Here is a 72,089-nt window from a genome sequence, read left to right on the forward strand (position 1 = left end):
TCGTGTGCCAACTAACTTCTTGAAAGAACCTGTCTTGGAGTGAAGTTAAATTAAAATAATAAATAAGATTAAGTCCTAAAAAAATAAAAAAAAATAAAGGAATTTAATTAAAAAATGAGTACTCCCAACTTACAAAATACCGATAAAATCAATGCCAAAAGATATCGATTGAGGATGGATTTTTAGACTTTTTGTGTCAAAGTGTTCAACATTACATTTATTTAATTTAATTTTTCAACAGAATAATTTAATTTATTTTTTAAATTACAGAACCTTTGATTGGTATCCGTGCAACGAGCTGAGCTCCAATCCCTTTCTGAATAACAAAATGAAGAAAATTTATTAAAGAGAAAAAAAAGTAAAATAATATGCAAACACCAAATAGTCCAAACTAAAGAAGAAGAAAAAATTTCAATTAAAGAAGAAGAAAATTTACTAAAGAGAAGAAAAAAAAGTAAAATAATGTACAAACACTAAATAGTCCAAACTTTATTGTGAGAGAACTCAAATGTACAAAACAAAAAAAAGAAATCTCATCTCTCTTTCCACAAAAATACCTTTCTCGAAAACACCAGATACACAAAAATTCTAAATCTCTTCCTGCGCAGATCAACCTTCTTAAATCCTTCTCCTCTTGTTTATCTTAATCTATTAGTTGTAGATTTAGTATATTTCATCTGTATTTCTTTGTATTTCAGTCTTTTATCTAGGGTTTTCTAGATTTAGGCTTTTTTAGGCTTTTCTCTTGCTTCTAATCTTCTCACTTCCTGATCTCTTTAATAGTGTTTTGATAGTCGCAGATTCAGGTTTACTTTAATTTACCTTTAATTTTCTTTGTATTTCAAATTATAATCTTGAGATTTTCTGGATCCGAGAGTATTTTTGGTTTTTGCTATAATCTTTCACCACTGCTAGTTCCTGTGTGCTATTTTTTAATTGCAGCAAAGGGTTGTAAATCTGAAGAAATACCATCTTCTTCATCTGTGATTGAAATAACAGTAACAAAAACAAAGTATCAAAGTCAAAATCTCCATCAGCAATAGCTTCAACAACCCCATCTTCCACTTCTTCTTCTGCATCTGAAATGCTTATGAATGGACCTCTAACATCAGCAACAAGATCTTCAACTGAGACACCAACAACAACTAAGACACCAAAGACATTATCAACAACAAAGACACCAGATCGATGCAGAAAACCGATTCATATGAAGCTTCGGACCGATTCAACCCGATTCCGCCTGAAGAAAACCGATTTTGGTTATCATTGCTACTTGTATCACCTTGAAAACCATGGCTATTGGTGGAATTTATGGATTCTAATATACCATTGTCATTTGTGTTACTGTTCTTTTGAGAGAAAAATCCCTGAAAAATGGTTGGATCTACGGATCCTAACACCTCTTTATATGTAGATTTGTTAAGTAGTTTGGAAGAGTTAATCTCAACCCAAACCGGACCATTTAAACCTGTCATGTTACTTAGGAATTTTTTTTCTCTTCTCTTCACTTTTTTTTTTGGGTATGAAATGGTTAAATATCTTCTTCAAATCATGATATGCATCTCTGTTTATGGGTCTGAAATTGTATGTGGTTTGGTGAATCTGGTCATTGTATGTAATTTTGTTATAACTTTAAAGTCAGATGAAAACTCTTTGGGTCAGTCCAGTAACTCATCCGATTTCAAATCGGTTTATTATCGATAAAATTGGAGGCCAGCCTCTTTTTTCGAGAAAAAAAAAGGTACAAAATAAAAAAACTAAGCTGATTTTTCTTTTCTTTTCTGACTTGCATATTGTGTTATAAACCTTGCAACATGACCAATTCGACCCAAACTAACTAATGTGTAGGGCTGAACATGGTGTCGGGTAACCGTTGGAAACCGACCGAACCAGACTAATAAGCAAGAAACCGAACCAAACCATTTAGATTTGGATTGGTTTGGTAAAAAAATTTGAAAAACCGACAGTATTGGTTTGGTTTTGGTTTGGCCTGAAAACCGAACCAAAAACCATTGGAAAACCGATAAATATAAACCGTTGATTAGTATCAGATAGATTCAATCCACACCCTTCATATTTCTTAAGTTATAACCCAAGTATACATTCGTCGACCTAATTTTCACTTCACATCTTCGCCTCCTTCTTCACTCTTCAGTTCATAGAACAGAAAGTTGAGATGTCAGATGCGTAAGGAATATACCATGGTTGCGATTCTCTAAACTCTAGTAGAATCTAATCATCCCCTCCCCTCATTATTCTTCTTCTTCTCCTTCTCCTCCTCCTTCTTTTCAGCCGAAATCTGTTCATATGAGTTTGTAATTGTAACCTGTCAGTGTTATCTAGGGTTTACTAGTAGAAGGTATCATCTTCATTCTTCAGACGAAATAAACAAGTGAACATCTAATTTCTTTTAAGAGGTATCATATTTATCATTTATGTAACTTGGGTTACTTGATTTACATGATTTATATTTAATCTAGGGTTTACTAAAATGATTTGATTTTGCATGTTTTGTTTTTTTGCAGGATTAAGTTGATTTCTTTGATTCAACTATGGAGGAATCAGGATCAACACAAGTAAGATATTTTTCCTCAAGAATTAGAAAAATAGGATTCTAAAATTTGCAGTCTTCTTTTACTAATTCGTTCAAGTGATTGGTACCACTGTGTCAATTCGTTCTTTTAGCTCTAGCTGAGAGGACATCCAGTGAATTTATCTACTCCTTAATTAATTATAACATTAATTTTGTGCTTATGCAACAACAAAAAAAGAAAAAAAAAGGATGAATTAGGGAAAGTTGGCAAAATCTAATCATGTTATTGTATAAGTCAATTAGGGATTTCTTTTTTGTGTAAAATCATGTTCACGTTCAACTTCAATTCTGTATCAATGTTAATGTTAATGTTAAGTCAATTAGTCAAATAGAATCGTCAACAATCTCTCAGAGAAGGAGTAGAAAGAAATGATTTTTTTTTTCTTTTCCTAGTAGGTCTATATCTAATGTATGCAGTGGAAGAAGATCTCTTCATTTTCTTCCTTCAGAAATCTATGACCAGCTTACTGTGCGTCTGTGCCCACGAAGGATTTTTTTTTCTTGTTCTTTTTGAAACACACGAAGGATTAATAAACAAGAAACTTATCTTTTTAATAAGTAGTATTTGAATGCACTTTGATATGCTTTTTTTACATGTTATCTGATTTGAATTTCTGCCTTGTTTATATTCAGGCTTCCGTTAACTCAAATGCATTGTTGCCACCACTACATCCTCCTCCAAGATCTTCTAACGCCTCTACTGAAGTTAGTTCAGTTGCAAAAGTACCAACTGCTGGTGAAGCTCCATCTGCACCAGCTGCCAATGTTTCCGATGCTGGTACCATCACTGTCACTGCACCAGCTTCTAAGAAGCGGAAGAAAACTTCATGGGTTTGGGATCACGTTGATCTGGACCCTCCTCCTTCGATAATGGTAACTTGCAAGAAATGTAAACAGAGAATGAAAGCTGACTCTTCTACACATGGGACCGGCTTGAATAACCATTTAAGAAAGTGTCTGAATCTTATTCCTAAGGATTCTGGTCAGTCGACTCTTTCTTTTGAACCTGCTAGGCTGGGAGAAGATGAAAAGTTAGTTGCTGTAACTTTTTGTCAGGATTCGTGTAGAAAAGCATTGATTATATTCATCATAGTGGATGAGCAGCCTTTTAGAATAGTTGAGGGGGAAGGTTTCCGAGAATTTTGCAAGGTACTTGAGAGTAGATTCAAGATACCATCTCGTATCACTGTACGGAGAGATGTTATGGAACTGTTTGAGTACGAGAAAGTGAGATTGAAGAATTATTTCAAGGTTAATAAAGTCAGAGTTTGCCTCACCACTGACACATGGAGCTCACTTCAGAAGTTGGGATATATGGTTATTACAGCACATTGGATAGATGCTAGCTGGAAGTTGCACAAGAAGATCATTAGTTTCATCCAAATTGTAGGTCATAGCGGTGAGACTATTGGTAGGATGATAGGAACATGCTTGTTAGATTGGGAGATCGAAAATGTTTTACTATAACTTTAGATAACGTTTTTGCCAACGATGTAGCTATAACATATCTGCAAAACCAAGTACTCAGAAAGAATTCAGATTTAGTGAAGGGTTTCTTACAAGTGAGATGCGCTGCTCACGTCCTTGCCCTTGTTGTAAAGCATGGAATGAAGGAGTATGACATCTCAATTAAGAGAATAAGGGCAGTAGTGAAGTATTGTATGAGTTCTCCTGCAAGATTGAAAAAATTTATGGACTGTGTCACTTACGAGAAGATTGAATGCAAGAAGGGTTTGGTCCTAGATGTAGACACCCGTTGGAATTCGACATTTACTATGTTAGACTCAGCTGAGAAGTATCAGCCAGCTTTTGAGAGGTTAGAGTATGAGGACAAGGCATTCAAGAGAAGTTCTGTTTTGTTGAAAGTCAAATTCCTTTAGTTTTTCTACTTCTAGTACTTCCACCGTTGATAACCAACCTGACTGGGATGTGGATGAAAACCAAGATGCAGACTTAAGTTCTGATGAAGAAGTTATTGCTACTGCAAAGAGAGGAAAGAAACGCAAGAGAACAAGTTCTGATAAGGCCCCATCAGCACCTCCTTTGCATGCGCCATACCCATCAGATTGGTCGTATGCTAGAGCCTTCGCGAAGTTTTTGAAGGTATTTTTTGATTTTACTGTCAAGTTCTCTGCTTCTACTCATGTTACTGCACACGAATTCTTGTTTCATGTGAGTGTTATTCATCGAACTTTAAACACATGGGCAAATCACAAAGATACATTTCTTTCTAGCATGGGTCTTAAAATGCAAAGTAAATATAACGAGTATTGGGGACGTTATGAAAAGATGAACAATCTTATGTTTATTGTTGTATTATTGAATCCACAAGATAAAGAATTAGGATTGAAGTTTCTTCTTGGCCAGTTAGGAATTGGTGGTGGTTATTTGAGAACAGAACTAATGGATCTTGTAATGAGGGACTTTAAGGCACTTTTTGAAGAATACTGGGATGTCCAAATGAGTGCTGGAAACTCAACAGTTGTAACAGATAGTAGTGGTGGTAATACTGTTGGCGCTGAACCAGATGATGAAGGAGATTGTGCTGCAGCCGCCCTTATGGCAGAGAGAGCAAGAGAAGAAGAGGAAAGTTTTGATGATGAAGGAAAAAATGAGCTGGAGACTTATTTGAGAGAGAAACGAGAACCGCGGAAAGAGAAAGTTTCTTTTGATATCTTAGGTTGGTGGAAGACGAACTCGACTAGGTATCCTACTTTGGCACTAATCGCAAGAGATATATTGGCTATACCCATCTCTTCAGTGGCATCTGAATCTGCCTTTAGCACTGGGAGGCGTATTCTCGATCCATATCGAAGTTCTTTACTTCCCACAACAGTTGAGGCATTGATTTGTGCTCAAAATTGGTTGAAGACGCCGATTGATCTTGATACTTCTTCCTTGGGACCAGAAGAGGAAGTTAGTTCAGGTATTATTTCATTTGTTAATTTGTTTGTAGTATAGCAGTTTAGCTTATTGATGACATACCACAAAATGTTCAGATTATCTAGTTCATGTATGTCAGCTTATGGGTGACTCATAAAACTTCATATAATTAGCTCATAAGTCACATATAGGAATTATAGATCATTCGCTTTATTTTGTGAGTTGTAAGGTCAAAGATCAAGCTTTATCATTTCAAATCATTAGTTTAGAGTTTGTGATACTTATCTTTTGGAGGTAAAGCAACAATTCCAGTGCTTGCTGTAACTCTCTGGATTTTGCAAGTGGACTGGATTTCACCATTTTGAAATGTCTATCATGCTCCTGAGATTTAGAGGCTGGATCTAAATAGTCAAAATTGGGTTGGGGGATTTAAGTTGCAAGAACTGTAACTCTGTTGTATGCTATTGAGAGATAAATCTTCTACTTCTGAATTAGTTCTAGCCAAACAATTGAATTCAGTTTCTCTTTTACTTTGATTAAATTTAACAATCATCTCAGCATCATCATTAATTTCTTCCCTAATTGAATTTCAGAAAATCCTAAACAATCTTCAATTTTTTCTCTTTCAACTCACTGTATACTACTGATCGTGCATTTGTTCATTGCAGAATTTTTGGACTCTCTCTCTAAATCCATGTTCGTAAACATAACAGATGATGATGTTGAGGACTAAGGAGTACCAAGGTAATTCATCTCACCAATTGGAAGCATGTTTTCTTTGGATTTAATTTAAAGTCTTAATGTGCTAATTTAGTGCCTCTTAAACCTGTTAAGTTATTACCTGTTCAGTTAGCAAAGAAAGATACATTGTCCTCCTGATGGTGTGTTTACATGTCACGTCTTTTCACTGTTAGCATTTTCATGTATTGTTTGCCATCATGATTAGTGGAAATATACGTGAATTAGATTCTAACTACCAGTTGCTTGCCATTTTCATATACATGCAGTCAGCAACCCTGGAAAGTCTGAAGCTATCAGTTGATTTTGTGGATGCATAGCTGGAAAGTGTCGATGTTGTTCAGATGTTATGGAGACTGTGGATCTTTTGAATTACTAATCTTTATCTTTTGAATTGTGTTTAAGAATGTTATGAATTTGGATTGTGTATGGAATGGGAATGTATGTAGCCTGTAGGTAGGTTTGAAAATCTTTAAACCATGTTTTTTTTTTCTTAGATTTGAACTGTCAGTTTCCTGAAACTGACATAGCAGCCGGTTAACCGATAACCGCTGGAATAAACCGAAACCGGCTAGAACCATTAAGAAACCGAACCAATGGTTAATGGATTGGTTTGGTTCATATTTTAAGAAACCGATAGTATTGGTTTCGGTTTTGGTTTGGCTAAAAACCGAACCAAAACCGACCATGAACAGCCCTACTAATGTGGGAAGAAGTGATGTGATTCTCGATAATAATAGCCTCATAACAGGCTAAAAGGGTCAACTTCTTTGGGCCAACGCTCATTTCCAATCTTGTTCCAATTTGCTCCATAAGTTTGTTTACAAAAATCTCCAAATCTCATCGTAGTAATACGGCAACAATCCAAATCTCATTTTAGTCTAAAAAATGTAAGACCGTAACTGTAAGCATTTTTACCGATCAGAAAAAAACCAAACAAAAATCGTTAGCATTTTAATAATTGAAATGACGCGAATTTAATAATTGAAATGACGCGAAGGAATACCCGTCCAAGTAATATTTGTGGTTTTTCATATCTTATTATCAAGTGTTCACATTGCCTAATCCAAAGCACAATAGACTTAAAGGTTTTCGGCGATAATTTCTTCTCTAGTGGGCTATACCTATATGACTTCTCTGGTAGCATATTTCACTCGCTTGGTGTCTTGTACAGCGTGTCATTGATTTCTTCGTAGCCTCAACATTCTCGTCTTTGGAGATTCCATTGCATCAATTTCTATGTCGTCTCATTAAAATTGTCCCATCTAAATCAGATCCTAATGAGTAAATTAGTAGGTCTGGAAATTATCCCATCTTCAAGCATCACAAAATTTACATCAATACCAAATTTCTAAAGTGCGACTTCTAGTACAGACTCTACGGCTACCAAGCTTCCCAGGCATGATACGACCTCTATAGTTTCATGCATAACTTTGCAATATCGAGCAACTTCTGCAAAAGGTATTGCACACAAATATTATACATGCAGCGACTTTCAATGCCAATGGGGAACAACCATGTTAAGTACCTTACTAATTATTATAAAAAAAAAATCTAAACCACATGCACGACATATTTCAAAAGGTGACAAAAATACTAAATACCACATATTGTTAGAGCACTGCTTGGTTGAACCCATTAGCGTTGGTATGTCAAGTTAGTTGTCAATTTTAGTTCCAAAATGCATTCTTGATTTAGCATACTAAAGATAGTTTCGGACTAGATTAGGTCAAAGAAGTTAAATCGAATCTATCCTTAAAGGATGAAGATTGAAGATTGAAGACTACAAGAAGACGTCAACAAGTACTTCATCAACAAAGGTATGTGATTGATTTCATTTGGATTCTTGTTCAATTATACCTTTCTAATCTATCAAGATAAATGCTCACTCTATGGAACAATTCCAATAACGGTAAATGTACATTTATGTATATATACTTGAGGTTATTTGATTCATGACCTTGGAGACAATAACCTTTATCCTTATAAAGAATATCATGTTATAGTGAGTGAGCTTATGAATCTAATGAGCCAAGAATCACTCAATTCCGAGTTATAACGATGAAGTTATGAGTAATTTATTAAAGTAACAACTATAAGTGTTGCTGTGATTGTTACAGTTCGTTAGTAGGAAACAATCCATGGGCTGTTTGCAACAGTTCACGGACTTGGGCCCAATTACGTGACTAAAAGGCATTTTTGGTCAAATTGGTGATGTTTCCTTATCTAGCCAAGAAACATTTTTGTTTGTCATATTAAAGTGTTTGTGATTCCTTCCTAATTTAATTTCTGATTTATTCACAAAAATATAATTTGCTAAATTAATTATTTATTTAATTATTTTGGCAAGAGTTGTAACTTAGGAAAGACTCCCTTATATAGGAGAGTCTTGAAAAAGAAAAATAGCTTTGCTTAGCTTCCAAGCTATTGTTCACTATAAATAAGGAGTTCGTGAGTTTACACGTTTTTCATCCCTTTGGAAAATTGGCGTAAGCTCTGCAGGTTGTTTTCCATGTCTTATGTTCTTCGTGAACAAAAGTGAGATAAAAGTCTTTGTATTAGGGATCACAAAGCCAAGTTGGATTTAATCTTCGTGATTGATCATACAACTTGTAGTCTAGGTTTTTCACCTCTTGTCTATTCTAACGTTTTCTCTTCTGATATAAAACCATTCAAGAGTTGTTGATCATAAACCCTAGGTTTTGATAGATTTCAGTTTCCGATCGTATACCAACACTTGTTAGTCGAAATCGGAGACTAGAAAGAAAAACTTCTATTGAGGCATCTCGTAAAAATCCTTGAGAAGTTTTAGACAAGATATCTCTAGATTTATTCTAGTTGTTCTTGTTGTAGAGTTATTAGGTTTCTCTTCCTTTATTGAAGAGTATAATAATCCCTAATCTACAAGTTTGTTTTTGATATTACTTTTACTTAGTAATTATTTTTTTCAAAATAAACACAAGATTTCCAAAACCTTGATTCACATCTAAAGGGAAATCAACCGGTGTTTTGTGCAAACAAAATATCGAATCATATCAATCGTGTTGTGGTATCTTCTGAAGAGAACCTCGGGTTCTTCTAGAAGATTTGTGTGAAGAGTTCCTAAAGAAAATCAGTATTCTGCTAGGAGTTCTACAAGTGCTGAAGAAGGTATTACATCTAGTCCGAATAGGTAGTAGGAAATTGGTGTAACAACTTATAATCAGTGTGTGTTTATTCTGGACTAGGTCCCGGGGTTTTCTGCATTTGCGGTTTCCTCGTTAACAAAATTCTGGTGTATGTGTTATTTCTTTTCCGCATTATATTTTACTTATATAATAGAAATATCACAGGTTGTGCGTTAAGATCAATCAGTCCTTGTATCCGTCCTTTGGGTTGTTGAGTGAATTGATTGACACTTGAACATTGGTCTTTGGTACCGTTCAAGTTAATCCTTTTATATTCAATCGGGCTCGCAAATCCCTATTTGATGATTGCAGATTGAATCAAGAGATAGAGATATAAAACTCTTTAATATACTTTTTATAGATTGAGTCTAACTGTCTAGTTGATTCTCTTGAAAGTGTATTGGAGTTTGTCTATTCAGATTGCCAAACGAAATATTGGGTGTGGTTGTTAGACCCCCGTTTTTTCAATTGGTATCAGAGCAGGCAAACACTCTAAGACCTCATAAGTCTGTGTTTGTAGCAATCTGATTCTATGGACAGAGGTGATATCTCTATAAACGTACCACCATCCTTCGATGACACAAACTACCTACGGTGGAAAATTGCTATGCGAGCTTTTCTTCAAGCACGTGATTTTCAAACATGGGTATATATAGTTAATGGCTATGACGCTCCCGTTGTGGCAGTTGGAGATGTAAACGTTCCCAAGAACATTAGTGAATACAGTCCTGCCGAGATACTTGCTGCAAAGAAAAATTCCGATGGAATGCCATCATACATGCCACTACCCCAGATCTTCAGCACCACGTGACTACGTGCAATAAGTCTAAAGATATTTGGGATATCTTAGAAACCGTATTCTAAGGGAATGCCGCAGAGAAAGAAGCAAGGATTCAAAATCTAGCTTCCGACTGGGAAAATCTTCGCATGTCTGATGATGAAACCTTTGATGAGTTTAACCAAAGACTTTATCAAATAGTTAACTCCTCATTTGTGTTAGGAAGAACTATTCCGGAGAAATATATCGTGTGAAAAATTCTCAGGTCTCTACCATCAAGATACGAGTCTAAGAAACATGTCATTGAAGAAGGAAACGATCCTTCGACACTCTCCAGAAATACTCTTGCTGGAAAACTAAAGATCTTTGATAATGAACACGCAAGAAAAGAGGTGATTTCTCTTAAAGCTGCAAACAATTCTGAATCCTCTAAGGATAAATCTGGTTCGCCAGATACTAAGGATGTTACTCCACGACAATTTAGAAATTTCTTGAGAGACAGGAAAAAGAGTTTTTCTAAAAGTGTGTCATCTCCTAAGGATGATGTCCAATGCTATAACTGTCGTGGTTTCGGGCATGTGTCTTCAGTATGTCCTAGCTGGAACCGTAGACAATCGACATATGCAGCAGATTTGCCTACTCTTGATGATGGACCTGAATATTATAATCCTCAAGAGCTCATAGGCGAGGTTGCATTATCTTCTGGAAAAAATCTTTCGGATACCGATTCTGATTCTGACGAAAAAGTGTTCCATGTTGATCCAGTTGCTAATAATCTTCTTAAAGAATGTCATCGGAAACTTTCGGAAGCTGATAGTACCATTTTCAGTGAGAAAGTTAAATATGACAGAATTCGTAGTCGGAATAAAGACTTGCAAGACCAACTTGATTATAGTGGTGCAAGAGATTATCTCAACGAAATACGAAAGCTTAAAGAAGAAATTGCCGAAGGTCGAGATCGGGAAATTACTCTTCAAGCAAAGCTAGATAACTTGGAAAACATTCAGATGAATTTGTTATTTGATTCAGAACGAGAAGATCTCAAATTTCAATGTGAATCATCCAAGAATGATCTAGTTATTGCGCTTGAGAAGGTCAAAAGTTTGGAAGAAGAAAACTTGAGCTTAAAAGAGAGTTTGTCTAGAAATAGCAGCTCAGACAAATTAACCTCGATATTGGGAGCATGTAGAATTCATCGTGATACACGAGGATTGGGCTATGAAGGAATAGACGCTCCTAGTATTTGCAAAGAGATAAAATTTGTCAAAGCTAAATATTCTTCTCAACCAAAACCTTCCACGGTTGAAAAAAGTAAAGTATCTCTACCAACTACGGATGTCGAAAAGAAGAAATCCTGCCAAGCTCCAAAGCAAGCACATACATATTCAGGTAATACTAAATATAAAATTTTCCATTATACTAAACATTGTTATTATTGTAGAAAACCAGGTCACTTGCAAAGGAATTGCAGATTTTTTAAACGAGATAAAACCAGATATGGTTCTGTTAGGATGATAAGATCTGATGTTCCAAACTGGAGAAAAACTGAGTCTCATAATATCAGTTCTTTCAATATTCCCCCAAAGAAGTTTCACAATTATATCGGGGAGAAAAAAAAATACGTTGCTCCAAAAGCTGCTCAGAAATGGGTACCAAAGAAGACTAATAAAGCAACGAGTACTATTAAGAAGGATCTCCCAGACAAGAGTTTGACAAGATATAACATCTTAAAAAGGTAAGGAACATTTATTGAAAGTTTCAAGGAAGTTTTTAAATTCCTAGAGTCCATGCATGATTTTGTTTCAATACCTGTAGTGAGCAAGGTTTTGCCCACCTCAACACAACCTGATTGTGTTGAGAGTGCATCCTCGCCAAGAAGCCCTAATAAATGCGGTGAGGATTGCAAAAGAATTGGGGCGCACATATTAAGTTGGGAAATTTCTGAATATGTGGAACAATTTATTGTTTGGAGATGAGTTTAACTCGATTATATATTCCTCAAAACATGTGTTGGTAAGCTTTCGCTTCAATCAAGTTTATCTTTACCTAGTGACGAAAGTCATAATGTTTCAATCACTTTGAAAATCGCTTTGACGAGAAATAGTGTAACAACTATATAACGTCCTCTAAGAATGTTTCAATGGTTGGAATGAGAGTCAATATAACCAATGATGGATATAATCATTATGTGGTAACACATATGTGCATAAGTCTTATTCCTTAATCCGAAGTTTGCGAACTTTGTTGATTGAGAGAAACCAGAGGAATTGGCTTTGCTAAGTCCGCGAACTCAGTTTGAGAACTCAGTCCGCGAACTGACGGAAGTTCTTGTACCGAGAATTTCTGTTGGGATTCCAAATTCGTTCATGTAAGTACAAGTCCGCGAACTGGCGGAAGTCTCTTTGCCGAGATTTTCTGCTGAGTTTGGAAACTCTGTCGGTTGCCTTAAGTCCGCGAACCTGTTTGCTAACTTGAGTGGGTTATGATACAAAGATGTGCTCTGAACATGAAACTTAAATTACTAAGGAATGCAGTATGCAAACCGTGGCTATAAAGTTCATGAGCCGATTCATGTGAATCGAATCATCTTTGTTTCAATTGTGTCTTGTGTAGTTACATAAGATCTCATAGCAATTGAACAACTCTCTAACTAGTTCATTTGAGACACTTGAACTAGTTATGGTTAATATGAATATGGTTAGATACCACAAGTATGAGTCTTAATTACCTAACTTGATTTGTGATTGAAATTCTTAAATATAACAGGTTAGAAGCAATTATCAAATCCATGGATGTTGGTTTTTATTGTCAAAGTATCCTTTTTCATACTCTTATGGTAACCATTCTTGGTGTAAATCCTTATGTAAAAGATTATTCTTCCTTCTAAGTATATCATCTCTTGTTCATACAAGTTTGTATCTTAGAAAAGATGATCAAAATATTTGATCTTCATGATTACATATTGTGTATTATTACCCTGAGATAGTTCTATTGTTCAGTAACTTGATCTCATGAGAGACTTTAAATGATTGGTTCTTAGTTCGCATCTCCTTGTGGGTTTTCTAAAATCCAATATATAAATCCTTATCTCTGGAGTAAGGTCACTCTTGTTGTTCTTTCGGGAATGACATCTAATGGGGGAGAGTTCTTTTGAACTTGTGCTTAATGGTAATATCTTGCGGGGTGTGCGGATGTGGAATTTTATAGGGGTTATCTTGTATCTTAAAACTCCCTGATGAATGCATTTAGCTTCGGCTTCATGATTGCATCTAAATTAAGTTGGTATGTATTTTTTTTTCTTTTAATCTATGAAACGTCTCTTCTCGGAAATTTCATTAAGATCCCGTTCTTGTACCTTTGCCAATTTTATTGACAAAAAGGGGGAGAATTAATGTGTAGTTCTACTACATATACATATGGTTTTCGGATCATTGTGTAATGGGGAGTGGTTTCCATGTGAGATGGAGTATTGACTAAGGGGGAGTGATACATATCACCGCATTATTATTGTGAAAGTTGTGATATAATGAAACTTTGATGCTGTGTAATAATACTATGATGGATCTTCAACAAGTACAAGATGAACACATGAAGAGTTTAAGAACCAAGGAGATCAAGCTTGTCGTTTTTACTTTTAACAAGTACAAGCCATATGTAAAATTGTTTTGTCACTAAAATTGACAAAGGGGAGATTGTTAGAGCACTGCTCAACGTTGGTATGTCAAGTTAGTTTTCAATTTTAGTTGCCAAAATGCATTCTTGATTTAGCATACTAAAGATAGTTTCGGACTAGATTAGGTCTAAGAAGTTAAATCGAAGCTATCCTTAAAGGATGAAGATTGAAGATTGAAGACTACAAGAAGACATCAACAAGAACTTCATCAACAAAGGTATTTGATTGATTTCATTTGGATTCTTGTTCAATTCTACCTTTCTAATCTATCAAGATAAATGCTCACTCTATGAAATAATTCCAATGACGGTAAATGTACATTTATGTATATATACTTGAGGTTATTTGATTCATGACCTTGGATACAATAACCTTTATCCCTATAAAGAATCTCATGTTATAGTGAATGAGATTATGAATCCAACGAGCCAAGAATCACTCAATTCCGAGTTATAACGATGAAGTTATGAGTAATTTATTAAAGTAACAACTATAAGTGTTGCTGTGATTGTTACAGTTCGTTAGTAGGAAACAATCCATGGGCTGTTTGCAACAGTTCACGGACTTGGGCCCAATTACGTGACTAAAAGGCATTTTTGGTCAAATTGGTAATGTTTCCTTATCTAGGCAAGATGGCTATTGGTCCAAACATTTTTGATTGCCATATTAAAGTGTTCGTGATTCCTTCTTAATTTAATTTGTGATTTACTCACAAAAATACAATTTGCTAAATTAATTATTTATTTAATTATTTTGGCAAGAGTTGTAACTTAGAAAAGACTCCCTTATTTAGGAGAGCCTTGAAAAAGGAAAATAGCTTTGCTTAACTTCCGAGATATTGTTCATTATAAATAGGGAGTTTGTGAGTTTACACGTTTTTCATCCCTTTGGAAAATTGGCGTAAGCTCTGCAGGTTGTTTTCCATGTCTTCTGTTCTTCGTGAACAAGAGTGAGATAAAAGTATTTGTATTAGGGATCACAAAACCAAGTTGGATTTAATCTTTGTGATTGATCATACAACTTGTAATCTAGGTTTTTCACCTCTTGTCTATTCTAAGGTTTTCTCTTCTGATATAAAACCATCCAAGAGTTGTTGATCATAAACCCTAGGTTTTGATAGATTTCAGTTTCCGATCGTATATCAACACTTATTAGTCGAAATCGGAGACTAGAAAGAAAAACTTATATTGAAGCATCGCGTAAAAATCCTTGAGAAGTTTTAGACAAGATATCTCTAGATTTATTCTAGCTGTTCTTGTTGTAGAGTTATTAGGTTTCTCTTCCTTTATTGAAGAGTATAATAATCCCTAATCTACAAGTTTGTTTTTGATATTACTTTTACCCAGTAATTATTTTTATCAAAACAAACACAAGATTTCCAAAACCTTGATTCACATCTAAAGGGAAATCAAACCGGTGTTTTGTGCAAACAAAATATCGCATCGTATCAATCGTGTTGTGGTATCTTCTAAAGAGAACCTCAGGTTCTGCTAGAAGATTTGTGGTGAAGAGTTCCTAAAGAGAATCCGTATTCTGCTAGGAGTTCTACAAGTGCTGAAGAAGGTATTACATCTAGTCCGCATAGGTAGTAGGAAATTAGTGTAACAGCTTATAATCAGTGTGTATTTATTCTGGACTAGGTTCCGGGGTTTTCTGCATGCGGTTTCCTCGTTAACAAAATTCTGGTGTCTGTGTTATTTCTTTTCCGCATTATATTTTATTTATATAATAGAAATATCACAAGTTGTGCGTTAAAATCAATCAGTCCTTGTATCCGGCCTTTGGGTTGTTGAGTGAATTGATTGACACTTGAACATTGGTCTTTGGTACCGTTCAAGTTAATCATCCTCTTATATTCAATCAGGCTCGCAAATCCCTATTTGCTGATTGCAGATTGAATCAATAGATAGAGATATAAAACTCTTTGATATACTTTTTATAGATTGAGTCTAACTGTCTAGTTGATTCTCTTGAAAGTGTATTGGAGTTTGTCTATTCAGATTGCCAAACAAAATATTGGGTGTGGTTGTTAGACCCCCGCTTTTTCACATATGACAACTCAAGAATACAAGTCTACAATCATACATCTCTACTGTACCTTGAATCAGTTTGAGATTGATTAGGGTTGGACTACAGTCTATTCCGAAGTTCATTGGTAGTAGGCTAGTGTTTGTAGCGGCTTAATACAGTGTGGTGTTCAAATCTGGACTAGGTCTCGGTTTTTTTTTGCATTTGCGGTTTTCCTCGTTAACAAAATTCTGGTTATATTTGCTACTTGTATCACCTTGAAAACCATGGCTATTGGTGGAATCTATGGATTCTAATATACCATTGTCATTTGTGTTACTGTTCTTTTGAAAAAAATCTGGAAAATGGTTGGATCTACAGATCCTAACACCTCTATTATATGTAGATTTGTTAAGTAGTTTGGAAGAGTTAATCTCAACCCAAACCAGACCATTTAAACCTGTCATGTCCTTAGGAATTGGTATGAAATGGTTAGATATCTTCTTCAAATTATGATCTGCATCTCTGTTTATGGGTCTGATATTATATGTGGTTTGGTGAGTCTGGTCATTGTATGTAATCTTATGTAAATTTAAAATCTGATGAAAACTCTTGGGTCAGTCCTGTAATTCATCCGATTTCAAATCGGGTTATTATCAGTAAAATTGGAGACTAGCCTCTTTTTTCGGAAAAAAACGTACAAAACAAAAAAACTGAACTGATTTTTTTTTTCTTTTCAGAATTTCATATCGTGTTATAAACCTTGCAACATGACCGATTCGACACAAACTAACTAATGTGGGAAGCAAGTGATGTGATTCTCGATAATAATAGCCTCATAACAGGCTAAAAGGGTCAACTTCGTTGGGCCAACGGTTATTTCCAATCTTGTTCCAATTTGCTCCATAAGTTTGTTTACACAAATCTTCAAATCTCATCGTAGTAATACGACAACAACCCAAATCTCATTTTAGTCTAAAAAATGTAAGACCGTAATTGCAAGCATTTTTACCGATCAGAAAAGAACCAAATAAAAAGTCGTTAGCATTTTAATAATTGAAATGACGCGAAGGAATACCCATCCAAGTAATATTTGTGGTTTTCCATATCTTATTATCAAGTGTTTATATTGCCTAATCTAAAGAATAATAGACTTAAAGGCTTTCGGCGATAGTTTCTTCGCCGAAAGGTTATACCTATATGACTTCTCTGCTAGGATATTTCACTCGGACGGTGTCTTGTCCAGCGTGACATTGATTTCTTCGTAGCATCAACATTCTCCTTTTTGGAAATTCCGTTCCATCAGTTTTTAGGTCAGCTCATAAAAATTGTCCCATCTAAATCAGATCCTAATGAGTAAATTAGTAGGCCTGGAAATTGTCCCATCTTCAAGCATCCCACAATTTACATCAATACCAAATTTCTAAAGTACGAATTCTAGTACAGATTATACGCCTACCAAACTTCTCAGGCATGATACAACCTCTACCGTTTCATGCATAACTTTGCAATATCGAGAAACTTCTGCAAAAGGTATTGCACACAAATATTAGACATGCAGCGACTTATGAATGCCAATGGGGAACAACCATGTTAAGTAACTTATTAATTATTATAAAAAATAAATAAATCTAAATCACATGCGCGATAGATTTCAAAAGGTGACAACAAATACTAAATACCGCATATGACAACTCAAGAATGCAAGTCTACAATCGTACATCTCTACTGTACCTTGAATCAGTGTGAGATTGATCAGGGTTCAACTACAGTCCAGTCAGAAGTTCATTGGTAGTAGGCTAGTGTCTGTAGCAGCTTAATACAGTGTGGTGTTCAAATCTGGACTATGTTTAGGTTTTTTTTTTTTGCATTTGCGGTTTTTTTTGTTAACAAAATTCTGGTTATCTTTGCTACTTGTATCACCTTTAAAACCATGGATATTGGTGGAATCTATGGATTCTAATATACTATTGTCATTTGTGTTACTGTTCTTTTGAAAAAACCCTGAAAAATGGTTGGATCTACGGATCCTAACACCTCTGCTATATGTAGATTTGTAAAGTAGTTTGGAAGAGTTAATATCAACCCAAACCGGACCATTTAATCCTGTCATGTACTTAGGAATTGGTATGAAATGGTTAGATATCTTCTTCAAATTATGATTTGCATCTCTTTTTATGGGTCTGAAATTGTATGTGGTTTGGTGAGTCTGGTCATTGTATGTAATCTTGTCGTAACTTTAAAATCTGATGAAAACTCTTGGGTCAGTCCTGTAACTCATCCGATTTCAAATCGGTTTATTATCTGTAATGTATGTGGTTTGGTGAGTCTGGTCATTGTATGTAATCTTGTTGTAACTTTAAAATCTGATAAAAACTCTTGGGTCAGTCCTGTAACTCATCCGATTTCAAATCGGTTTATTATCAGTAAAATCGGAGGCTAGCCTCTTTTTTCGGAAAAAAAAGAAGTACAAAACAAAAAAATTGAACTGATTTTTTTTCTTCTTTTCTGACTTGCATATAGTGTTATAAACCTTGCAACATGACCTATTCGACCCAAACTAACTAATGGGGAAAGTAAGTGATGTGATTCTCGATAATACTAGCCTCATAACAGGTTAAAAGGGTCAACTTCTTTGGGACAATGGTTATTTCAAATCTTGTTCCAATTTGCTCCATAAGTTTGTTTACACAAATCTCCAAACCTCATCGTAGTAATACGACAACAACCCAAATCTCATTTTAGACTAAAAAATGTAAGACAGTAACTGTAAGCATTTTTACCGACCATAAATAAAACCAAACAAAAAGTCGTTAGCATTTTAATAACTTAAATGACGCGAAGGAATACCCATCCAAGTAATATTTGTGGTTTTCCATATCTTATTATCAAGTGTTTATATTGCCTAATCCAAAGAACAATAGACTTAAAGGCTTTCGGCGATAATTTCTTCTCTGGTGGGCTATACCTATATGACTTCTCTGGTAGGATATTTCACTCGGTCGGTGTCTTGTCCAGCGTGTCATTGATTTCTTCGCATCCTCAACATTCTCCTCTTTGGAGATTCCATTCCATCAGTTTCTATGTCAGCTCATAAAAATTGTCCCATCTAAATCAGATCCTAATGAGTAAATTAGTAGGCCTGGAAATTGTCCCATCTTCAACCATCCCACAAATTTTTTTGAGATATGTTTGTTGAAATTCCATCTTGGATTCACCATTCCTCAAATTTGGATCTTCTTGATGAAGTAAAGTAACAAACCTAGTAACTTCCTTATTGATTATACTGAATCGTTGAATCAACTCTGAAACATCACGATTGTTGAGATTCATTGTTTGTTCTTGAAATTTCCCATAAATCATTTGCCATAATGTTTCTAGATGTAATGCATTTCCGAGTACAGTCTCCTCAATAGAAGAAATATAATTCTTGCAAATACATTCATCTTCAGCAACAATGAATTTTGGTTTTCGCCTATTTTGACTTCTCCTAATTTCACTATCCACATTGACACGATCAACAACTCTTCGATTTGCGTCAGCACATTGGTTTGCTACGAACTCATCGAACTCAACAATGTTCATATTATCAGCCATACTCTCTCTAAGGAATTGGAAGAGTGATGAAAAAAACTGGAGATTGAGTAATTATAGAGAAGTTTAGAAATTCTGGTGTGAGTTGAAATGAGATTGAAATTAGGTATTTATAGAGGGGAAAAATAGTAGCCGTTGGATGAAGATCTGATAAGCGATGATCAGAGAGGCGAGCGGTAGCTTGACTAGCGCTGGCGACTTAAAGACCAGCGAGCGCTGACTTGACCATCGAGCGATGGACACTCTATCGCTCGCTGGAAACTCTGTCGTGTATGCCTATATGTTATTCCTGACGTATATGCATATGAGTCTGGAAGTTTGGCATACCCATAATGGGTACATATATGCCAAATATCAGTGTTTGCATGTGCATAGGAATATGCCTAAGTAAGTAAGTAGTCATCCACGATCAAATTTCGTCGTTTGACATAGATTAGTTTTGTTGTTGTTGTTTACGGCTGGAAAGTGATGGTTCCCAACCATCGGGTATTTTACAGCTACATTTCTTATTGTAAGTGGAGGTGTGAATGAGAATTTATACTTATTTTAAGAGTTCCAATGAGTTTTTTTTTGAACAAAGAGGGGATTCATTGATAAAACGCTCTAAAGAGCAAGTACAGACCCCGACATCGACGTACAGGAAAAATGACACCGTACTAATGACCAACATACAGTACATCAAACACCAGTCTAATGAAATACACATGGAAACCCGATATAAAAGATCGCACAGTACATCAAACACCAGTCTCGAAAGGTATCACTAACAAGGTCCAATCGTCAAAAATAAAGAAACATTCGAATGAAAGCCAACACAAAGAAAGCCAACGGAAAGTAAAAAGCCGACACACCAAATAAAAAGCTCGCCTAATGATGACTTGTTCAAATCCACCGAGCAGTCCTATGGAAAGGAGCAACATCAGAAAGTTTGAACCAGAAAAGTCAACAAAGATCAATGGTAGATAATCCAGCCCAGACTAGTCCGACCCGACCCGTATTATAAGAACTGGTCCAGGAAAATTCTTAACCCGACCCGGAAAGCATGAACCCTAGCCACCATCTTCCTCACCTGTAGAACGATGGAACATCACTTTCCGCCAATTCCACCACAGAAAACGGCAACTTGACCACACCAACCACAAACAGAAAAGAACACCACCAACAAACAACAGAAAACAAAGCCCCAACTTCGAAATCAAGCATCACCACCATCGGATGCAATCACATCAACCGATGAGGATAAACTTGAAAGAAAATACGAGCACCAAATCAAATAACCAAACCAAAAAATCAAGATCTTCTCCAAACGAAAGGCTGGAATAAGTTTGTAAACCCAAGAACCACGACAACAAAAACTAATTCACAGTACCAGTACCTCTCAATCCACTTGAAACAATCAGATGATTTGGATCAACAGACTCCAAAAACCAAAGAGAAACACCCCAAAAAAACAAGATGTACAATAATTACAAAGATCTTACTCGATTTGATCCAACCGAATCAAATCAAGTAAGATCTGAAGACAAATTTTTTCCTCAGGTCGGTCGCGCAGAGTAAGAGAGAGAAGAAAAAAGTTATTATGAGTATAAATTCATACTCATTTTAAGAATTTACACGAGTACATAACTTTTCATAGAGACTACAAAACTGTTAGGACAGACGAGGAATTGATGAATTCCTACTCATAACGGATATGAGAATTATGACTTATGAGCATGAGTGATTCCTAACAATTAGACAGAAATTTATTTTGTAAACAAAGTTATTAATCTAATCTCATTATTTTAGATGATAATTAATTAATGAGAAAGGATCCCTTCATACTTTTATTATCACATTATCTCACACGTTGGACATTATTTTTGTGAATAAAAATCAAACTGTAACTGATTTGAAGCTAATATTTTGAGAATATGTTTCTCTTATCAAGTTCTACATGCTTACCAAAAATGAGTTGATTCCGAAATATAAAATTTCACGATCTACCGGTCTTAATTTCAACCGCCAGAAATTCGCAGATTATCAACAGCTAGTAGATGATGGTGTTATACGTATCGGAATACGCTCATTTTTTTTGTAGAAAAATAGAGTTGTGTGATAGCAACACATCCCCAAAATATTTGTTATAAATCAGTTACGGTTTGGTTTTAAATCGCAAAATACGTATCGGAATACGCTCATTTTTTTGTAGAAAAATAGAGTTGTGTGATAGCAACACATCCCCAAAATATTTGTTACAAATCAGTCACGGTTTGGTTTTAAATCGCAAAATAACGTCCAATGTATGAGATAGTGTGATAGTAAAAGTGTGAGGGGATCCTTTCTCTTGATGAATTTAATAAGCACTAATTAGTTGAGAACTTGAGATTCGTTAACTAAATTATTTAGAAGGCTGATGAGGGCGCTTGTAAACACAATGAGGTGAACAGTTTCAATTTTTTTCTTTTTTCGAAACACCTCGTCGTCGACTCTTACAAGTTTCCATTGCCTCTTGAGATGGAAGTACATGAGATCCATTTACTTGAATCATGATTTCAACATCGCAGTATTTCTTCTTCTCCTCGATCGGTCACTTCTTCATTTCGTATCTCAACAAGGAGGCTTCGTAACAATCCAAGAAGATGAATCCTACTCAGATCCAGATGAATTTACACTTAGATAATATACACTCGAATCGAATCTTAATGTGCTCACCTCATAATGTGAAGATCCATCATAATCATCATGAGAAGATGCAAAAAGAAGATTAATATTCAGATGATGCAGGTAACTACCCATTAGTTCCAAATGTGTAGTTTCTGGAAAATATATAGAATCAGTGCAATTGATACAGAACGGTCAGAATTCAATTCACATTCATCATAGAAAAAGAAACAAACATTAGTCAGTTGTCTGTCTTCCTTGTTTCTGTTGACTTCGTTTTTAGAGGTTCACAGTGTATTGAGTTCCACTATTAAAGATGAGGTGAAAGGAGATCAATTCTTCTAATGAGCAAAATTCTTCGGGTAACATAGAGATAATTGTTTTATTAGGTGCCAATAAAAAGATATAGGCTCGGTAGGCTACAAGTAAGAAATGAACCAACACCTGCCCAAAATTCTCAGCAAACTGCAATTTCTCTATCAGCCACATATGCAAATATTGTTGATATTCCTGTTCTGCCATATGCTAGTAAGGATGTAATCATGACTGATTCGGGTCCACGAAATATATGTTGGTAATCAGAGAGATTTGCATTAGCGGTGGATGTTTCTGTAATAGATTTGGTATGCAGTTGAGGTTCTTGGATAACCCAGTTGCTTAGTTTCCACGAAGAACTGCAATAATATCAGAGTTGATGCAGATAGATGGTTGTAAAACAGGTTATCTGAGTCATTGCCACTGGTTGTCTATCTTAGAAGTTCAATAAGTTTTTTTTTTCCTTTTCTTTTTTCCTTTTTTTTTTTTTCCGTGCTTCTCTTGTAGGATTTCCTGGAATTAATGTTTTTCCTCTGCTATTGCACTGTAGATGCTGTGAACGCTCTGAATGACCTGATTTTATGGTAGAGAGGCTGAGTTATTGGTGAGTTCTTTAATGAACACAATGCTTTGTTGATTTCTCCAACTTCACACCCCCAATTTCGTGTATTGCTATTAATTCAGTTATTATGTCTGTTATGATCTCTCTAGGGTGTTGTCAAATTTATATCGTCAGGTGTGCATATTAGAACACAAGGTGTGTTTGACTAGGCGCCAATAGATGAACCTGATCTATGAGCTCCTATAAATGCATTTATCTTGTTACTGTTTGTCCAATAATATATAACTTTAAACTTCAATCAAATTGCAGCATAAAAATGGGGAGGATGGGGTAGTGTTTATATTCCTATTCCAGAGTAGGGAGATGAGTTTAGTAAGTCAGCTAGTAAGGGGAAACATAAAGCTTCAACTTAATGGTAAGAACCATATGAATTTATGCTTAGTGATCCTATGTCCTCTTAGAATGGAGTAACTGCTATGTCGTGGTATAGCGATCCTGAGCTGTTTATGTACTATGTAGTTGCAAAGTTTACATGACGAGGGTCAGTATCTCTCTTCATGATGTTATTTAAATTTCTCTAATCATCCCTCCTTTGACTATGGCAAAAAGTGCGATTTTGACACATTTTCAATTCCAATTTAAGTACAAATTCAAGGTGTATAAGCTCTCAAGAGTTGGTGTTCATCGTGGTGACAAAGACAAGTTTATCTGGTCACATGAGGAACTAACTCACCCTTCTATAGTTTACCTGCTCCTTCTGTAGCTAATTCTTTTTCTCAAGGAGCGGGTAGACTATAGAAGGGCGAGTTTAGTTCCTCATGTATCTCACTATATGTATCCGACAAGACACACTTTCAAGCTAATTTAAGTACAACTTCAAGGGGTATAGGTTTGGTGTTTATCGGAGACAAGTTTATCTGGTCACATGAGGAACTAACTCACCCTTCTGAAGTCTACCTGCTCCTTTTGTCGCTATTTTTTTTCCCTGTAGGAGCAGGTAGACTACAGAAGGGCGAGTTTAGTTCCCCATGTATCTGACTACAAGTATCTGCCTTAGAAGCAAACAATTCCACTCTTCAATTGAATTCAAAGGAACAAGAATTGGAGGCAAGATCTGGAAACAGATGGAGCGAAAGGAGAAACAGTATCTGGAGAAAAATGTTTCCAACTCAGAAGCTGAAAGTTCTAATCTTAAAGAGGATGTAAAGAACACCATTAGTTTTGTTTCAAAGAACAAATTTAATAATATTAGAGCTGGCGCAGATGAGTTGCTGATGGCTGTAAAAGAGGTTATCCGCGGGAGTGATAAAAAAATATCATCAGTATGATTCTATATGACACGGTAACTCAATCTCAGAAATCAGTAGATCTCTCTGTCTCTTTATGCTTTTCTTTTCCTTTGTGCCACTACATGTAGACAATTGACACCTGAACGACCCGAGTCTTAGATATACAGCATGCTTTCTTACTCACCTCTATCTCTTAGTATGTGCTATCTCAGACGAAATAAAGGCAAATGATTTCCACTGATTCTATGTTATTATATTAAAACTAATAATAGCAGAACCTTTTGCAATAAACTTAAATCTGTTCGCAGTGGTATCCCCAAAGCTCCCCTGAAATGAACCTGTTCATTCTAAATAAAATTGACAATCAGTCTGATGCAGCTAAAAGCATTTAAAGTAAATTGACATAATAAGAACTAAGGATACCAAGGATAATAATGGAAAGTTCAACATCTAAATCTGATTGCATGCTATATCCTGATATTCTTGTTATGAAAATAAATGCAGCAGTAGTGTGGGAAAGTTGTAGTAATGTATGGGGTATTGCTCTAACTTTATCCAACTATGCAGGTAACTGTGTCAAAGCTAAGTGCATCTTTACCGGAGGAGTCGAGAAGAAATAGAAAGGAAAGCAGCTTCACAGACGATCAAGGTGGCGAAAGATTTAAATCTGCAGATGATTCAAATTGAGGGCGACAACTTGAAGTTCTTGAAGCTACCCGGAGGGAAGTAAGCAAGTTACGCAATTACTACACAACTAGGCTGCATGAAGGCAACACGGTCAATTTCATTTTGTGTATGGGAGGAATTAACACTTTTTAACTACAATTCCTGCTCTTGAAAATAGTATTACTCGAAGTTTAACGGCGCTATGTATGGCTGAAGGTTTGTCTAAGTGTTGATCCGGTAATTCCTTTTTGAACTTTCTGAACACTTGTCCGAAGGACATGAACACCAGAATCATCGTACGCAACTTCGGTGACTCCGTGTTTTGTTATTTAATAAAAAAAGATCTTCCCAAAGCTCACTACAGCACAGTGTTCTAGTCTAACGAGACACCAGTCGCAAGAAAAGAAATTAAACGAGCACTCTTTTCCATTTGATCAAAACGTGCAGCTGGGCATGACGGTCACAATCTCGGGGACACCAAGTATACCAATCTGCTAATCAGCTGTGCTAGATGTACGGAAGTTTTACACTTTGGTTTGCACCGGGCTCTAATAGAGATGGTGAACCCTGCAACCCCTGGAGCTTAGCAGGGGGCCACTGCTATTAGAGCCCGGTGCAACCCAAAATGTAACACTTCCGTGCATCTATCATTTTCATTTGTTATTTGCTAATAGGGGAACCAATTTGTCAAGGATAGTACTACAAAATTTGTGTCCGGCACAACATTCTGCCACGAAATTGCCAGATTTTTATAGTTTTTGTGTATGACATGAAAATCACTTAATTTTGTGAACACGTCTGTGATATTTCTACCAAGTATTTCCGTGTGCAGCTTGTCATGCCAATGCATATGTTAAAAGTGTATGGTGTCTTATGATTTTTGGTACACTCCCAATCCGGTACCCTATTAGCAATGTTGGACATTTCAATGCTGAGGATTCCTCCCAAGAATTTATCATGTTTTAAAAAAAAATCAAGCAGCTGACAAAACCTGATTAACGCCAGGAATTGTAGCCCTGTTAGCAAGTTGGCCCCTCCCGATAATAGCGAAAGATACCATAAAGAAAACCGTCTTCTTGCCTTTAAGAGGAAAAAGAAGATAATCTGAGATTTGCTTTGATATGAGTCGGCTCACACAAAAGTCTCATCTTCCTTTGTCGAAGCAGCGTTCCAGAAAAAAATGAACTAATTCACAAAAACTAAATTAAATTTAATGAGACTGAAATTAATTTTTTTTTCATTAGATTACGAGATTGAATCTTCATCACCCCACACATACAACAGAGAGAAATCAAAAATTAAAAATGAGAAATTTATAAAAAAAAAAAAGGAAAATTCTTTAAATTATTTTTTATTTTTTTCTGGTTGAATTAGACCTTGAGGATTTTAGCAGGTCTAACAACAGGATTTTCTCTAGCAATAGCTTCTCTACCATGAGCTTTATAATCGTAACTACAATCATGACGATCTGAATATCTATGTTCCGGACAAAATAATTCACCACATCTGCATCTAAATCCTGTTAATCCGACCTTTTTCCGACAACCCGAACACCGGTTTATCACCCGGACAATTTTCTTCTCCACCGGTTTCTTTTCATCGATTTTACTAATCAAATCATCGCTTTTACGAATTTTAACCAGCAGATCTGAATCATCTGATGTCTTAATTGAGCTAGATCTGAATTTTTCTGAAGACGAAAAAGTCAGACTCTGAACAACAACAACTTTCTTTGATAGTTTCCCTTCTTCTTGTTGTACAATCAAATCGGGTTCATTTGGAGACTGGATCGAGCTGGGTTTCGTATTTGTTGTTGAGATTTTGATTTTTGATGATGATTCGAAGCATGTTTGACACATATTTTTGGTTGATGGATTTCCGTAAACACCACAATTATTGATACAAAGTGTCAAGGATTCGATCATCTTCAATTTGGTTTCTTCTTTATCTCTTTGAGCCATTCTTTTTTGGCTTTCTTTTTTCTGGAAATGAAATGAAATTCTAAGAGTTTTGGAGGAGGAAATGAAACGAAGAAGGAGAAAAGGATGAGATTTTTGAGTTGGAGATGATGTATTTGATGGAGTATTTTTTTAATTTATTTTTGGGTTTTCGAGAAAGAATTATTTAATGGTCCGCAGTGGCGATGAATGTACACCTTTGATGACCTCCAATTTTGATGTCGAATTTACAAAGTTATCCTTAGTGGGAGTTTGTTGAGAGTTGTATAGGTTGACAGAGACCAACACCTTTTGTTTGCCTTTATGTTTTTGGCATATTTTACTTCAGAAAGAGTTCTGGGGGTTTATCATATTTTAACCCAACTTGGCCGAATCAAGGGACGTGCATGATCTAGACATATAGTTTCATAAAATCTAGACATAGTTTCATAAAAATAAAAACCAATAACAGGGGTTTGACATTCCTACAGAGGCGATTCAGATGGATTCATAGTAATTAAAACACTGGTTACGGGATGTCTTAATGTAATAAGATGTCTAAAAATAAATTAAACACCTAAAAATTAAAATCAAAATCTAATTCTAGTTTAAAAATCTACTCTTCACATAACGTTTTTGAGAAGCATCTACATCACCAATATAATCAGGCAACCAAGATTATAAATTTCAGATGTATGAATAACAAAATATATTGAAAGGAACGGTTTGTGTGGGAGTTTCGACAAAATCGATTTTAATTTGTCGTTATTGTGTCTGAAATAGGCCAAATTCATTCCAACTAATACGAAAAATAGGGTTGCAAGTGTACTAAACTCCTGAGTTTGTTTCGGTTAGGAATTAAAGAACTCATAATCGTGAAATTTGTTAGATATTTTGAGATTTAGTGAGAGCTTACGGTTAGGTTTTATAGCCGTAGTGATTTTACGGTTGGATTCGATAATGATACAACCTAACCGTAAGTAATCCTGGACTCCTTTATTTTTGCAAATCCCTTTACGGTTAGATTTAGCCACATGAACACTTTCATATCAGCCATATTCATCTTAAACATAACTAGTTCAAATGAGTCAAATGAAACTAGTTTTAGAGTTGTTCAATTGTTTATATTCTCATAGAAGTATACAGGACATAATTGAAGCAAAATTAATTTTGATTCACTCGAATCAATTCATGAACATTATAGTCACGGTTTGCAAAAGATTGCGTTCCTTATTATATAAATGTATTAGTTCATGAACAAAACCGACTTTAGAACATAACCGACTCAAGTATGCAAACGGGTACGCATACTTAAGTGGCCAGACTAAGTTTAGGTTCGCCAGTACGCAAACTGGTACGCATACCACCAAACTCAGTAAAGTCCCGGAACATGGACCTCACGCCAGTACGCGTACCGGTATGCTACTTAGTTCTCGGACCTCCACTAAACCAATCAATACGCATACGGGTATGCATACCATGGTTCCCGGACTTGGATTACACATATGCAAGTACGCATACTTTGCTTATATCCAATTGTTCTAAACTCTCATTTCAACCATTAAAACATTCTTAGAAGACGACAATAGCTGTCTCACACAAACTATTAGCTTCAAAGCAATTTTCAAGTGATCGAATGATCAATGCGAAACATTCTGAGTCTACATCAAATGACTGTCTCACACAAATCATGTAAGATGTTAACAGGTGATTTTCACATGAGAATCTTTTGACTTTCGTCAATAATATAAGATGAACTTGGTGAAAGCTTACCAACACATATTTTGAGAAATATGTAAGTGAGTTAAGCTCGATTCGAAATATCAAATGTGTATAGTCCATATAGCTATACGACTTTGTCTCAAATAGAAGATAAAGTAGGTAGACTTTTGAGTGATAGATGAGTTCAAGCCTCCACATACCTTTTGCTGATGAAGTTCCAAAAGATCCCCTTAGTAGTTCTTCATCTTTAATCGATGAACGTCGTGAAGTCTAATGCTCAACTACACCTACTATCCTAATCCGAGACTTAGCTATAAGTAAACTAGAAATCAAGACTTATAGTTTTGGCAACTAAACTTGACAAACAAGCTTGAGATAGCAACGCTTGCGAGTTCGACCGAGCAGTGTTCTAACAATCTCCCCCTTTGTCAATTTTAGTGACAAAAGTACCAATACATGTGGATTACAAAATAAATAAACTTTGTAGCTTCTCATCCAAATGTTTGATCTCCTTGGTTCTTCAACATTACATGAAATATTCGACACTTCCAAGTACTGCAGTGATTCTGGACGTGTTCAACTCAGCATCATAGTTGTTGAAGATCCATAGCTATAACAATGAGAAAACAGTTGCTCTCAATCATTGTTATACAATGCACTACACCATTTTAAGGGATTCGCAACCCAGGTTTGCAATGACACTAGCACAGTTGCGAATTTTGCAACCTCACAAGCAAGGTTGCGAATCACAACTGTTCTGTGTTCAAGCGTGTGAACCACGTGCGTGGTCGGGAACACTAGGACTGATACTTGCGCCCAAGTCAAACTTCGGTCAAGTATACTTCTTTTTGTTTCCACCATTCAACCAAAGTTATCCTATATCGTGCCCCTTACTCGATTTTATCCTCATTTTTTCTCCGCCACAGACAGACTCACTCGAGTCTTTCTTCTCCTCTCTATCTTCATCTTCATCTCCATCTCGATCTGCTCAGCTGAGCTCTGTATTCTCTTCTCAATCTCTGAACTCTATCATCGTGTAGAAGTGTATCATCAGGTATAATCTTTAACGAGTTTTTTAGGGTTTACAGATATTGATATCTAGGGTTTCAGTTGCGATTTTTGGGGTTCAAAGACTTTGATGTCTAGGATTTAAAAAAAAATTCTTTAAGTTTATCGAATCTAAGGTTCATTAAAATTTGGGTTTGCTTAATCATTGGTAAATTTGATTCCCATTGTTACACATACATAAAATTTGGTAATTTTAATGAAACGCTAGGTTTAAAAAAATGGGGGGTTTTGTGATTAATCTGTTTTTGGGGATACTTAGTATTTTGATACTACTACTTATGTACACAAGGTGTTGTTTTTCTTCACATTCAGTTACTCTTAAGTTTCAATTTCTTTGTTTTATTCTTGAAATGTACTTGTTATGTACTTATGTTGTTTGATTATATCTCTGAAAGACTAAATCTCTATATCTCTGTATTATGTGAGTTATTTGAAATATCCCCTGTGTGTATATCTCTGCATTATTCAAGTAGACTGAATCTCTTTATGTCTTTGGTGTTAATGTTTATTGCAGGCTCCGAAGGAAGGTGTTAAAGCTCCAGTAGCAGCAAATAAGAAGAGTGTAAGTTATAATCCCCTAGTGTTGGTAATTTGCTTTAAAAATATGTCCGTATTTTGAATCCCCATGTCCCCTTTTGCTTATCTTGTACAAAACAATGGTAGTGTTCAGTGAAATATGTCCATAATCTTGAATCTCCATGTCCCCTTTTGCTTATCTTGTACAAAACAATGGTATTGTTCTGTGATTCGTGTTATGTATCTCCTATATGTAATATCAAACGCTTCTTAACAGGTGCATAACCACATACCATAGAATGCTGTCGTTATTTTTGGTTAAACCTGTTGGTTGATGAGATGATTCTCAGAATTGGACGCATGAGTTGTTTTCGTAAACCATAGAAATTGAGTTTTGAGTATCAGCGTTATGTTTTTGAGACCTATAAGTAAGGGTAATTTTGTAGTAATGCCTGAAGAGTCGAAGATTGTATTTGATTCATCCCTAAAGATCCTTGTGTTTCCCTCTTTCTAACTCACTTTCTTCTATCTCCACTGCAAGTATAAATTTCTCGACCGCTCAAGAGTCATGATCAAGTAAAGTGAACTCATTTCTTATTTCTCAGTTCGCGCACTAATCTTTGTTGTGTACAGCAAGTCAATACATAAATTGTATTTGATCTTCATACACAAATCTTTTAGGTTTTCTTTCTTTTATGTTTTTTTTTTCCATTTCTATTCTTAAGTCAATTAAATTGAGTAGTCCTTGTTTTAGTTGGTTTTTCAAATTATATTCGATCTTCTCTCTCAGTCTGTATCTTGATGAACTCGGGTTTAGAGGATTTTAAGTAGTTTTTCCCTCAAAATTTAGGGGGCTTTTTTCTGTGTTTTTCAAGCTTTCTAGATTAGAAAGGTGTAAATATTGTTGGCTATTTTATGGTTTTGCAAAAAATCATATTTTGCTTAGTTTAAGTTAAGATGGGTTGGTATATCCCTTGATTAAAGTCTGGTTTAAGTTCTTGTTGTGTACTTGAGCTTTGATTAAAGTTGATGTTGCATCAAGTTTAAGTAGTAATGAGCTATCCATGTAGCTCTTGAGTTGTCTCTCTGAGTAGTAATTAGATCTTCTCTCTATTTTTTTCTTGATAATTTTATCCTTATAGTATTGTTAGTAAATTGTGTAGTTGTTTATACCGTTTACGATGCTGTCTGTTCAGTTCACTCGCAGAGTCTAATAATACTTATGTTTTCAGCATAAGGTGTAGTTTTATTATAGTAATGTATAAATATAATGATTAGGAGTTGAATAATAACAAACACAAGTTCTTATGCAGTACTGTTAATGATCTGTAGTTATGGATGGTTCTTGTGTGGTAATGATACTTTTTCTCAGAAGGATGTTAATGTAAGATGATAGATATTAAGTCTAAGTATGAATTGATGCCTACTGGTCTGTCATTCTTTATTCACTCATGCATTATCTTTTTGTGGGTGTGAACTTATCATTCTTGCATGATTGTGGTTTTCTTTGACACCATATTTTGAATAAAATAACCATCTGGGTAATATGAACAAATGTGTAATTCATGTAATAGGGAAAGTAGATGTCTGAATAAGAGCTTAGTGAACTTAAATGATAATTCATTTGAATAAAGTAAACATTTTTTTATCATTGGCGAGTTACCTGTTTGAATTTGGTAGATGGTAACTTGGAGTCTAAATAAATGTGTAATTCATGTGATAGGGAAAGTAAATGTCTTTTTGACTCACAGATTTCTATTTGTTGGTACCGTCCAAGTTATCTTTTTGATTCATTTGTATTGCATATTGACACTGTGCACTTGCAGTTTAATACAATTGTAGGCATCCCTAGCGGTGTAATTGTTTTTTTGGTCACGTGTTACTAATTTCAGCTCAAGTATTGTATATATGCGTTTAGTCTTCTATTTTCTTGTTGTTGTTATAACTTAGTTGTTTATCTCCATCTCATGCTTTAGCTTAGTAGCATATTCAGTTTGTACTTCACTTGCATCTGTAACTTTGTTGTTGTATTTTAGTTAATCCATTTGTTTATATATCTTGCATCCTTGTATTAGCTTCTGATTAGAAGAATTTGTGATGCTTTGTTCGCAGGTTAATTGAATGATGCTCATGAGATCAGAAAGGTGGAGAATAAAGAAGCAACCATTTGGTCCCTTAGCAGCTGCAAGATTTGTAAGTTTATGTAGCTTATAGTGATTTAAGTTAGAAGAACTTAGGAATTTCGTAAATTTACATGAACTGAACTTAGGAACCAAGTATGTTTCTAATGTGTACACTAGTTTGTTGTGATACTTGGAACACATTTGTATCGAATACTCTATTCTTTTTGTTAAAATCAATTGAAGAATCCATTTTCCTAATTTGAATCAGTTTTGTATGTTGAAATGAATGAATGTATGTTGAATGAGTGAATGTATAACTGTGGAAATGTTGAATGTGGGGAACTGGGTAACTGCAGGGGGGAAATGTGGGGGGAAGTTGATTTTGACCAGGTCAATGAATACTCGACCTTTTTTTTATGTTGAAAAATATTCGCAACGTCTCATATCTGTTGCAAATTAGAACCAGAAACAATAACATTTTAGTTCCGGGTAGGGGTATTCCTAGAACTCGAAACAGCTTTGCAACGGAAGACCTTAGTTGCGAATATAAAGAGTCGCAACGGCTCTTGCCGTTGCAAATCCCCGTTACTGTCCGAGAGTCGCAACGGAGTTTTGCCGTTGCGAAAAATGCAACGTCGTGTTTTGCAACGACTTGCAACCCCAGTCAGCAACGTTCAGATTCCGTTGCGAATCCCTGAAAATGGTGTAGTGATGTCGTGGTACTATTACACAGCATCAAAGTCCAATTTTATCACAACTTTGACAACAATAGTATGGTGATATGTATCATTCCCTCTTAGACAATACTTCATATCACATGAAAACCACTCCTCCGTAAGCCATATGTATTTGTAGTGTGAACTACACATTAATTCTCCCGCTTTTTGTCAATATAAATTGGCAAAGGTATGAAAACTAGTGGGATCCTAATGAAATTATCATGGAGATACTTCATGACCAAAAGAAAACATATCAACTTTGTTTAGATGCAATCATATAGCCGAAACTAAATGCATTCATCAAGGAGTTAATAGAAATACAAGAAAGCTCCTATAATATTCCACAGCCGCACTCCCGACAAAGATTTGGCAATCAAGCACAAGTTTGATTAATAACTCTCCCCCATAAAATGTCATTTCCTAAAGAACAACAAGAGCGACCTTACTTTTACAAGAAAAGAAGGGTTTCTTTGGACATTAACAAATCACATGAAACATGAATTTGTATCCAAAATACTCAATTAAATTAACCACAAGATAACCCATGATTAATTTAATCGTAAATGCTCAACATAAGAGAACTTATGGAGACACACAATACTTTCACATAGAAGTGGATCAGGGAAAGACCAATACTGCGGAATATTCAAAGATTCATTCTATTTTTCATCAATATTTACATAAAGATATATAATAGACTTAATCTTAACAATCAAAAGTTCATCCTATCTTACATCAATATTTACGTAATGACATAATAGGCTTAACTTTTGACATATATGGGACAATCATAGTTCACGAACTAAACACACATATCCCATAACAAGTTGCAATATATAAAACCATAAAGATTAATACTGCAAAAATCATCTTCCAAATAAACTTTAAAATTTAAATAAATAAATCTAAAAACATTGCAAGATGAAAATCGTTGGCAATAGTTATGTGTACTCGCAATAATTCCTATTCAAAACCCTAGTTATCCTTCTTACACAAGACTAAATTCTCATAAGAAGTTACCTAGATAAAATTGGATAAGATAAGAGAAAGAGAACTTTAGGCATCATCTCAATCATCAGAAACCATCAAAGTAGCTTGAATCTTATCCATGTCTTCCTTGATTTCGGGAAACTTGGTGGAAATTACACATAATTGTTCTTGCACACATTTTACCTTGGAATTGATCTTACACACACCCTTGTGAATTTGATGAAGAAAACTCAAGGTGGTAGAATCACAAGAACCGTCAAGGGTATCACATCTTTGTCTCTTGCAAGCATTCTCCTTCATACGTTTGAAGGTACAAGGACGAACAAGCTTGGGATTTCCAATAGAGTTGCCAATAGGAGCAGCGGAGTAAGGACGAAAAATTTGCTCAATCAAACAAGGAAAGCCTAACTTCTTGTTGGAAGACGTCATCTAAACCATTTGAATGATGATAAATCCACAAATGTCTAGACTTTGAGTACCAAATTCAAGGAAATAGACCAACTCCGCACACTCACGACTCCACTGATAAGCACGTAAGTGTGATGCATTTTAACCCATAAATACATTAGTTGAGACTCATTTTATCACTAATAAACTTGTTTGTAGGTGTTTTTGAGCAATAAACATTTTTGGAAAAAATCAGCTCGAAAAGTTGTTAAAGGCACCCCGGAGGGCGTTTGCTAAGAGGACTCCCACCTTGGATAAGGGGAACCTCAATTTATAAGGGGCACCTCAGTTGAACACATGCTATTCACACCTCATCTCTGGTTAAAGGCTTACCATCTCCTTCCTCATTTTTGAAATTGTTTTTGGCGGGAAAGAAAAAACATAATTCCCTGGATTTGGTTTGCACGAGTTTTAGTCGCAGTTAGCTCGTATTTTGATATTATTTTTGAATGATGTTGTAGTAATGAGGTTCAAACTCTCGGACTTGTGAAGATTAAATTTAAAGATTTAATAAAATTATATACAAAAATATTAACAAAGTGGGCGAGAGGTATGAGAAAACAACCAAGACACTGATTCCACTATTACACATGAATTAATGATATGGTAAATAATCCAAAACTCTAATTATCTTTTAAGTCCTTTATATCTTAACTCACTAATAATCAAGCAAATTCTCAAACATAAATTGTATCCCTTAAGCATAGATTATCTAAACAAAGCATAATCTATCTAATTGAATCTCAACTGATTAGGAAAGTTACGCAAACAATTTAAAACTCTGCAAAAGCAGTGATTGGGTGAATTATAATTAAATATTAGATAAAATAAAATAGTTACCAATTATTCATGCATAAATAGCTTCCTCATTTCCTTGGTTGTGGGAGAATTAGCCGCCCATCATGTTGGAAACACGCTCAAAAATCATTATTATTGCTCAAAGGGTGTTTACAAATGATGAAAAGGGAGAAATAATTCAAAACCGGGTTTGTAACAATTATATTTGTTACAAACAAGAAAACTACGACCCTCGGCAAATAAGATTGTCACTGTAACAAATAAGATTGCCGGGCGACAGTCGCTGAAACTGTAGCAAAATAAGACTGCTCTGTGTGGGTCTTATGTTCTTCGTGTTTTTGGTGCAGCAGCAGCAACAACAGAAACCGAGTTTGGGAAAACTCGAATTTCTTCTTCTCTGGATCTCCTCAGCCCCCCAGACTCTCGACACCCTCTCTAGGACTCACAGGGAATCTATTTAAAGAAAAAACACGCGTTGAATCTCCTCCATTAATCCAAAATAATCTTCTTTTACTCGGGATATTTTCTTTCTTTTTTTATCAATGATTTTGATTTTTACGCATCTGCAGCTGGATTAAATTCCTTATAAATCTTCTTCACGTTCCAAAGTGTTGATTAAGGCTTCCAAACACGTGCAGTACACGTTTAGATTCACCACAACTCGTGTAAGCTCATGTTTTTCCTCCAACTCCCTGTTTGGATTAAACCAAGTTATCCAGACAAATTTGATCGAAACAAACACCCATACTAGCTTTGTTAGGACATATCACAACTACCCATTAAGTTTCATCCCTTTAGTCTATCCAGAACTCCTTCAATAATCGATCGAAAGTTACACAGTTGAGAATAAAATTTTCCCGACAAAACGAATTTTGAAATGTTGAAGATGGTGTCCCCCTAACCAAACTGGGGGTGCGAATAGCAGGTGCCCAACTGAGGTGCCCCTTATCCAAATTGAGGGTTCCTTTAATACTTTTCTCCGGGAGTCCAAATAGCACTTTTGGAGCAAATTTTTTCACACAAGTGTATTTCTCCAAAAACACCTACAAACACACAAAGCATCAAAATTAGTACAAAAATCGAGCACTAACAATAGAGACATTGAGTACAATTTAGACACAAAAATGTGTCTATCATATTTTGGATTGGGATTTCTCTATTGACGCAAAACAGGGTTGGTAATGAAGTTTGATCCAAGAAAGGAAGGATATTTTCACTGATTTAAGAAAACAGGCAATATTATCTTGGATTGGGATTTCATCTGCTATAATCAAGGATTTCATGTGTTACAAAGTGTTTTACATCATCTAGAACGTGTGGGGATCCTGTTTGGAGAGTTTCAGTCGGAGAATAACACGTAAAAGGAATATTTTCACGAGACAAGGATGAGATAAAACATGGAAGATATTTTCTCGGTTATTTCCGGAATGTATGAGCCGTAGTTGGGGATTTGGCGTGTTTCTCTGGAGAGTTTGAACTCTGCTGAACTTGTATGACGTGTTTTGATATAGTTGAACTGCTGTAGGCGCGTGCAGGAGAAGAAAAAAGGGAAGTTACGTAGAGTTGGAAGAAAAACAGGACACGAGGATATATCGAGTATTATTCAATTCAGTTAATATATTTCTGGAAGATTTCGTGCTTGCAATTAGTCAAACTCAATCTATTACAAGCAGTCAATGTGTTTGGGTGAAGTATGAATGCAGAAGATGCGTATAAGAGTTAGACAGGGAAAGAAATATCGGTAATAGGCAGGGGAGTAAAAGAGGATTATTCTGAAGTTAATGACGAGATTCGATGGTGCTACTGGGTATAAAAAGGATCTTTGGGGTCCAGAAAAAAAAGAAGAAGAGAGTTTTGGGCGTACGGCATAGAGCTGAGGCCGGAGAAAGGGAAGTTGCAAAAGTCATTGCTGCACTTTCAGGTGAAGGAGAAGACGAAGAATAGATCATTGTTTGAGGCCTGTCATCTTTTGTTTGTAACAATTACTCAATTGTGACAGTAGGTTCTGTAACAAGAAATAAAGCGTTACGAATATCTGTTCTATTACAATTCTTTAATAAAAACACCTTTTTGAGCAATGAATTATCTTTTCGAGTGTGTTTTCACTATGTGGAGCTAGAACCCAACACTGAGTCGACGGAGGAAGCCGGACTTCATACATGGGTGAATTTGTTTTATTTTCTAATTGACTTTTGCACTTAATTAAAATAGAATTATGATTTGAAAAAATTAGTATTATTTTATTAGATATGTCATGCTTTCTTAGATGTTTGATGTCCCATGCTTATGATTTATAACTAACGTTTGGAGAATCTACCTTGGCAAGAATAAGAGTCGATGTTGTTTTATTTGTCGAGCGATAATTGTTTGAGAATGAATAATTGAACCTTTTGTTATGAGTTTGGCCGAATCCTAGACCCAGTAACTCTCTATTTTATTCCTTTAAAATTAATATTAACAAGTCTTAGAGTTCGAATCCTATTTACTAAAAAAAAACAACGACAATCAAAAATCTGAATCATTTTGGCGCCGCCGACGGGGATTTGTTTTTAGATTAATTTTTAGGTTTATTTTTATTTGTTTTGTACAGTATTTTAATTTCATTTTAGATTTTCTTTTTTTCCTTTTTATGCATTTCTTTTTGTACTTGTTTTCAGGGACTTTTTGAGGATGATGACTTCTTCTGAGGAGACGCCATCTACGATGACGCTGGCGGAATATATGCGTAGAAATTCAAATTATCAGGAAACCTCATATGCGATGACGCTTGGTGAATACATGCATAGGAAACGATATGGAGTTTTTGATCCACATGCGGTAAGCGAAGAATCTCCTTTAGAGATATACGAGAAGTATTATAAACACACACCACCTAGTTTGGAACAAAGATTGAGAGTTCTTGAATGTCAAAGATTATTTGTTGATGATGATGATGAATCATGTAGTGACTCTTTGTACCATACTGATTATATAGATGACCATGTGGATGATTGTGCATAGGATTTGCTTAATTCTTTAGATGAATCTATCTCGCAAAAGCATTCACCCGACTTACAGGTTGTTTATAGACCCCTAGACTTCCAAAGGTTGCCTAATTTAGGGTTAGAATTGTGTGCTTCTAAAGTGTTGTTGGATTACTTTGCATCTAAGTACCCAGAGGACTTGCCTATTCCTGATATCGTGCATGAATCAATTGATATTTCCCCAGTCTCAATAGAACCCCCATATTTTGTTCTTTACGCACTTCCTTGTGCAGTAAAAACTTGGTTTAGGGGTAAATCTTGGTTTTTGACAGTTTCGATGTCAACATATTTTCATAGCATAATTGTGAAGCTGTCGTTTGTAAATACTGTATTTTGGGTCGATCCACAAGTTTTCAGGTTATTAGTTTATGGGGATCTTTTTTTGTACATTCCAGTAGGTGTATTTTATTTTTATTTTTATATTTTCGTTTATTTTTTCATCTTATGCATTTCCCATCTTAAATTTTGCATTGGATGACTCAATTACATTGAGGACAATGTAATGTTTAAGTGTGGAGGAGTGGTTAACGTTTTATTTTTATTTTTCAGGAATTTTCTTGCATATTATGACCAGCTGTGTAGCGGGTCTTTTCTCTTTTCTTGCACGTTATGATGACCAGTTGTGTAGCGGGTCTCAAAAAAAAAAAAAAAAAAGACCAGTTATGTAGCGGGTCTCTCTCTCTCTCTATCTTATTATATGACCAGCTGTGTAGCGGGTCAATCTTCTGTTTTTCTCGAGGACTAGCAAAATGTAAGTGTGGGGGAATTTGATAAGCACGTAAGTGTGACGCATTTTTACCCATAAATACATTAGTTAGGACTCATTTTATCACTAATAAACTTGTTTGTAGGTGTTTTTGAGCAATAAACATTTTTGGAAAAAATCAGCTTGAAAAGTTGTTAAAGGCACACCCCCGGAGGGAATTTGCTAAGCGGACTCCCACCTTAGATAAGGGGAACCTCAATTTATAAGGGGCACCTCAGTTGAACACCTGATATTCACACCCCATCTCTGGTTAAGGGCTTACCATCTCCTTCCTCATTTTTGAAACTGTTTTTGGCGGGAAAGAAAAAACATAATTCCATGGATTTGGTTTGCATGAGTTTTAGTCTCAGTTAGCTCGTATTTTGGATTGGGATTGCTCTATTGACGCAAAACAGGGTTGGTAATGAAGTTTGATCCAAGAAAAGAAGGATATTTTCACCGATTTAAGAAAACATGCAATATTATCTTCGTGAAGAATACTCAGTATTTCATATGCTATAATCAAGGATTTCATGTGTTACAAAGTGTTTTACATCATCTAGAACGTGTGGGGATCCTGTTTGGAGAGTTTCAGTCGAAGAATAACACGTAAAAGGAATACTTTCACGAGACAGGGATGAGATAAAACAGGGAAGATATTTTCTCGGTTATTTCCGGAATGTATGAGCCGTAGTTGGGAGTTGGTGTGTTTCTATGGAGAGTTTGAACTCTGATGAACTTGTATGACGTGTTTTGATAGAGTTGAACTGCTGTAGGCGCGTGCAGGAGAAGGAAAAAGGGAAGTTACGTGGAGTTGAAAGAAAAACAGGACACGAGGATATATCGAGTATTATTCAATTCAGTTAAGATATTTCTGGAAGATTTCGTGCTTGCAATTAGTCAAACTCAATCTATTACGAGCATTCAATGTGTTTGGGTGAAGTATGAATGCAGAAGATGCATATAAGAGTTAGACAGGGAAAGAAATATCGGTAATAGGCAGGGGAGTAAAAAAGGATTATTCTGAAGTTAATGAAGAGATTCGATGGTGCCACTGGGTATAAAAAGAATCTTTGGGGGCCAGAAAAAAGAAGAAGAGAGTTTTGGGGGTATGGCAGAGAGCTGAGGCCGGAGAAAGGGAAGTTGCAGAAGTCATTGCTGCACTTTCAGGTGAAGAAGAAGACGAAGAATAGATCACTGTTTGAGGCCTATCATCTTTTGTTTGTAACAGTTATTCATTGTGACAGTAGGTTCTGTAACAAGAAATAAAGCGTTACAAATATCTGTTCTATTACAATTCTTTAATAAAAACACCTTTTTGAGCAATGAATTATCTGTTCGAGTGTGTTTTCACCATGTGGAGCTAGAACCCAACACTGAGTTGATGGAGGAAGCCGGACTTCATACATGGGTGAATTTGTTTTATTTTCTATTTGACTTTTTCACTTAATTAAAATAGAATTATGATTTGAAAAAATTAGTTATTATTTTATTAGATGGGTCATGCTTGCTTAGATGTTTGATGTCCCATGCTTACGATTTATAACTAATGTTTGGAGAATCTACCTTGGAAAAAATAAGAGTCGATGTTGTTTTATTTGTCGAGCGATAATTGTTTGAGAATGAATAATTGAACCTTTTGTTATGAGTTTGGCCGAATCATAGACCCAGTAACTCTCTATTTTATTCCTTTAAAATTAATCTTAACAAGTCTTAGAATTCGAATCCTATTTACTAAAAAAAACGACAATCAAAAATCTGAATCATTTTGCAACGGAACCAAGTGGATTATTATCCATATTTTCGCAAAAAAATAAAAATAAATCAATTGCATAATATCTTTGTTTTGCTCGAGGACTAGCAAAATATAAGTGTGGGGGTGTTGGTAAGCATGTAAATGCTACATTTTATACCCATATTTATATTAGGTGAGATAAAATATTTTAGTTACTAATACTATTTTAGTGCTTTTGTAGAAAGTACAAGTGAATTCGATCATCCAGCGAATAAACAACAAAATGTGATACTTAATGGTGTTTGCGACGAAAATGGAAAAATGTGGTTGGCCTGGTACTTCCATATGTCAGCAACCACAATGATGAAATATGCTGGCCTGGTATTTCTATATATCAACAACACTTATTATGCTGGCCTGGTATTTCCATGTATCAGCAGCTTATTATGCTGGCCTGGTATTTCTATATATCAGCAGCATTTACTATGCTGGCCTGGTATTTCTATATCAGCAGCACTTATTATGCTGGCATGGTATTTATATATATATCAGCAGCACTTATTATGATGGCATGGTATTTCCATGTATCAGCAGCCGGATTGGCCTGATATTTCCATATATCAGCAACCACAATGATGAAATGGGTTGGCCTAATATTTCCATATATCAGCAACCACAATGACAAAAAATGGCAAAATGTAGTTGGCCTGGTATCTCCATATATATCAGCAACATAGAATTGTTTCAGAGGCGAGGCAGAAACGCAACAAAGGAATTGAAATCAAAGTGGGGTTGGCACATGGAAACTGAAAATGGGAACTATTTTATCTTTCTTACTTTATTACAAATATATTCCACCGAGAAAGATAATTTATTTGTCATGTGAAGAATTAATTGAGGAATATTTACACGTGACTATTTTGGAAATAAAATAACTCTTTCTTCATTTAGGAGATTTTGGAAATAAGGGGAGTTTATTATTTCATTGGAAGAACGAGGTGGCAATACTATTTGGGGAAAGATACTGATGACGACATCAACTTGCATGCAAGATATTTCAAAGAATAATTTATTTTGATACTTTGATTAATGAAATAAAAGAAAAGGAATGTGTATAAGAAGGGGTGACTATTTGAGAAACCAGGAGGCGCGGCTACGGCCGTTGATAGAGAAGAGTGTTTTGATTTCCTTTTCTCCATGATTTGCTAGATTGTTTGTTAGGGTTTAGGTAGAAACCAATTAATTGTGAAAACTGTACATTCATATATGCTTAATAATGATTTGATTGATTAATAGTTTTTCTTCACAAAGCTTGGTGTTTAATCGTTTATGTGATTTTCTTGATTATTTATGCTTTTGAATTGATATTTCGTGCTTCGGTTAAATCCCTAGACGTGGTATGCAAGGATTGAAAGGTAATGCTTTAGAATCACTACCATGAAGCGAAGAAAACTATAGAGGAGAAACAGTATTTGAAAATAAAAGCATGGAATATATTGCTAAATATTAGTAGAGTTTGCATAGTTATTTGGTGGAAACCGAAAATCCTAATAACCCGCTCTCATTCCGTTTACTGTTAACAATTATTTATTATTTCATTTTGTCCCGAATTCCTGAAAAATCGTTAAACATCACCTTATTGATTTGTTGATTCTTGGTATTAGTTAGTAGAAGTATTTCACACTCCTCGTGGGAACGACCTGTACTTGCCATTGTTCTCCTAGTTAGACATTGTGCACTTGCAGTATTATTGTAGGTTTGTGAACCTACCAAGTTTTTGGCGCCGCTGCCGGGGAGTGGTTGCAAAATACTCTCTGACTGATATCTTTTTATACATAATTTTATTTTGTTTTTCTTTTAGATTTTTTTTGGTTCTTTTTACGCATTTTATTTGATTTTTTTTAGGTACCTTAGCCTTAAGTGTTGTGGGCGAAAAGAAAGTATGCACTCGCAAGCCTTTTGCAAGAGCCACTCGGAAGATCCATTAGAGGTTTTTTTAGCTCATTTTGGGTATGGTTTTGATGATGATAGTGTTATTTGTGAAGTCAATGCTTTGTTAGATTCCACACCGCTGCTAGACACTAATAAATGGAAGCCCAAGCTAGAACCTTTAATTCTTCCCGAGTTTCGACTAGTTCCATTAGTTTAGAAAGCTATGACCTTGACCTTTAATAATGAAACCGGTGTAGATGATAATGGGCCAATTAGTCACGATATCATTGTTCCGTTGAGAACTTGTTTCTCAGATCGTGATTTTCTAAAAGCTTATGTGAATGTTCCATATAAGACTGAGTTCACTTTTTGCTCTCTGGGTACTAATCATCATTGCTGCAGGATCATCTTTTCATCAAAACTAATTAGTTGGGTTGATCCCCAACTTTTCAGACTGTATATATATGATTTGCAGCGTACTTTGGGGTACCAACCTCATCTTGTTTGAGAACGTGCTACTGAAAGCAGGGAAACAAATACATTTCGCTTCATGGGAGTCAACCCATCAGATTTGTTCCCTCTACTCTATCTTTTTTTTTTTATTGTTGTATTTCACATCTTAATTTTTACGTTGGATGACTCAGTTACTTGAGGACAATGTAATGTTTAAGTGTGGGGGAGTGGATTATTATCCATATTTTTTCAAAAATAAAATAAAAAATCAATTGCATAATATCTCTATTTTGCTCGAGGACTAGCAAAATATAAGTGTGGAGGTGTTGATAAGCATGTAAATGCTACATTTTATACCCATATTTATATTAGGTAGGATAAAATATTTTAGTTACTAATACTATTTTAGTGCTTTTGTAGAAAGTACAAGTGAATTCGATTATCCATCGAATAAACAACAAAATGTGATACTTAATGGTGTTTGCGACGAAAATGGAAAAATGTGGTTGGCCTGGTACTTCCATATATCAGCAACCACCATGATGAAATATGCTGGCCTGGTATTTCTATATATCAACAACACTTATTATGTTGGCCTGGTATTTCCATGTATCAGCAGCTTATTATGCTAGCCTGGTATTTCTATATATCAGCAACATTTACTATGCTGGCCTGGTATTTCTATATCAGCAGCACTTATTATGCTGACTTGGTATTTCTATATATCATCAGCACTTATTATGCTGGCCTGGTATTTCCATGTATCAGCAGCCGGGTTGGCCTGGTATTTCCATATATCAACAACCACAATGATGAAATGGATTGGCCTGGTATTTCCATATCTCAGCAACCACAATGACAAAAAATGACAAAATGTAGCTGGCCTGGTATCTCCATATATATCAGCAACATATAATTGTTTCAGAGGCGAGGCAGAAACGCAACAAAGGAATTGAAATCAAAGTGGGGTTGGCACATGGAAACTGAAAATGGGAACTATTTTATCTTTCTTAATTTATTACAAATATATTCCACCGAGAAAGATAATTTATTTGTCATGTGAAGAATTAATTGAGGAATATTTACACGTGACTATTTTGGAAATAAAATAACTCTTTCTTCATTTGAGAGATTTTGGAAATAAAATAGCTCCTTCTTCATTTGGGAGATTTTGGAAATAAGGGGAGTTTATTATTTCATTGGAAGAACGAGGTGGCAATACTATTTGGGGAAAGATACTGATGACGACATCAACTTGCATGCAAGATATTTCAAAGAATAATTTATTTTGATACTTTGATTAATGAAATAAAAGAAAAGGAAGGTGTATAAGAAGGGGTGACTATTTGAGAAACCAGGAGGCGCGGCTACGGCCGTTGATAGAGAATAGTGTTTTGATTTCCTTTTCTCCATGATTTGCTAGATTGTTTGTTAGGGTTTAGGTAGAAACCAATTAATTGTGAAAACTCTACATTGATATATGCTTAATAATGATTTGATTGATTAATAGTTTTTCTTCACAAAGCTTGGTGTTTAATTGTTTATGTGATTTTCTTGATTATTTATGCTTTTGAATTGATATTTCGTTCTTCGGTTAAATCCCTAGACGTGGTATGCAAGGATTGATAGGTAATGCTTTAGAATCACTACCCATGAAGCAAAGAAAACTATAGCGGAGAAACATTATTTGAAAATAAAATCATGGAATATATTTTTAAAGATTAGTACAATTTGCATAGTTATTTGGTGGAAACCGAAAATCCTAATAATCCGCTCTCATTCCGTTTATGGTTAACAATTATTTATCATTTCATTTTGTCTCGAATTCTTGAAAAATAGTTAAACATTACCTTATTCATTTGTTGATTCTTGGTATTAGTTAGTAGAAGTATTTCACACTCCTCGTGGGAACGACCTGTACTTGACATTGTTCTCCTAGTTAGACACTGTGCACTTGTAGTATTATTATTGTAGGTTTCTGAGCCTACCATCCACCGAGAATTCTCAATTGTGGAGGGACAAATATTAGATATACCAAGTTTTCCAAAGGCCATCAAGGAAAGAATAAGATAATTAGTAGGAAATTTTCCATCAATCCAATCAACACTACCACAAAGACCATTAGAAATGGTTTCATAGGATGGTATTTCTTCCCTTGGTCTAGGAAGGAGAAAATTACCCAAAGGAATTTTGGTAATCCTTGAAATCAGCTCTCTATTAACAAGAATCCTTTCTTTATTTATCATGGTCTTGAATTCCATGTCAACAAGATCAACATCATGGATGTTAGCATAGAAAATTCTTGTTAGAGTGTCAAAACCTTCACTAAGACCAATAAAGATGTTTCCAAGATTAAATTTTTCAAAACAAACTAAATCTTATTTATGACCACTAACCATATCCAATTTCTTTCCTAGAATGAAACCACTAGAATAAATCCTTTCAAAGATCTTACTATTAGAATATTGATAAATGTAATTCTAATAGAATATTGAGTTTGAGGTATAGTCATGCTAGAAGATGATGAATCCAAGTTTTTTGAAACCTTCTTTGAAACCTTGAAATTTCCCGTGACACCTAGAAATTGAGAGTACAAGGAGATGGAAAAACTTACTTGATATGCTCATTGAAGATGAGGAAAATCCTTAGTCTCGTTTGAATCTCTAGAGAAGAATTTTAATGGAGATAATACGTGAACCCTAGAATAGTTCACATACGCGGACTAGAAGGGGAAGAAGAATAGTACGCGTACCATACTTCTTATATACCCAAAAATGGGCTTGGACCCGTTCATGAACCGCGACCCATAAAAGGAAGCAGGATTTGTTAAAATTGTTAAAGCATTGCTTGGTTGAACCCACCATGCGTTGGTATGTCAAGTGTTGTCATCATATTTTAGTGAATCAAAACTCATATTAAGAGTCGCTTGATTTTGTACTAGAGTTATACTTCGTATAGGTTAGCTTGAAAGTATTAGTATATGAGACATTACAAGTATTGTGAAGTCTTGAAGATGTGAAGAAGTACGGAGCTACAACAACAACAATCATACTTCCACTTGAGGTTAGTGATATTTGACTTGAACTGTTTCATTCCCTATCGTATCTTTCAAGTCGTGCATATTGAAAACATAACTGCGAAGCATGTTTGAACTCTAGATAGACATAGTATTAAGGATTACAATAGAAGGTTTATTTCTTAACCATTAAACTTTGTAGATAAGACATTGCCATAATCATTTGAATGCTATTGTGATTATGTATGGGTATAAGGTGAGGATTTCATCCTAGGGAACAATGCTTGCATGTGTTCTAAGGAAGTAAGTTCATAGACTTATTTCGTGAACCGAAAAGGAAATGTCCAGGAGTTATTGGTTTTGTTATTCATTGCTTATATTATGAACAACCAATATGTGTGATAGATTAGAACCGCTCACAACTTGTTGTGTTTTTGGTAGAACTGTTCACAAAGTCCTGACTTTTGTATTGGTAGAACTTTTATTAGTAAAACCAATCTTAAGTAATCACCTTGATATGTATCAGTTATGCAGTTGCCAAAAGAAGAGAGGGGAACCGATCCTTGTAAGGGGTGAAGGGAACCGATCCTAGTGAGGGGTAAGGGGAACCGATCCTTGTAAGGGGTGAAGGGGAACCGGTCCTAGTAAGGGGTGAAGTGCAAATAAGGGAACCGATCCTTGTATGGGGTGCAACACATTTACAGTGAAGAGGGGAACCGATCCTATGAAGGGGTGCAACACATATGAGTTAGATGCCATATATATGTAGTACCTAGTCAACCATATCTTTGGTAATCTAGTGTGACTATGCTTAGTACTCACATGGAGGTAGAACCGAAACTTGTTTTGGTAGAACCGTAAACCCATGATTGTGATTGAATGTTTGGTTTGATCAATCACATAGTTCTTGAAAGTCTGATGAACCAATTCTAAACTTGTTTGGAAGTTTGTAAAATAGGTTTCAAGATTGTAAGTGTGAAAGAGAACTTACAAAGTAAAGATGTCGACAAACTTTGAACATGTGCTGAATGTGTAATTACTATAATTGTTCAAAGATATTCCTTAAAGGCTAAATGGAAGAGAATCCCAGAAAATCGAAACATATAAGTTAAGGATCTTTTAATTAAGGTTATTAATTTTATCTTGGATGGAAACTTATGGAATTGGTAATATCCATTTACTAATTATATTTTCCAAGAGATTTCGGTTATATTTTTGGACAGAGCCTTTCCAGGAATTATGAAAACCGAATCTATGCATTTAAGAAGATCTTGAGAATATTTTCGGTTTTGGAAATTCCTTGGTGTCCAAACTTCCTTGTCTATAAATACACGAAGTTTTCCCTTCTAGCAAACTAATCATTCGTAACAATTTGACTTCCTCTTTTGTCATTGTTACTGGTGTAGCCGCCTATCAGAGAGAAGAGTAATCTAATTAGGTGAAATCTCTTACGACCCCTCAGTTTTAAGTCTTGTATGGGATTGAGAAGCTCTAGCGCGACCCGTTGGCGGGAAACTAGATAATTACGGTTTATCTTTGTTTTCGATTTGATTTGATTGACTAACGGAGGTTGAAATCTGTTTGCACCTAGTTTGTTTATGCTTGAGAATCTTCCATTCTGATATAAGATTTTCTCAAAATATTACAGAGTTTTGATAGGGATCTTTAGACTGTTGTTAGTGCTAAAGACGATCTTGTGGTAATCCATTGTTAACAGACTCCGTTCTGTGCGTGATTGATCAAAAGAAGATTCAAGTGATTGTGTGCAGGTGTTTATTGAAGATCAAAGAAGATTTGAAGACAAAGAAGATATTGAAGATCTGACTTGGGTTTATAATCTTTGGTGTGCACAATACTTGTTTGGGAAAAGATGATCCAATTGATAATCGGTTTATCCTTGTGGTAGATTGGATTGATTTATTGTAGTAAATCGGCATCAACACGGTTCAATAGGGATTAAAGGTGTTGTTTGCTTAATCTTAATTGATTGCCTTTGGGTGGTTGAAACATAAGATAGATCTAGACCTGACGTTATGTTGAGATAAACAGAAGAGCCTTTTTTTGACTCATATCACTTGGTTGAAAAGAGTTGATACCAAACATATTTCTTGTTCCTTTACTGTTTGGAATACGAACCAAAGGGATTGCTCCAAGTACGTGTTTGAGGCGTGGGAATACAGACGGAACTGGGTATACTATAGAGTTAGGTGCTTGGTATCAACTATACGAAGTAAGTGTATTTTGTGTAGCGGCTTAATCCTGAGAGTATTGAATTCTGGAAAAGGTCCCGGGGTTTTTCTGCATTTGCGGTTTCCTCGTTAACAAAATCTTGTTGTGTTATTTACTTTTATTTTCCGCATTATAATTGTTGTTATTATAATTAAAGTAAATCACACAAACGTTAATATCCTATTATTTGATAAGTTAATCCTATTGTGTTTGGTTAAGTCTGAACCTTTTTATCAAGTAACACAATTTGTCGTTGTATTGTCTCGATCTCGTATTCATAGACGATCACACAGAGTGTGAACCGATTAGTTGTATTGTCTCGATCTCGTATCCATAGACAATCACTTTGAGGGGAAAGGACTTATAGGTAGGAAAAGTTTTAGCTTGAGCTATATTTGGGTACCCTCGCCTTTTCAAAAACGTTCAACAACCAGGGTTCACACACGGGAAGGATCAGTAAAGTGCAGTCAAAGGATAATAGAAGAAAACTACATCACTTTAATTAACCTTGAATATAGAAAAAAACTTGTCAAGGAATTTTTCTCAGAGACAAAGATTAAAAAAAAAAATCAACCCAAACACAAAAAATAATCAAACCGTTACTTGCCCCATCTCAGGTTATATACATATGGGTTAGAGCCAAGCTTGTTACCAAGAGGCTAGATGTGCAGAAAGATCCTCATGCAACTTTTTTGGTTGATATTTGTGAAATGTACCAGATTTATAATCATAGTAATGATGATACTCAGGGTTAACATAATTTTTTGAATCCTTTTTCTTATGACCAAGGAATGAATTTTTCCGACATTTAGAACCTATACCGAACTCATCAGAAATATTTTTACCAATTTCAAGTGAGTTGGTGGTACGCGAAGTTCGTACATCATGAATACATGATTTGACAGGTACAAAACTTTTATCAAAAATACTCAATCAAATTAAGCTTTGAATTTAAAAACACTAGCTCTAGATAGATTTTTGTCAATTGATCCATCACGATAGTATTCCTCAAAAAGATTAAGAGTTAATGTAGTGAGATTCCATATCTTTGAGCATTGACCATGTTTTCTTGAACGATTTTTCTTAGAAGAACTTTTAATTTTCCTTTAGACTGTTTCTCATCATCTAAGTTTTCCAAAGTCTTAGAGAGAACGAGAGTATCATGAGAGACCATTGGTCTAATGAATAATAAACTCTGAACAATCTTTAAGGAATTCTGGTGTGTGTTACAGATACCTAGAGCAAGTTTCCCAAAGAAACTTCCCATAGGGACAGATTTTACGGATCAGTCAAATACAAACTTATTAGGTTTATTGTGTTTGCCTGCTCTGATACCAATTGAAAAAGCGGGGGTCTAACAACCACACCCAATATTTCGCTTAGAAATATAGAAATATGTATGGAATAACTCCAATATACTTTCAAGAGAATCAACTAGACAGTCAGACTCAATCTTAAGAAAATTATATCAAAGAGTTATATCTTTGTTTCTCAATTCAATCTGCAATCAAACAAATAGGAATTTTCAAGCTCGATTGAATATAAGAAATAACTTGGACGGTATCAAAAACCAATATCCAAGTGTCAATCAATTTAATCAACAAAGAAAGGTTGGATTCACAATTGATTGAACTTACGCAGAACCTGTGATATTTAAATTATATTGAAAATATAATGCAGAAAAAGAAAATAACACAGACACCATAAATTTTATTAACGAGGACACAACAAATGCAGGAAAACTCAGGGATCTAGTTCACATTGAACACCAAATTGTATTAATCCGCTACAGACACTAGCCTACTACCAATTAACTTCGGACTGGAATGTAGTTGAGACCAAATTAAACCCGCACAAAAATTCAGTTTCAGTAGTGCTCCTTACGCCTCTTCAACCCTAGCAGGACTCCGCGCAATTGATTCCCTTAGCTGACGTCATTTACAACCTAAGAGTTGCTTCAAATCAATTGAATATTTTGAACCAATATGTCTCCCACGGATAAGCATATATGTGGGATTTCCTTTTTGTTCGTAGATCAAGGTGAGACTAGAAATAAATAGCAATAGACAAAGTCTATCTAACCTCAAAATCTGGACTTATGGTTCCTGAAGAACAACCTAGATTATTATTACCTCACAAGTATTAAACTTTTGGAATCAACAAGGTTTGAAACGAAGAGAACTTTATGAGTTTTATCTATCTTGATTGATGGAGCAAGATCAACGATCAAACAAGATCAGGATACTCGAGCTATCAAGATAAAAATGGTTGGACCCGGCTTCACGAATCCCTATGAAGTCTTTTTAATCGCTAAACCCTAAAAGAGTTTTAGACATAGGATGACTCTAGTTTACAACTAGGACACATAAATATAGTATCGGGATTCAAAGATCCCAGTTCTTTGAGGTTTCCTTTTATATACTTTCAAAGTATATGTTGCTTTATGGTTAAGATAAGATAGGTTTGGAATCAAGCAAACAATATCCACCGTTAGATGAATCTTTGAAATGTAATCGACATATCAAGATATACACTCTAGTTAGGATGAACCATAATCGAACCATGTACAAAAACATTGTTCATAAACGGTTAGCCGTAACTAGCCGATTGAACTATAAGCTTAATCATTTTCATAGACACTTTAGACTTTTAAGTTTGAGTCACAACCATAAGTTATAACATGATCAATCATGTATATATAGTGTTCTTAGAGATTTATCAAATGCTAATTATATTACAAAATAATTTTATGTGTATGAAAATATTCGACAAGGTAAGTACGTGTACCAGGTAAGTGTACTTCAACCTTGTTTGTGACTATATTTTGTCAAACGTCATGTACTGGGTAAGTGTACCTTTAAGACAAATATAAGTTCCTGGACATACAAAACTTATTCGGTTTGCATACCAGGTATGGATACCACACCAGTTTCAGAAGCAACAATTCTTTTTCGATTTGCATACTAGGTATGCGTACCATTCCAGGTTCACGAGTTCACAAACTTTTTATGGGGTGGATACCGGGTATGCGCACCACTAAGTCGTTGCAGAACTATATCTACGGTGGTACGTGTACTGGGTACATGTACTACGGATCCGGACCTATAACAGTTTTCCCAGTTTGTGAAACTGGTATGCATATTGTCCCGTATCCTGATCTTCAGTAGTTTTATATTTCTCTCTAAATTAATTAGAAACATTCACAAATAACATCAATGACATATATCACTGTTCCAGGTTATTTTCGAATGATACTCTTGAATCATAAATTTAGATTATGAAAAATAAATTGTCCTTAACCGAAATTTATCAAGTATGAACAAATGTTCATTAAGCTTAGTCATTTATATTTCGAGAACTAATTACCAAGATAAACTTGACTCAAAATTCTTGATATGCTTAAGATAGTCTAATTTGTTATACGACAACGTATCATAGATAGAAAGATGAATATAACTTGAGAAATAGGTGGTTCAGTCTTCACTTACCTTTTGTTGAAGAAGTTCTCCAAAAGCTTCGGTTGATCTTCTCCTTCAAACGTTAGAACACAATGATGACTGCCGTGATGTCTGTTTCTCAAGTACACTTCTATATTAATCCGAGATTTAACTAATTGTTGACTATAAATCAAGATACAATTTTAAAACCTTAATTTGACAACAAGCTTGAGATAACAACACTTGTGAGTTCGACCAAGCAATTCTCTAACAATTTGTCAATTTTAGAGAAAAACTATCAATACATATGGATAAAAACAAACTTCAAAAACAATTTGAGTCCATCATGCTTGATTTCCTTAGTGTCTTCAACTCCTTGAATTCTTCTTTACTTCAAGTTGCAATGATTTTGAACGTGTTCAACTCAACATCGTTGTTGTTGAAGATCCGTAGCAATAACAACTTTGAAAACAAATATTCTCAATCGTCGTTATACAAAAACATAGTATTATTATTTTCTCCAAAGTTCAATTGTATCACAACTTTGAAGTAATACTACGGTGATATGTTTCTCCCATTTATCAATACTTACATCTTTTGCATAATAATCGGTGAAACCTATAGATATTGATACTCCCCCCTTACATAATGATCCGTAAACTATATGTATATAATACGAAAAATTAATTCTCCCATTTTTGTCAATAAAAATTGGCAAAGGTACGAAAATCATGGGATCGTAATGAATTCAACCAAAAAAATTCTTCAAGATTTAAGGAAATTAATACGTAACTCTTTATGTCAACTCTATTTAGATGATATGACATAGTATGAAATAATTAGCGCTCATATGGGAGATTTAATATACAAGCATCCCCTGTAAATTCCACAACCACACACCCCACAAACATATTGCAATTAAGCACAAGTTCATTTAAGAACTCTCCCCCATTTGGTGTCATTCCTAAGAGAACAACATGAGTGACCTTTCTTTAATGAAAAATAAGGATTTTTTCAAACACTAACAAATCACATGGATTTGTATCCTGAACACCAATTTTAACTAATCTGAACGCTAGTTACGAATAAACAGGTAATTTAGTCGGTATAACTCAACAGTAGAAAATCTTACGGAGTGTATAATACAGTAAAAGTGTGATCATGAGTAGAACGATACTGCGAGAAAATTCTTAAGGAGTTTGTTTTATTTGTAGTTTATAAAAAACATAATAGATTTATGAGATATCAGTTCAACTTACAAAAAGTAAAGGACACATATATCTCATATCTTTGCAATATATTAAACCAATAATGATTACATACTGCAAGTTCATCTTCCGAAAACTCTTAAATTTAAATAAATAAATCTAAAAACATGCAAGATGAAAATCGTTAGAAATAACTTGTGTAATCACAATATTTTCTATACCAAACCCTAGTTATCCTTAGCAAAATCAAGAATAAATTCTCACAAGAAGTTTCCTAGAAAAAATGAACCAAAAGAGTTTACTCTGAGATCCCAGATTGTTCTCATAGTTTCTGTATTCATCAAGTTCGTCTTCAATAAAGTCCAAGATGGATTCAACAAGTTCTATTTTCTCCTCAAGCTTTTTTTGTAAGGGATTGTAGTTCACAGCTTAGTGCTCCAACTTTTTCTAGAACAAGGTTCAATTTGAGATATAACTTATAAAATTGAGAACCTGGCAGATTGTCACAAGGATAAGTGGTTTCACACTTGTCTTGACATGAATCACTCTTTGATGATTCAAACCGGATTTTCCTTATGGGAAATTGTACAGTCCATACTTCATCCTCATTTCACAATCTTTGACTAAGTGTACACCCTCTTAGAGCATGCATGAATATGTGATTCGTAAAGCCTTTCAACTGAGCTTGCGGAACTTCACATATTTCATCAATACTTTTGTATAGGAATCAATGATGATTGGACGACTCCTAGACATATTGCATGCTAGTATAGAGCGTTAACGTCTTAAGGATGTCTCAGTGTTCCCTAACTATACATAATTAATATTCAGAACGAGTGTGATGTCTCTATCGTCTCATACCTCGATTCTCGAATAAACACTCCTGGACATATTGCATGCCAGTATAGAGCCATTCATAGATTAATTCTAACGCATCATTCATTAATAAATTCTTAGAAAATAATCTTTTATATCTCATTACTCCTTTTTATGGCTTATTCTCAACTGAATTCCATGGATTAGTAATAGATATTATACTTTTCGGACATTCATGCCAGCATCGAGTAGGCCCCGAGAAAATTGCGCGAGTGTACTTAACAACAATACACGAACGAGCACCAAAATATACATAAGTGAGCACTCAAATGCATAAACGAGCATTCAAAAATATGTGCAAAAGAGAAAACCTATGAAAAATAGGGAAAGAAAATAATGTAAAATAAAATAAACATGAGGCGCACGGGACTGGGCCCACCGACAGGTCCCGCCTCTCCCTTTATTTTATTTTGGCCTATTTTATTATTTTTCTTGTCTCATGAAATCTCCTTGTTTGAGCAAACTTCCTCGTTTGAGCAAAACTCCTAGTTTCTCCATATTTCCTCACATGATGAAAAATAATAATATAAAATAGAGCAGGGCACGGGACCAGACACACGAGCCATCCGACCATGCCTTGGGGCGTGGACGGTCCTATGCCTCTATAATTCTTTATTTTATTATTGTTGTTTCTTCTTTTATCTCATGAAACTCCCTCGTTTGAGCAAAAAACCTTTTTATCCATATTTCTCAAATTTTGCTCAAACTACCAAAAGGCTAAAAAGTCAAATGGTCACAACACCGTCCGGGCTTCTCACGGAAAATATTGATATTTCAATATTCTCAAAATATTGGTCGCACGAGCAAAGTTCTACTTGCTCATTCAAGCAAAATCAAGAGTTTCAGTCAAGATCAAACTCTTATGAATGTCCAAAATATTGCTCAAACGCACACCAAAAAATATCAAAATACTCATAATTGAGTCACGGGAAATATGGTGACATTGGCATACTACCTTGACCGACCAAGGTCGTCTCTTTGGCCGCAAAAGCTGGTCCCACACCCTTTCATGATTTTGACCTAATTAATCGTCTATAATTCATATTGGGTTCAAACTCTTTCCAAACAACTTGGAATTTGATCAATCGACCATAAGTTGGTCCTATGACCACTAAGGTCTAGTCTTATACCCCTTGGTCGATCTTATCTCTTTATAATTAGGTTTTACCGCCTAATGCTCAGACGAGCACTGTCTTAATAATGATTAAATGAGCATTTAATTATCCTTTCACTAGATGGTCTACAAAGGACTTTGGTTGTCCCACCATCTCATGTAGCCGTTCCCTATCTCACTCATGGTTGATTTTCAGTAAATTATTCATTGATAAACAATCGATCAAAATTAGGGTTTCAAACCAAATGCTCTGCAAAGCATAATTCTGAACAATTTCAAACACTAATAATTTTATGTTGATCCAGCAATCAACATCCTAGTTTATTATACAATATTCGGTCCATCTACCAGTATTTTTAATTAATATTTTATTTGGTCCTGCTACCAATAATTCATGAATCGAGTAATATTTCTCAAACGAGCAATATTTGCTTAAACTAGCAATATTTGTTTTTCCCATCTATCAACACTAAATTGCTTAAGTTAGCAAAATACATGATCAACTGGGTTCCAGCAATATTGATTCAACTATCGATATTTAATTGCTGGACCGATAAATATTTCTCATATTGATCCTGCTACAATATTCAAGTAGCAACAATCCTCATGTTGATTCAACTATAAACGTTCGAGAATTTTATTAATACAACAATACTTAATTCATTTTTAATGTTCGGTCCTGCTACCAACATTTTTGCTCGACTGAGCAACATGGTTCAAACGGACGACCATCAAATATTTTTGATTCCTACTTTGTCATTCTATCGTTCATGATATATTAGATCAGAAATGAGCATTCTGTATAATTCAACAATATATTTGATTTCCTTTTGAATACTCCACATATCAAAATAAATCGAGCAATCTCATCGGATGCTTGATCCAAATTATCAAAATATCATTATTACCTCGACTGGTACAATGATATATCGCAATTCATCTAGACTCAACGTATGTGGATTTTTCTACATCAACTGTAAAAATGATATATCACAATTCATGAAGACTCAACATCTTTCAATCATTGTGTCCCAGCAGGAACCTTATGATCAATCCATGAGTCTCAGAGCACACCATATTTGTTCATTATGCTCGAATCATCAAGGATAAGACTCATCATCTAGTCCAGTCAATAACTGACCAATTAAATACACGTCTTCCTTGCATACTCCACATTCATGAGACATCAATCACATTACATGGGGGGATATTCATTAGGGTTTTGGTCCAGCGGCCTACGGCACGTATGTACACCCACGATGACAAATGTGAGTAAGTCGTGCAAGTAGTTGAGGGAGAGCAAAGTAGTGGATGAACAATCAACCAAATCTACGCACGAAGTGGAACTGGTTTAACCACGATTTCCCACTTTCCCACTCTTTCACTCCAGCAACCGTTACACTTACTGGGATCAATGTTTCTAATATTCTAGTATTCTTGCAATATAAAAAAGTTTCTGAATCCACGATTAAAGGACAACAATTTCGACTAACAAGAAACTATCGCTCAATCGATCAAAACTTATCTCAGAACTCAACAGTTCAGAAAACTTGCAGAAACCTTCAACACGTTCACAATCCTTGATCACCATTGATCTCTCACACACTTCTCAGATTCCCTCCTACAGATCGGCATGCATCCCTCTTTGTGACCGAATTGACTCTGGAACGACCATCGTCTTGGTTTAGGCCATAGTCCTACAGATTGATATCTCGAACTCAAAGCACTCCCGTGCAGTGCATCTGTCTGAAAAAAGTTCAGGAAATTTGCTCGTTCGAGGTGTCTCCGCCCGTACACTCGAGTCTCCGCTTTCCTAGAAAAACATCCAATCGGTTTCACCCCTTTTTAGAGTTATTATTCTCATCCAAGGGAGAGATGAGAACCAACTAGATATTTATTGCACATGATAAATATCTTCCACATTGTGGAGGATCCGGTGGCTTTTCAGGAAAATATTTTCTTAACTTAGTCCTTCTATTTACAGAATCAAGAGTTTGAGAGACAAGAGGTGAGTCTGTTATTTGTGAAATTCGTAATTTTTTCTTGAAACTGCGATTGATCTTCACAATTTGTGAATCATTTTGTTCAACTCTCTTAAGAGTTTTGTCTCTTCCCCTTTTTGAGCTTTCTTCTATTTCTGACATAATATAGTTGTAAAAGGTTTTAATTTTGAATCACTTTTATGCTTTGTAGGATCTTGATTTTTACATAGGGACCACTGAGATACACATGTTGTATTTTTGTTACCCATATGAGATTTCTCTTGTTTGGAAGAGTTGTAGTGATTGTTCTTACAAGAATTTCTCGGAAAAGACTATTTCTTTTTTTTTTTATGAACATGAGGATCTTGCCAATGACACGCCTCTTTTTTTTCATGTTTAAACTTATCCAGTTCACATTCCATACTTTCAATCCTTTTAGTCCACATGTCCTTTTTCAATTGAAAGTCATCCTTCATTGAACGAATTTCTTCACTTAATAGGTTAATCCTTTCTTCTGAGGAAGACATATTTTTCCATGTGGAATGGCTAGAATTGTTTGAATCATGAATATGTTCATTATCAACACATGTGAGTAAAACTGCATTGGCTGATTCATCCTCGGGACAATAGTCTAAGGTTGTCATCCAAGCTTTAGTTTTATCACAATAATCCTCATTGGGACACAAGGACATATGATGACCATGACCAAGATATTTGGAACATACTAGAGAATCTTTGTCTATTTAAACCTTTTTATCCTTATTCTTAATTGATGGTCTTTATGATTTTTCCCTTTTATCGGTCTAAGAGTTTTCTTCATATGTTGTATGAACAGTAACAGAGCATAATTAAGGATATTCTCATCTTTTTCATCAATTAGTTCGGGACTTAGAGATTTGTACTTTGTATTTCTTCCACATTCGAAATGTAATGACCGTCTCTTTTACTGAATTCTAGATCAAAGAGTTTAACTTTACAACTAGAGTATTTCTGGAAAGAGTTTCAAGGTTGTTTCCTTCCATGATGACATGTTTCTTAGACTCGTATCTTGCCTGTAAGGATCAAAGAATTTTCATCATAATATCCTTTTGGGGAATGGTCTTCCCTAATGCAAAACACGCGTTAACAATTACAGATACTTTTTGATTAAATTCATCAAACGATTCTTCATCATACATACGAAGATTTTCCCAGTCAGAATTTATGTTTTGAAGCCTAGATTATTTCTCTAAGGTATCTCCTTCGAATACGGTTTTTAAGATATCCTAAGCATATTTTTACCTAGTGCACGAAGTCACATGGTGCTGATGATCTGGGCTTATGGCGTGGATATTAGTGTCTAACCCGTCAGAATTATGATTACATCACTTATCTCGGTATCACTATATTCTCCTAATGGCTTCGCAACAGTGGTCCCGTCTCTAGAAACTATCCGTGCATTGTATCCAATAACTACAAGTTTCCATGTCTCAAAGTCACGGGCATGTAAAAAAGAACGCATATCATTTTTCCACCATAAGTAATTCAAGCCATCAAATGCTGGCGGTACGTTTATTGAGATTGTACTCTTGTCCATATAGTCAGATTGCTTCAAACACAAACTTATTAGGTCTAAAACGTGTTTGCCTGCTCTGATACCAATTGAAAACATGGGGGGTACCAAAATACACCACCAACTTTTTCTTAGAAAACATGTATAGACAAACTTAAATATAATTCTGAGAGTTCAAGTTAATGAATCTTACTCAAGGAATAATATTTAAGGTTACATCTCTTCTCTCACAATCAGAAAGTTTACAAAGACAATTTTGTGAACCTGATTTGCGTGTGAGAGTACTTGGACGACTCCAAATATCAATATCCAAGAATGAATCAACTCGTATCCAAAAACCAAGGATGGATATATCTACTTTGATTGATTGACGTACAACCTATGATATTTCAATTATAAAGATAAACAATATAATGCGGAAAAAGAAATAACACGGACACCAGAAATTTTGTTAACGAGGAAACCGAAAATGCACAAAAACCCCGGGACCTAGTCCAGATTGAACACCAAACTGTATTAAGCCGCTACAAACACTAGCCTCCTACCAATTAACTCCATACTGGAGACTGAATTAAACCCTCATGGCAATTCTGTTACAGTCGCGCTCCTTATGCCTCTTTCAACCAATCTTCCTTCCACATATAAGCCTATATGTGTGATTTTTTTTATCGTATATCAAGGTGAGACTGGAAATCGATAGCAGTAGACAAAGTCTAGATAACCTCAAAATCCGGACTTATGCTTCCCGAAGAGCAGCCTAGATTATTATTTACCTCACACGTTTTAAACTTGTACAATCAACAAAGTCTAAGACGAAGAGAACTTTGTGATTTCCATCTATCTTGATTGATGGAGCAAACTCAACAATGAAACAAGATAAGGATACTCGATCTATCAAGATAAAAGATAGTTCGACCTGGCTTCACGAGTCCCTATGAAGTCTTTTTAGTCGTTAAACCCTAAAAGGGTTTTAGGAAAATGACGAATCTCGTTTACAACTAGGACACACAAAGATAGTGTCGGTATTCAAAGATCCCAGTTGTTTGAGGTTCCCCTTTTATAGACTTTCATAGCATAAGTTGCTTTAGGTTTCAGCTAAGATAACTTTGGAACCAAGCAAACAACATCCACCATTAGATGAATCTTTGAAATGTGATTGACATATCAAGATATACACTCTAGTTAGGATGAACCGTAACTGAACCGTGTACAAAGACATTGTTCATAAACGGTCATCCGAAACTAGTTGATTGAAGTATAAGCTTAATCATTTCCATAAACACTTAAGACTTTTAAGTTTGAGTCACAACCATAAGTTAAATGTGATCAATCATGTTTATATAACGTTCTTACAGATTTATTCAATAGCTAATTATCTCACATAAATAATTTTAAGTGCATCTGAAAATATTCGATATGGTAATACGTGTACTTCAACCTTGTTCGTGACTATATATTTTTATGGTACATGTATCGGGTATTGTACCATTAATACAAATATAAGTTCCGGAAGATAGATATTCTTTTCGGTTTGTGTACCGGGTATGGATACCACTGAAAAAGCGGGGGTCTAACAACACCACCCAATATTTCTCTTAGCAATCTGAACGTACAAACTCCGAAACACTCTACTAGAGAATCAACTAGACAGTCAGACTCAATCTAGAATATAGTGTCTCAAGGAGTAAATATCTCTATCTCTCAATTTGATATACTCAAGCAAATAGAAACCTGCGAGTCTAATCAAATAGAGATATAACTTGGACGGTATCAAAAACTAATATCCAAGTGTTAATCAATGAAATCAACAATCACAAGATTGGATCTCTAATTGATTAAGCTCAAACGCACAACCTGTATTATTTCAATTATATAACAAATATAATGCGGGAAAAAAATAACACAAACACCAGAAATTTTGTTAACGAGGAAACCGCAAATGCAGAAAAACCCCGGGACCTCGTCCAGATTAGATACACACTGTATTAAGCCGCTACAGACACTAGCATACTCCAAACTAACTTCGGAATGATCTATAGTTGAACTCCTACCAGTCTCCCACTGATACAAGGTACAGTTGCACCCTACTCCTCTGATCCCAGCAGGATACTACGCACTTGATTCCCTTTTCTGATCTGACCCACAACAAAGAGTTGCTACGACCCAAAATCGCAGGCTTTGACAATAAACAAATCTGTATCACACAGACAAGTCTATCAAAGGATAAATCTGTCTCCCATAGATAAACTCTAACTTTTGTTCCGTTTTTTGATAAAATCTATCAAGGTATATTCAAGGAACCAATTGATTAATCCGGTCTTATATTCCCGAAGAACAGCCTAGATAAATCAATCACCTCTCAATACTCGATTCCTGAATACACAAGAAGAATACTGAGGATTCACGAACATTGAGACGAAGATGTTCATGAATACTTTATCTTACCTATCGGAGAAACAAGTTCTCGAGCCGATCAGAAACAATCGTACTCCTAACGGTAGAAAAGTAAGATCAGATCACCCAACTACGATAAAAGTAGTATAGGTCTGGCTTCACAATCCCAATGAAGTCTTTTAGTCGTTAGTCCGAGTTTAAAGAAGAAACTCAAGGATTAATGGAGATCGACTCTAGCATTGAAGAAAACTGGTATCACACAAGAAAGGTGTGTGGGGATTAGTTTTCATCAACCTAGACGTCCCCTATTTATAGCCTCTCAAATCAGGGTTTTTACTTAAGAATTAAGCAATGAATATTAACCACTGATTTAGATCCAAGATAATATCTCTCAACCGTTAGATCGAAAGACAAAGCTTGTCAAACACACTCGTACACGTTTTCCAGGTTTGTGAAAACCGGCCCAAACGTTTACATACGTGTTGGTTCAATATAACAACCAAAAGTTAACCACATGAGCTTCACATATTAACCATGTTTCTCATCCTTCATAACTAGTTCACTTGACTCAAACGAACTAGTTAGAGAGCCATTCAATTTCTATGAGATCTTATGTAAATACACAAGACACAATTGAACATTAGATGATATCGATTCGATTAGAACCGGCTCAATGAACATTATAGCCACGGTTTGCTTAATAATTTAATGATCATGTCCAGAGCAAATAATATTTAGATTACAACCTCTTAAGCTCACAAAACAAGTTCGCGGACTTAAGGTCAATCTGTCGAGTTTCCAAACTCAACAGAAATTCTCGGTCGAGAACTTCCGCCAGTTCGCGGACTGAGTTCGCGTACTTGGAAATACAATTCCACAATCCTCCGAATACTCACTTGCTCAACTAAGTTCAAAGAACTTCGGATCAAGTAATTACACAGTTGTATAATCTAAACTCTCATTTCAATATGAAACATTCTCAGAGGGAGATATTTAGTCGTGAGCGAATCGAACGACCTTTCTCGTCAGAGCAATTTCCAAAGATTGAAAGATGATGAAAAACTTGATCAAAGTTAAAAGCTTTACCAACACACATATTCCGAGAAAAGGATAAGCATTGAATACTCAGCTCGAAATAGTAGTGTGCTTGATATAGTCTATAAAGCATACGACTTTGTCTCATAAGAAGTAGGAGATAGAGTAGATAGACTTATGAGTGACAGATAAGTTCAAGTCTTCACATACCTTTTTGTTGATGAAGTTCCACGGTTCCTTGGTGTATATCTTCGTCATTGTCGTTGAATTCCCATGAAGTCCTTGGGCTCAGCTGCACTTTTCCTATCCTAGTCCGAGACTTGCTAGTAGGCTAGATATCAAGACTATATAGTTTTGATCACTAACATTGACAAACATGCTTGATATAGCAACGCATGCGAGGTCGACCGAGCTATGCTCTAACAATCTCCCCCTTTGTCAATTTTAGTGACAAAACTATTAATACATATGGAATACAAAAAAGATAATCTTTAGTGGATCTTATTCCATAGTGTAATCTTCAACATTCCTTGAAATATTCGTCCTTTCTAAGTACTCCAATGATTCCAAAGGTTGTAAGTTCAGCATCATCGTTGTTGAAGATCCCTAGCACAATAATGAGAGAAATCGAGAGTCTCAATCATTATTAATAGTGTCATAGTACTACTATGAATATCAAAGTCCAATTGCATCACGACTTTAATAATAGTATTATAGTGATATGTATCACTCCCTCTTAGTCGATACCTATCTCGATCATGGAAACCACTCCCCATTACACAATGATCCGAAAACCATATGTATTATGTAGTGTGAACTACAATATTTCTCCCCCTTTTTGTCAATAAAATTGGCAAAGGTAAAGAGCGGGTTCATAATGAAATTTCCACGAGAGACAATGCATAACCAAAAGAGAAGACGCACATCATCTTAATTTAGATGCAATCTTATAGCCGAAGCTAACAACATTCATCAAGGAGTTTTAAGATACAAGATAACCCCTAAAAAATTCCACAGCCGCACTCCCTGTAAGATATTACCATTAAGCACAAGTTCAAAAGAACTCTCCCCCATAATATGTCATTCCCAAAAGAGAACAACATAAGCGACCTTCACAAGAAAACAAGGATTTATTTGGACACCAAAAATCAAAAAGATGATCTTTTATATCCAAAATACAACCAAATTAACCACAAGTAAACCCATGATTAATTTAATTGTCAAGAGGAATTAAATCAAAACCACAAAAGTGATCAATTTAATTTAGCGTGCTCAACATAAGTAAACTCACGAAGCGACGAGCTACGACTAAGTTAACCAACTTAATCGTTCAAAACACTCAACATAAGGAGAACCTTACGGAATATTTAAAAAGTACTCAACATAAGATAACTTACGGAATACACGATCATTTACTCAGCACAAGACAAAGCCTTAGGATTATTGCGTATACTCGACATAAGATACCTTACGGAATACATGACTACAATAACCACAAGAGAGCATGATTACTATACTCTTTCAAGTACTCAACACAAGAGATTGTGGAATATTTGAAAACATCAACTAGATTGATTACAAGTGAACCTATAACCAATCTAATTGGATAACCAACAACCAAATTAATAACCGAAGTAATCAATTTAATTATTATGGGCTTAACATAAGTGATTATGGAACCCCGATTAAGGTATCAAGAGATTGACACACTTAACCGCACATGTACTCAACATAAGTAAGAAGAAAAGAAGACTTAAACTAAATAACCAAACTAGTCGATTAATTTAGTTTCATATGCTCAACATTTAGCATCTCATGGAACAACCAACCAAGCCAAGATTAATCGACTTAGTTGTAAAGTGCTCAACATAAGACACACAATGGAGCCTTCGCGGTTTTCATAAAATAAAACAATTAAGTTCAAAACCGTGGATACAAGGATCAATTCTATCTTAGTATCACAAAGTGACATAATAGACTTTATCCTTGCCATACAAACGATCACATCTTATTTTCCATCAAATACATGATTGCATAGGGTTTGCGTTTGTCATTGTCAAAATTCGATTCGTTCCTTAACCAAGAACCCGATCATGAACGACTTTACTTTTGACACAAATATGGGATCTTCAAGTTGACGTCCGTGAATAATACATATCCCATAAACAATATTACAATAAGAGAAACCAAACATAATATTGCAATAACAATCATCCTCAAAATAATTTTAGAATTTCATAACCAAAACCTAAAAAATAACAAAAGAGAATGAAACAAAAATAGCTATGCGTACTCGCAATCTTGGCTATCAACACTAGTTATTCTTCATAAAACTAACCAAAAAGAAGACTTCCTAGTTATTAAAACGAGAACTAGATCTTCTCGGCAAACATGGTTTTGACCAGAATGAGTTCCTCATTAGCCTCCTTTAGTTTGTTCTTTACGAAGACGAGATTCTTCCTTGCAATATCGAGTTGTTCTCATACAATCTCAAAATCTATTAAGATATTTCCATTCAGTTGTCTAGAAATCCGGACACGATTGTCACTTTCATGATAAAGAGCATGATAACAAGCTATGGATACGTCAACAAGCTCACGTCTCTTGTTTCTCTCCATTCTGGACTGAAAACTTTGAACAGTTTTCCCTTGGAATATATAGTATATATATAATATTCCACAAACCCTAGAGAACGTTCGTTCGTGAGGATAGGTGCAAACAAAGAAACTGGACCAAGAAAAGAAAACTGGAGGCCCAACGGAAGAGAGAAATTTGACGCGCAGACCCATAATCAAAATGTACTACAGAAAGTACACATCTGACAATTTTCTCAAGAGACTCCTGAGAATCATGAGCACCACTTTTTAATGCAGATGAAATTAAGAATAGATGCAATCATGGTCTTGTCAGAGATTAATAAGATGAGCATTTTGCTCATCAAAATTTACTTCCTCCTTATCGATAAGATTTAAACTGTCAGAAGTTGAAGAAGTAACTTTAAGAGGATGTATAGAGGTACCTGATTTGACATTATATGTCTTCTTGATGTTCCGCCTAAGCTTGTTTATACAGAACTTTAAATCAGACACCCGATTATTGACATGGAGACAATCATCATAAGAGGAACTGGAAACGCCTTCCATAAGAATAACATTTTTCTTTCTCCTATTTCTTTTTCTTCTTCCATACTAATTTAGAGAATCTGTTGTGTTATTGCCATTTTCCCTACTCCGCTTAGAAATGCTCTTAGATCGAGTAGAGCCACGAAAACCATTCTTTTATTTATAAAATGGTGAAAGGCTAGTTCTACCCATCTGTGCCACAGGTTTAACAACTTCTTTAGACATCCAAGAGAGAATGTTGTGAAGTTTTTCATTCCTTTTTGGATCACGACACCTTTGCTCAGAGTGTCCTTTGTTACCGCAAAAATAACAATGAAAGGACATATTATGAAAAGATTTTCTCTGAGTAGAAAAGGTTGGAGAGGGAACCTTGTTTTTATCCGATGTCACAGGCTTTTCACATGAGTTCTCATTAACAGCTTTGACGAAGTTAATCTTTCCAGTGCTCGGAGCGTCTATCCCATTATAGCCCAGACCACGTGTATCACGAGGGTCTTTACATGCTCCCAGCATAGAAGATAACTTAGTAGAGCTAGAATTGAATCTTTTCAGATTCTCTTCTAATGAGTTTACCCTTTTAAGGGCAGCCCTAAGATCAACTTCCAAGGATTTCTCTTTGGAAATGAGCTGGCGTTCTTTGTCATTAAAACTTTTTTGTTGAGATTCACATCTTGCCTCAGATTCTTCAAGATTGTCTTTCATAATGGCAAGATTTCTAAGGAGATTATCACATTCTGTTCTTTTCATAAGAACGTCTTCCTTGTGATCATTGACAGTGGATTGTAGAAGTTTGTATCCACTATCGTACCCATTAAAGAGTTTTCTCAACTTTCTGTTTTCTAGACAAAGTGGTCCCATGTAATCTCGTACACATCAAGTGGACCTTTTTTCTTTCAGGTCATGATTAATCATCATAATGTACTGGGAGACTTCCTCATCAACACTCTGTCCTTCTTCTGAATCACTGTCATCTGAGAGTTCATCAAGCTGCTCATCAAGTGATTTTTCCCAGTCATGTGCAGACACAGGTGAAGGAATTATGTTGGAGTTATTATCCATGGTGACAGATGTTTGCTCCTTAATCGAATGACCCTCAGCTAGTATTGCGTTTTCATAGATAACACTTCTGTCCATACAGTCAGATCACTAGAGAATGTTCGTTCGTGAGGATAGGTGCAGACACAGAAACTGGACCAAGAAAAGAAAACTGGAGGCCCAACGGAAGAGAGAAATTTGACACGCAGACCCATAATCCAAATGTACTACAGAAAGTACACATCTGACAATTTTCTCAAGAGACTCCTGAGAAACATGAGCACCCCTTTTTAATGCAGATGAAATTAAGAAGAGATGCAATGATGGTCTTGTCAGAGATTAATAAGATGAGCATTTTGCTCATCAAAATTTACTTCCTCCTTATCGATAAGATTTAAATTGTAACAAGTTGAAGCAGTAACTTTAAGAGGATGTATAGACGTACCTGAGTTGACATTATATGTCTTCTTGATGTTCCGCCTAAGCTTGTTTATACAGATCTTTAAATCAGACACCCGATTTTCAACAAGGAGACAATCATCATAAGAGGAACTGGAAACGCCTTTCATAGGAATAATATTTTTCCTTCTCCTATTACTTTTTCTTCTTCCATACTGATTTAGAGAATCTGTTGTGTTATTACCATTTTCCCTACTCCGCTTAGAAATGCTCTTAGATCGGGTAGAACCACGAAAACCATTCTTTTCTTTATAAAATGGTGAAAAGCTAGTTCTACCTATCTGTGCCGCAGGTTTAACAACTTCTTTAGACATCCAAGAGAGAATGTTGTGAAGTTTTTCATTCCTTTTTCGAACACGACACCTTTGCTCAGAGTGTCCTTTGTTACCGCAAAAATAACAATTAAAGGACATATTATGAAAAGATTTTCTCTGAGTAGAAAAGGTTGGAGAGGGAACCTTGTTTTTATCCGCTGTCACAGGCTTTTCACATGAGTTCTCATTAACAGCTTTGACGAAGTTAATCTTTCCAGTGCTAGGAGCGTCTATCCCTTTATAGCCCAGACCACGTGTATCACGAGGGTCTTTACATGCTCCCAGCATAGAAGATAACTTAGTCGAGCTAGAATTGAATCTTTTCATATTCTCTTCTAATGAGTTTACCCTTTTAAGGGCAGCCCTAAGATCAGCTTCCAAGGATTTTTCTTTGGAAATGAGCTGGCGTTCTTTGTCATTAAAACGTTTTTGTTGAGATTCACATCTTGCCTCAGATTCTTCAAGCTTGTCTTTCATAATGGCAAGATTTCTAAGGAGATTATCACATTCTGTTCTTTTCAGAAGAACGTCTTCCTTGTGATCATTGACAGTGGCTTGTAGAATTTTGTATCCTCTATCGTACCCATTGAAGAGTTTTCTCAACTTTCTGTTTTCTAGACAAAGTGGTCCCATGTAATATCGTATACATCAAGTGGACCTTTTTTCAAGTCTTCACATACCTTTTTGTTGATGAAGTTCCACGGTTCCTTGGTGTAGATCTTCGTCGTTGTCGTTGAATTCCCATGAAGTCCTTGAGCTCAGCTGCACTTTTCCTATCCTATTCCGAGACTTGCTAGTAGGCTAGATATCAAGACTATATAGTTTTGATCACTAATATTGACAAACATGCTTGATATAGCAACGCATGCGAGGTCGACCGAGCTATGCTCTAACAACCACACCGGTTTCAGAACCAATAGTTCTTTTTCGGTATGCATACTAGGTATGCGTACCATTCCAGGTTCATGAGTTCACAGACTATTTGTGGTATGGGTACCACTAAGTCGTTGCCGAACTATAGTTACGTAGGTACGTGTACTGGGTGCATGTACTTCGCTCTGGACCTATAACAATTTTCCTAGTTTGTTAAACTAGTATGCATGCGGTCTTGTATCCAGATTTTCAGTAGTTCTATATTTCTCTCTAGATAAATTCGAAACATTCCCAAATAATATCAGTGACAGATATCACTATTCCAGGCTATTATCGAATAATAATTTTGAATTATAATTTAGGTTAGGTACAATAAATTGACCTTAACCGAAATTCATCAAGTAAATACAAATGTTCATTAAGCATAGTCATATATATATTTCGAGAACTAATTACCAAGATAAACTTGACTCGAAATTCTTGATATGATTATGATAGTCTAATTAGTTACGCGGCAACGTCTCATAGATAGAAAAATGAATATAACTTGAGAAATAGGTGGTTCAGTGTACACTTACCCTTTGTTGAAGAAGTTCTCCAAAAGCTTTGGTTGATCTTCGCCTTAAAATAGTAGAACGCAATGATGACCGTCGTGATGTGTGTTTCTCAACTACACTTTTATCCTAGTCCGAGGCTTAGCTAATTGTAGACTAGAAATCAAGGTTTAGTTTTGACAACTAAATTTGACAACAAGCTTGAGATAGAAACACTTGTGAGTTCGACCAAGCAATGCTATAACAGATCCATTTCACGTTGCAAATTTATTAGTATGATATGTTTTTATACTAAAATATACACCCAAGAACCACTTAATTAAAAATATATATAGAAAACACGGGGGTATAACAACCACACCTAATATTTCGTTCGGCAATCTGTATGGACTAAACTCCAATATAATTCCGAGAGCACCATCTTAAAATTGAGCCTCAATAAAGAAAGCTATCAAAGAGCTTTATATCTTTCTCAATACAATCAGTAAATCAACTAGATAGAAATCTGTGAGATTAATTGATATGAGAATAACTCAGATGGTACCAAAGACTAACGACCGAGTGTCAATCAAGTTCTATCCAACAATCAAGGTCGGTTTTATCAAATGATTGATCGCACAATCTTTGATATTTTAATTATATAAACAAATATAATGCGGAAAAGAAATAACAAAGATACCAGAGCTTTTTTAACGAGAAAACCGCAAATGGAGAAAAACCCCGGGACTTAGTCCAGATTTGAACACCACGGTATTGTATTAAGTCGCTACAGATTTTAGCATACTACAAGTTAACCTCGGACTGGAATGTAGTTGATCCCTAACTAAGTCTCACACCGATTAAGGTACAGTCGCGTTCCTTACGCCTCTTGAATCCCAGCAGGACTCTGCGCACTTGATTCTCTTAGCTGATCTCACCCACAACTAAGAGTTGCTACGACCCAAACTCCCACATATATGTCTATTCTGGTTTTGTTTTTCGTCCTAAGATAAATCAAGATGAACATGAAATTTAAATAATAATCCGATCTTATACTCCTAAAGAGCAGACTGGAAATATTAGTCATCTCACAACAACCTAAATGATTAACAGAAGAAGCTATTGCGCAATCACAAGAGTCCGAGACGAAAAAATGTTGTGATTAATTTTTATATCTTACCTATCGGAGTTGATTCTCGAGTAAATCTTTGAGAAGATAAAACTCAATATTATAGTTAAGTAAGACCAGAATACGCAACTACAGAGAAAATAGTTGGATCTGGTTTCACGAATCATAAATGAAATCTTCAAGTTGTTAACCTAATAATGGTTTTGGAAAAACCAAGGTTAAAGGAGAATCGACTCTAGTTTACAACTAGGACACACGAGCATATCGGGATTACGTTTCCAAGATGCTAGAGTTCTCCCTTATATAGTCTTTCAAATCAGGGTTGCTTATAATCAAAGTTATAAAATCTTAGTACCAAAGCAATTGATATTCACCATTAAATGAAATCATTATTTAAGATTCAAGATAGGACTTCTTAGAAACTAAGCAATCAATCTCCACTATTAGATGGTAGTATCTTGATACGCGCAAATGAAATATACCTATATTTAGATATGGATAAACCGTACCCAAACGTGTATACCTTGTTGGCTCAATAATAATTAACCGAAGTTAGCCATATTAATACTTATAACTTAGATATATTCCTATAACACTTCTATATCAAATATGATGATCGATCAATCATGATAGATAATAAAATGAATTTAAATGTGTTTCAAGAGAGTTTTTCAAATGTTCATCATCTCATAGAAATATGCATATGGACCGTTTGAAACAAAATAGGTTTGGTTTGTAATTGTACAAAGTACTTACACAAGAATCAATTCATTAACATAATGCCACGGTTTGTAAAACTTGTTCACAAACCTAATTCCATTGAAATTTAGTTCGCAAACTGAGTTAGCAAACGAACCTAAGTTCACGAGTATGAAAAATCCATATTTACCGACTTTAGAACTTGACCACTGTGTTCACAAACTGAGTACGTGAACAACAGTTCTGGATTTTGGCTTTGTCCAGACGTTCGTAAACAGGGTACGTGAACAACAGTTCCGGACTTGGCCTTATCTAGCCGTTCGCAAACATGGTATGCGAACAACAGCTCTGGACCTTTTCACACCAGTTCGCGAACAATGTTCGCAAACAATGGTTCCGTACCTGAACTAGACTTCCACAATGCACATATAAAGTATACATACTGTGATATATCCAGGTATTAGTAGTCGTTCTAAAACTCTCATTTAATCACTGAAACATCCTTATAAGACAACAATAGTAATCTTACACATACCACTAGTTTCAAGTAGCTTTCAAGAGATTAATCGATCAATATGAAACTTCCCAAGTTAAAATGATTGTCTCACACTAATCATGTAAGATGTTCAAGGTAATTTTCACATAATCATCTTTGACTTAATATTTAGTTTCCGACAAATAAACTATTTCCAACTGAACTCGTCAAGTAGATGATGAACTCTAAGCTAAATTTAAAAGCTTTCAACACGTATCTCGAGAAATATATAAACGAGATAAACCTGGCTCAAAATTTAAATTGTGTATAATGTAAAATTATATATAGCTATACAACTTAATATCTTTAGAAGATAGAATATGATAGACTTCTGAGTGATAGATAAATTTCAGTCTCCACATACCTTTTGTTGATGAAGTTCCTCCAAGCTCTTCAGTAGATCTTCTTAATCAATTGGGGAACGCTGTGAACTCTAAAGATCAACTACACACTTCTATATTAATTCGAGACATATCAATAAATAGACTAGAAATCAAGTAGATAGTTTTGATCAACTAAACTTGACAAACAAGTTTGAGACAGCAATACTTGCGAGTTCGTCCGAGCAGTGCTCTTACACTTATATATACGTGAGTTATTATATGTATTATGTATATGTGGTACATGTGGTATCACATATAACACAAAATAAATCTCTCTTGTTGTTTTTATTAGCTTCATGATAAATTATGATTATCAAGGGATTATCTATTAAAGGCAAAATGAAACTGAGGCGACATTTAACACGGTTCTCTCATTATCGACTTACATCCACAGACAAAACTCTGAAACATGAAATATTATAATTGATCACTAGATTTGATAATACTAGGATGATTACAATTACATTGAGTCTCTTTATTTATAAAGTGAATAGAAAAATGATTAAGATACTACCTTATTTTTTAAGATATATCATAATTATTTAAAATAATAAATTAACTAGATACTTCACTTATCTTGGAAATTACGTAAAAAGCATAAAAAAAATTATTTTCGGAAACTTGATTGATATCCATCGATTTTTTTATAACTTGAGCCTTGATGGCTTCATCAAATTATTGACTTCTTGAGGTTGACCATCTTGATATTTACCCTGGTATATATATTATACAAGCTTCAGGTGATATTTATTAGAACAAAACATCATATTTATTATCAAATCCGAAATGCTAGCTTAAGTTAAAAAGAAACAAATTTTATGTTAGAAGTTTTACTTTTATGTAGTTGTATTTATTTTCATATTCTAAATATATATATAATTTACTTATTTTTTCTTATGAAAAAAAAATTGATTTTAGAAGTTTTACTTTTACGTAGTTGTTTTTATTTACATAGCTCTCAGTGGATGTGCTTTTCAATTTCAAAATAGATAAAATTGCATGGAGATCAAGAATTGTGTCTTCACAGAGATCAAGACACTCATCCAAG

General features: G+C 35.2%; 1 protein-coding gene and 3 long non-coding RNA genes across 4 annotated transcripts; 3 read left to right on the forward strand and 1 right to left on the reverse strand.

Moving 5' to 3' along the window:
- Positions 1–21,843: 21,843 nt before the first annotated feature.
- On the forward strand, positions 21,844–23,577 carry LOC113313697. The gene is made up of 3 exons (XR_003341997.1): positions 21,844–22,199; positions 22,942–22,995; positions 23,263–23,577. It is a non-coding gene; the product is annotated as an uncharacterized LOC113313697 (long non-coding RNA).
- Positions 23,578–23,819: 242 nt separating this feature from the next.
- Positions 23,820–25,261, forward strand: LOC113313696. Its single transcript, XR_003341996.1, has 2 exons — positions 23,820–24,295; positions 24,810–25,261. It is a non-coding gene; the product is annotated as an uncharacterized LOC113313696 (long non-coding RNA).
- Positions 25,262–26,128: 867 nt separating this feature from the next.
- On the reverse strand, positions 26,129–27,041 carry LOC113308187 (zinc finger A20 and AN1 domain-containing stress-associated protein 5-like). The gene has a single exon (XM_026556665.1). It carries the CDS (start codon positions 26,867–26,869, stop codon positions 26,279–26,281), a length of 591 nt encoding a protein of 196 aa, XP_026412450.1. The 5' UTR covers positions 26,870–27,041; the 3' UTR covers positions 26,129–26,278.
- A 2,450-nt stretch (positions 27,042–29,491) lies between these two features.
- On the forward strand, positions 29,492–32,626 carry LOC113309014. The gene is made up of 3 exons (XR_003340270.1): positions 29,492–29,621; positions 30,150–30,197; positions 32,264–32,626. It is a non-coding gene; the product is annotated as an uncharacterized LOC113309014 (long non-coding RNA).
- The last annotated feature ends 39,463 nt before the right edge of the window (positions 32,627–72,089 follow it).

The sequence above is a fragment of the Papaver somniferum genome, chromosome 9, assembly GCF_003573695.1.
Source record: "Papaver somniferum cultivar HN1 chromosome 9, ASM357369v1, whole genome shotgun sequence".
NCBI lineage: Eukaryota > Viridiplantae > Streptophyta > Magnoliopsida > Ranunculales > Papaveraceae > Papaver > Papaver somniferum.

What these genes read in the sequence shown, in the direction of transcription:
- LOC113308187 (XM_026556665.1), bottom strand. Translation starts at nt 26,869, where the DNA reads ATGGCTCAAAGAGATAAAGAAGAAACCAAATTGAAGATGATCGAATCC.